At 35.6% G+C, this 72,089-nt stretch overlaps 1 long non-coding RNA gene across 1 annotated transcript; it reads left to right on the top strand.

The window, feature by feature from the left end:
• The first annotated feature begins 29,082 nt into the window (after positions 1 to 29,082).
• On the top strand, positions 29,083 to 39,818 carry LOC149134062 (uncharacterized). Its single transcript, XR_016243116.1, has 2 exons — positions 29,083 to 29,528; positions 39,325 to 39,818. It is a non-coding gene; the product is annotated as an uncharacterized LOC149134062 (long non-coding RNA).
• The last annotated feature ends 32,271 nt before the right edge of the window (positions 39,819 to 72,089 follow it).

Genomic DNA, 72,089 nt, shown 5'->3' with positions numbered 1-72,089 from the left:
AATAAAAACAAAGCACAAAGGATTCTGCGGTACATGTGTTTCAAGCTTTATAGTTGTTACATCAATGTATAATTGCCAGTATAAAGCTATCTTCAGCCGCAAATGTATTTATTCCCAAGAATTATATCACATAGACGTTAAAGGAGGAAGAAAGATGGAATATAAGAGGTGAGGTTCCGTTTGGTATTTTGCATTGTAATATACGTCGTAGAATTCTTAATTTGATATATTTATACATAATTTCCTCGGTACTCCGGAATCCGTCCATACCTTGCCACAATTCAGTGTATAGTGAACGCTAAGTAAACAATACTATTTTATATTAGTTAGAGGGGTAGTGTTAAAGGAGAGAATAAGTTGGTGGTCAAAACAATATAACAAAAATGAAATGATAATATAAAATAAAATAAGGAATATAAAATACTAAGAAGAAAAATACACAGATATTCATACAAAAAAAAAATAACAGGAGTCAAATCGGTCGGGCGGGAATCTAAGAAACAATAAGAGAAAATCTGGATAGTAAAGTAAGATACATCTAAGCTATTTAGACGGGTTGAAGAAGGGTGGTGAGGAAAAATTTAAATGTAGAAGAAGAAGATAAATAGATATAGATAAGGTCGTAAGGGATAGATATATATGGAATGGAAGCACACCGTCGGCTACTATGACGACGGTCCCAGCTGATACGATCAGCAGAACAGCTGGCTCATGAGATTAACGTGCAAGTGGCGGAGTACTCCACATACACGCGTACTCCTCCTTGCATATTTCTCAGGGAGATTTAGCGCGACACAGAGTATGACAAGTCTGGCTGCTTTGAAATACAGGTACTACTCATTTTTGCCAGATGAGTGGACTGGACCATCGTGAAATAAAGTGTCTTCCTCAAAGACACAACGCGCCGCCGTGAATCGAACTCGCAACCGTACAATAGCCACTAAGCCACGCAACCTCACATTAGATATACATATATATATATATATATATATATATATATAGATATGCAGGGCAGGGAATCGTCAATTAGTAATAAAATTAATAATCAACAATTTTGCCGGGTAGCTCAGTATGAAAAAACCTTCTTCGGTAAAAAATTTATAATCATAAATATATAGGGATTGACAGTAACCTGCTTCTCCAACATACTGAGAATTCAGAAATAGCAGTCAAAGAACTACTGATTTCAAAACTACAAATTATTACTCCAGATTGATAGCGCTGGAGTAATAATTTGTAGTTTTGAAATCAGTAGTTCTTTGACTGCTATTTCTGAATTCTCAGTATGTTGGAGAAGCAGGTTACTGTCAATCCCTATATATTTATGATTATAAATATATATATATATATATATATATATATATATATATATATATATATATATATATATATATATATATATATATATATATATATGTATGTATTATACATATAAATATACATATAGATAGATATATATACATATTCACATATGCATCTATAAATATACATATATATATATATATATATATATATATATATATATATATATATATATATATATATACATATATTTGTACACATCTATATACATGCATACATATATATATGTGTATACATATATAAATATATACATGTATATATATATATATATGTACATGCATATATATATATATATATATATATATATATATATATATATATATATATATATATATATACATGCATATATATATATATATATATATATATATATATATATATATATATATATATATAGATGTATTTATAAACATAATTAAGGGATCAGCAAATATTTGCTTCACCATATATTTACTGATCCCTTAATTATGTTTATAAATATATATGAGCTTTTAAATAAGTTCTCCACCAATAATGGTGCTTTCATACCGATGGGCTTGGTAAAAATTATTAATTATTAATTGATTTATTAATTAATAAATTGATAATCCTTTACCCTTTTAATTTGTAATAATTATATATAGATGTATATATATATATATACAAATATATATATATATGTATATGTATATGCATATATATATGAATATATACAAATATATATATGTACATATATATCCATACATATATCTATACATACACATATATATATACATCTATACATATACATTTCTACATATACATCTGTATATATATATACATATATATACTTACATACATATATTTATACATATAACATACATATATATATATATATTTATATATGTATATATATATATATATATATATATATATATATATATATATATATATATATATATATATATATATATATATATATATATATATGTATATATATATCTATATATATATATATATACATATATAAATATATATATATGTATGTTATATGTATAAATATATGTATGTAAGTATATATATGTATATATATATACAGATGTATATGTAGAAATGTATATGTATAGATGTATATATATATGTGTATGTATAGATATATGTATGGATATGATATATATGTACATATATATCTGTTAAAGTCTGTTAATGTCTGTCATACCGGCCATGACGAAGGGAAATAGCCCTGAAACTCGAGTCGCCTTTATATATATATATTTATATTTATATATTTATATATTTGATCCTTTATATTGAACACTCAATATTTCATCTACATTCAATACTTTCTTTCATGGTGCCATCCATTTTTATTTTATTTTATTTTATATTGTATATTGTATATCATATTATATATTGTATATTCCATATTCTATACCCCACATTAGTTCTGCAGGAATATAAATAAAACATAAAAAACAGACAGTGTTGGAACTCTTTTAAGCAAAATAATATATATATATAGCAATATTAATTCTCTAAATGAAGTATTAACAGTAACTGCACGATAAAGTGCATACATATATATGTGCCGCTGTATATACATACATGTACATGCGTACACACATATCCATGAATAGGAAATATCAACCAAATATCTGGTGTACAAAAAACACATGGATGCAGGAAAAGCAAGAAAATGTGACAACTGATGCAGACTTTGTAGAGTTAACACCGAAGTTATCACCAAGATCAAAAGCAGTTGTCCGAAAATGTCATCTCGGTATTTACCGATCAGACATGATGTTGTGTCTAGGACACTATATAATGAGATCCGTCGGAAGGATAACTCCAGGGACAAAGAAATAAGAATTCACAGTATGGAAAAAGGCATAGCCACTCATAATAAAAAGGAGTACTAGTGGAATGTCCTAGTGAAAACCTCAATGAAATGTAAATAGAATAGACCTAGAATACACTTGGGATAAAGAAGAAAAACTGTGCACAGTTGTGGAAATCAACTGCGCAACGGATATTAACATAAGGCTGAAGATCAGTGAAAATGAGAATACCTACGCTGAACTATTGAAATATCTGCAGTTAGTCTATCCAGATTACAAGTTCAAGATTATACCTGTAATTGTTGGGGTACTGGAATATGTAACACACTGCTTAAATATCAATCTTAAAAAATTAGGCTTCTCAAAAATCAAAGCTGATTCGAAGACTACAGATTCAAGCCATCACTGGAACTGTAAAAATCTGTAAAACTTTCCAGAAGTTTATCCTTTAAGAATATATGAGCAATCTAGATAGGCAACTATATGCATGAAAATACATACATAAAACAAAATATACAAATTTGTGCAGATACATACATACAAAAATACCCTGTTGATGTTGAAATTCCAACGAAGAAACCTAGGATCTAGTTTGGAAACCTGCTCTTTCTCTATTAACAAGAAATCTTGAAATAAAGCTGAATAATGAGATACATATATAGTTCAGAGTCTGTAAAACTGCATACAGATAAATATATTAGTCAATAAAATACTAATTTTCACATATTATTGCTGCTTTACTATTTGGTATTCAAATTTTTTATCAGCGCACCTGATACATAGAACATCGTCAGGTGCTCACAGTCCTTTGTAAATCGGACAAAGCGATTGGTGGAAGTTTCATAGAGTGTTGATGGTGGGCAAGTGCCACGACGCTCTCGGGAAAAATCTGGGCGTCGACGAAAATCGACTGGCTGAATACAGCCAGAATGGTCCGAGTGAACAAGCGTACCTGTAAATTAAGGGATGAAGATGTGGAGAGGGCATTGGCACTAGTGGCCGGGACGACCGTGGTTCTGTGCAGTCTCCACGAGCAGCCCTAGGAAGTCTTCAGCTTTTGTGGAATTTTTTGTTCTTAAAAAATGTATATTGCAATTGTTTTTTTACTGCTTACACGCTTCAGTTTATGCAAACTCTCAATGTATTGTCTTGTATTGTTTTGTACCAATTTTACAATGGGGTTGATGTAATCGGTTGTCCCTCTCTCTCTCTCAAAGTAGAAAGGATTATTATCATTCTTCTTCTTATTATTATTATAAATCTTAAACTTCTTTCAATTTTTCTTTCTATTTCTTGCCGAGTGTCTCTTCGACACAGAATCTCACTGTATACATTGATAGGCCATTAAAAGAAACACACTAGATTGTGCATTTACAAAATCAAAAAGAAAGGTTATGTAGAAAAATATTATTTACATGTATGGTAATTGTATCTCACGGCGACAGTGCTCTTCTCAATGCGTGTGACGTACCAGTTAAAACAATCTTTTGCACTTCTTGCAAGGATGGTAAGCCACAGATCGCTCTCAAATAATTGTCAGTTCCTTTTTTGATCATTTCTACTTCTACAATCATTGATATTGTAACTGCTTGAGATGCCACATTTTGTTTTCAATGGACAAATCTTTATATTTTCTGGACTTGTCAAATTCTTTTACTGAAATATTATGATCACAGGGGATTCTGATATCGATAATAAACTGACATTATTATTTTGGTATTTTACAACAATATCAAGTTTATTAGCTTCAATGGTTCTGTCTCTGTATATAGAAATGTCAGAGTGACCCTTGTATCACTTGTCAATAAGCCTGATTTTATAATGCCGACATATTAACCGTGAAGATGTTGGCTTCAAGAACCTTGCGAAGAATTCTTGCAGTTCCAAGCAATGCTGATTTTTATAGGTGTTCTACCTTCACACTTGCACCAATATTTTTTCAGATATCTTGGTAGTTGAGTGCTGATATTTCAAAGTGCAACAATTACTATTGGTATCACGTCTACTCTCTTCATTGACCACAACCTTCGTACTCCCCACTTCAAATCGTCATAGTTGTTCAGTTTTTCTTCTTTCACATTGATCTTGTTGTCATCGGGACATGTTATGCCGATTATCAGATTTGTTCTTTTCTTTTTATTCGCCACAACAATGTCCGGTTTCTGATGTTTGGTAAGGTGATCGTACTGAATCATTGCATCCCACAGGATTTTGCAGTTCTCATTTTCAGTGACTCCTACTGGAGTTTTCTCATACCACGTCTTTGCTCTTTGTAGGCCGTGATTTCCAGAGCTCCCAATGGATCATTCCTGCCACATTGTCATGGCGTCTTTTGTATTCACGTTGTGCCAATTTCGGGAATCCGCTAACGATGTGACATACCGTTTCACCCCTCTCACCACACATTCTGCATCTGTCGCTATCAGTAGTGTTGTCTATTCTACACTTCGTATAATTGGTCCTTAATGCTTGCTCCTGAACTGCGCATATGAGTGCTTCTGTCGCTATCTTCAGGTCACCTATCCTCAACCATAGCAACTGGTCTTCTGTATCTGTCTTGACGTTCACATCTCTTGCAAACTGACCGTACATTTTATTTTCTTTCCATTCTTTTTCTTTTGTTTTGTTTTTTTGTTTGAATTTTTCTTTAGTTACACAATTTTCAGTGTTGATGACGCCGGCCTTCTTTGTGCGTTTCAAGATTGACTCCATGGTATTTTTTATATACCACCCTAAGTTGTTTTCCTCTGCTTCGATACAGTCCTGGCAACTAATCAATCCTCTCCCACCCTTTCTTCTGGTCAAGTACAGCCTATCGGTGTCACTCTTAGTGTGGAAGTCTCTATATACTGTCAACATTTTTTCTGGTCATGAAATCCATTTTCCTCATTTCTCTCTTTTGCTATTTTATAATTGCCGCTTCATACCAAAGTGATGCTATCGCCTACACATTAACTGCTTGGATTTTATTCAATTCAGTCCATTTTGAGCGCAACACCATCCTTAGTCTTCGGAAATACTCCATCCTCAGTTGCTTTTTCATTTCCTAATCTATTATCTCGTTGAACTCTAATACAATAAGGTATTTGTATCCTTCTGTTTCAGTTTTCTTAATCAAGTCTCTATTTGATAATTCTATCCCTGCTAGGTACTGTACCTTGGCTCTTTTTAGGTAGATTATTCTGCACTTCTTGAGTCCAAATTCCATTCTCATATCAATACTAAATCATTGGGCATATTCACCAAGGAACTCACTTGTGTCTCATCTTTGCCATACAGTTTCAAATCATCCATGAAGAAGAGATGCTTGATTGTTTGGGATTTTTCCTTCAGTTGGTACCCCAGGTTCATTTTCTTAAGTACTAAGGTCATGAGTATCATGCAGAGAACAAAAAGCAACGGAGATAGGCTATCACCCTGGAAAAACCCTCTTTAGATACCAAGCTTTTTCCATAAGATGTCAGTTCAGTTCTCCATCCCACCATACTTCTCTTCAGGAAACACGTTCCATTCCTCGCAATTCCAAAGAGGTCTAAGCACTCGATGATCCACGAATGTGGAATCATATCATAAGCTTTGCGAAAGTCAATCCAGGCCATTCCCAGATTTGTTCTCCTATGTTTAGAATCTTGCATTACCAGTTTGTCTATCAATACACTAATCCCTCGCCATATCGCGGTTCACCTATCGCAGTTTATTATTTAAGCTTCCATCAATTCCTCCATGATGTTGTTTTACATTTATAATAAGATAAATATATACAAATTATAAAAATAATAAGTAGACAGTAAAGTACTGTTTCTCTTTCACGGATTTTCACCTATCATGGTAGATTTTTTAATGTAACACCGGCGATATTCGAGGGATTACTGTAGTTGATCTTTGGTAAATCTGCATCTCCTACTACAGCCTTTTTATTCTGGCGGTAATATATCGTTCTCATCAAGAAATTTATACAGTTCTTCTACAATTCCTCCTGACAGACATATTATTATTATTATTATTATTATTATTATTATTATTATTATTATTATTATTATTATTATTATTATTATTATTATTATTTTATGTTTGACTTTTGTTTTGCATTTGTACAAGTTGGATCCAAGTCTCACCCAGAGACTTCAAGAGACAACAAGTTAGAAGTTCATGTAGGTGTTATGCCTAGGGTACCATATATTTGGATTTGTACAGTTTTGTTCAAGTGAATGTTTAAGAAACCATAAGAAAATTATGTGTTTGCTTTAAAATTTGAGATCACATAGACAGTATTTTACGTAGGATATGGGCAGTTCCCATGAGCACTATCTTTTGAACTTCAGCCATTTTGGGGTTTCCTGGAATCTGATCTAGGTAGTAATCAGCCCGTTTCGCTGTCATTCCCAGGGCACCTATGACAATAGGTATTGTTTTCGTCTTCAGATTCCACATTTTGCTAATTTCTATTTCAAGATCTTTATATTTGCTCAGTTTTTGGTAGGTCTTGACAGATACGTTTATATCGATTGGGACAGTCATATCAATGAGGAGGCATGATTTTTGTCTGAAGTCTTTCAGTATGATGTCTGGCCTATTTGCGTCTATCTTTCTGTCAGTTTGAATGGTGAAGTTCCAGAGGAGTGCAATGTGATCATTTTCAAGTACTGGGGGTGGTTTGTGTTCCCACCACTTTTTATCATGGGGCAAGTCCAGGTTTTTGCATATTACCCAGTGAATATATTGTGCAGCTCTATCATGCCTGTTGAGATTATTATTATTATTATTATTATTTATTATATGTTTGACTTTTGCTTTGTATTTGTACAAGTTGGCTCCAAGTCTCACCCAGAGACCTCAAGAGACAAGTTAGAATTTCATGTTGATGTTATGCCTAGGGTGTCATATATTTGGTTTTGTACATAGTATTGTTCTAGAGAATGTTTAAGAAAACATAAGAAAATTATGAGTTTGTTTTGTTATTATTATTATTATTAGTAGTAGTAGTAGTAGTTGTAGTAGTAATAGTAGTAGTAGTAGTAGTGTTGTTGTTGTTATTATTATTATTAACATCATCATCATCATCATCATCATCATTGTTATTATTTAAGACGTCGCACAGTATCCAATACCGTGACGTTGTTGATTGAAGATATTTTGTCTACCGGGAGTTTGTACTGTATGTCATGTCACAAAGACTTCAGACAGAGAGTACTCTACGCAATATGCGTGCAGTTCCAAGTAATGATGATTTTGGCAATTCACCTAGATTCTAATGTTTCCAGATGTTGTTTTTTTTTTTTTTTTTCAAGTTGGGTGGCATTGAACTCAATACTCCGATGACAATAGGGACATTATTATTATTATTATTATTATTATTATTATTCAGGTCACTGCCCGGAATCGAACTCGGAATCTTGGAGTTAGTAGCCGTGCTCGTAACTACTACGCCATATGCCCACGGGCATATGGCGTAGTTGTTATTATTCAATGTTTGATAGTTTCAGACAAATTTCTACTGTATCATTTGCTACACGTTCGTGTTGCTGGAATGTGTGCAACATTGTGTGTTCTATTTTGGTTGTTGGGGATGTGTGCTAACTCTCCCCGGTATTGTATTGCATTGGTGTGTTTTGTTATCGTGTCTGGTTGCAGTCTTTTGTTGTATTATTGGTTGTATTGTGTGTGTAATGCGATTCGTGTTCTTTTGAGTATCCCGCCTCTAGAGTACATGTTGTGATTGTTGTTTTTTTTTTTTTTTGGATGTTTACTGTAAAGAGTGTGTCTTGTGTTTGTGGATAGTTTTGTTTGTGTTGTATTATTAAATTGATATTGTTTTGCGTAGGATGTGGGCTGTTCGTAGCAAGACTATTTATTGAGTAGTGTGTAGTGTTGAGGGCCCAGGTATAGCTTCTATGTTTCTGTTCATATGTTTGTTTGTTTTTTTTATCATGCCCAGTGCCTCCATTATTACTGGTACTCTTTTCATCTTCATGCTCCACATCTTGAATACTTAAATTTGTACTTTGAAAATTTTCCCACCTCTTTTGAGGTAATATTTTGGTTAGAAGGGACTGCAATGTCTATCAGTAAACAGGTGTTTATTTTTCTTTGTCAGTTCGAACAGGTATTATTATTATTATTATTATTATTATCAGCATCATTAACATCATCATCACCATCGTCATCGTCATTGTAATTCGTAAATTATGATATTATACATTATTTATTGAAGGACACCTTTGTTGCTTTTTGTTTTGATTTTTTTTCAAATATTCGAATTAAACGGTCTTAAGCATTTTATGGTTAATGTTTACTCAATAAAGGGTCTTTAGAAGAAGAGTATTATTTGGGCTTCTACGATACGTAGATTGCATGCCTTTCTATCACTAGTGTTAGAGAGGCATGTTTAACTAGATTTCATCTTATATTGAAAGGAATCCCACCTTCTTTCAATTTCCTTAATAACCCAAGTCCAATTATTTCTAAAAGAATATTCATGCGGTTAAAATCTGGTAGACAAGATGGAAGTGACACCCAGCTAAATTTAATAATGCTACAACTATAAATTGTGTTCTTAGTTGATTAATTAAACATTGAACTGATGTATTACAAGTTCGGTTAGGTGTGGCACAATTAATAGTTCAGTAAAGCTTAGCCAAGTTAGAACAAACAATGTTATGTGCAAGGTTAGGAGTAACAGAATAAAATAGTTGAACACTGTTTTATTAAAGCTACAGTAGTATTGCTAATGAGGTAAGGGAATTTTTCCTTAGGGTAGAGAAGATTTTGGTGATAGAGGTACAAACATCTAAACTGATAAGAGAACGTACATTTCTTTTTCCGAATTGAACCACCTTCAGAAACATCGGAATTTTTCATAACATCAGTTAACACAAGACCCTATAATAGTGATCATGACCTTTAAAAATTGTTCGTTAGCAGCTTTATTAGGTAATCTAAGCGAAATGGTTTAATAAGATTATTAATATAGATCGAGGTATTTGGAAAGCTTATGGACAAGATTCAGAGAGTTATGTACAGAAAAAGAGACCATTTGAAAGGTTTCAAATAACATCAAGGAAATTTAAAACAGGTGGTTTTTCAATACTGATAAAAAATATAATTGTTAAAGAAATGAAGTTTCTGACTGTCTGTTGTGGGATTATATATGTCTGATAAGACCGTTGTCGTGATACAAATAACAATTCAATCAAAGCTAATTTCTTCTTCGCTTTAATATATCAGATCAAAAAATTTCCTCTCTTCTGCCAAATCAATGGTTCCCAGAATGATGTCGGAAAGAGTTTTCTGAGATCATTACACTCGCTGCTCCAAAATGCACCATAAATATCTTGCCACCTGGCGATTGTGAGAAGCTTAATCCCAGTTGTCTACTTTACTTTTGTGCTCTTCGTACCAGTTTTAACTTACATCACCAGTATGAATTGGCACATTAACTTTATGGAAGATTGCGCTACCAGCAAGGAACAATGTCTGTACAGTAGGATGGACATGATCAACCAAAATACTAAGGTAATTCTTGGCGTTAACTCTGTCATGTAAAACAACTGAAAATCCAAGAGAATTCTGTGATACGGGTGCCCAAATCATCACAGAGATACCTCCATGTTTCAAGGCTGAAGGCTTCTTTGGGCAGTCTTCAAAGATAAACTTACCCAGAAACGGGAAAAGGGGTGAATGCTGATTCCGCAGAGAAAATGACAGTGTTCCTTTGAACTATTGATCAATTTTGATAGTCGACACACTATTTTCTCCCACTTATCATTGTTGATGGAGGACAGGAAATTTTTAACAAATACAGTCTTCCTTTGTCGTCCAGCTATATAGAGCTCACGACGCTTTTGGTCGAAACAGGATTAGCAAAGGTGTGTATTTAGCTCTGCTGTCACATCTACCACGATAGTTTGATGAGCTTTGCCTTCAGTCCAGAATTATTCTTCCTGAGCTGGATTTACCTTGGTTTTGAAATGCAAGCATGATTTTAAGGACTGTCTCATTCGAAATATTAAAGAACTTTAGTAACTTACGCTCTAGTAGTCTGAGCTTTGGAAATACAATAGGTCATGAGTTTTAACTTATCTAAATATACATACAGAAAAAAAAAACTGAAGATTATATTATGAAGCTCATGACAAACGTAATGCATATGAACATTATATATATACATACATACAAACCAGGACACTTTGAATTGGTGATATTGCTTATAGAAAAAATAGTTAGATAAAAATCGTGTTTCCATTATTTTGTCTGCTCCCTGTATATTCTTATGTATTTATTCAATTACGTTTGTCCTTTGAGTTTTATTTAAGTTCTTGTTAAAAGAGTCCAAGACGCTCACTAACAAAGTGACAAAACTCTATCAGTCAGGAGAGTTCCTGATATTTGTAAGTATGCGGTTGAAGTGGAGTGTTAGTTGAGCAAGTGAGTGCATCTATTCATCTTAAGAATCACAGATGGAGAATCCTTGGACAGTTTCACAAATATTCACTGTGTCTGATGTTCTTTCTTCGAAAAACCTAGTATTTACACAAAAGCTTAGTATTTCTCAGTTTTGTGTAAATTTGGAGGTACATATCTTAATGCAATTATGATAATCAGTACAAATTTGAATTTATACTCAGGGTACAAGTGTTGTAGGTTTTGCATTAATTCACAATAAACGTTTTCTCTTTTTTCCTTTAGTTTTGATGATAGATTCACATCTGCCGAGCCGTTGACTTCTACAACACTGCATGAAATTTGTTCGGTGTCTCACAGAACAAAATCAGGTCTGTTATGTTTGCACTGAATTATTGATTTTATTGGAGTGTTACACCAATATTCTTGGTTTTTAAAGGTGTCAATACATGTTGGTTCTGACATGCCTTTGATGTATACGTCAGAGCTAATCTTCCTGCGGATAACATTGTAAATGGTCTTTACAACTTTATCATGCCTCAAGAGTAAATAGTATCTCATAGATATTCTGGGCCAGTTGCTGATGATGTGGGTGATATCCACCACACTTGTATAGTATAACCGACATTTTGCAATATTATGATGAGTTTTGGCGGTGTCTTTGTCTCTCTTTCTCTTTCTTTCTTGTATGTATGCATGCACATGGGTAACAAGAGAGTATATTCTACTTCTCTACTGAGAATATATTCCTCTCTTCTGTAAATTCGAACGACACACACAGACATTCCAATTTAGATGGTAGTTGTGATGATGGTAGTGATGACTATGGTGGTACACACACTCATGCACACACATACACACATTTACACACAGACGTATATGGTTTGATATGAGTCTATATGTATATATTTATGCACACGCATATTTTCATACAAACGCACACACACACACGTATATATATATATATATATATATATATATATATATATATATATATATGTATATATCTATATTTATATATGTGTATATATGCATACACACACGCACATATATTTATGTATGGGTATGTATATATATATATATATATATATATATATATATATCCATCCATCCATCCATCTATACATACATACATGCATACATACATACATACATATATACATACATACATACACACACACATATATAAATATAGATATATACAAATATATACATATATATACGAGTGTGTATGTGTGCGTGCGTATGTATATATGCGTGTGAGTATGTGTGCGTGCTTATATGCATAAATATCATATATGTAGAGAGAGACTCTTATCAAACCATATATATGTCTGCGTGTAAATGTGTGTATGTGTGTGCATGAGTGTGTGTATATTTATATATACAAAATCACAATATATTTTCATGTTCTATTTATGAGGATATAAACTTTAGACCACGTTCAATGTAAAACATAGGAAGACAAATCACGAAATACTGAAATAAATATACATTATCCAGACATATGTTTATGTTTCAAGCCTTTCTAGGTAATAATCAGTGAGTGAAAGGCTACATCTAATGATGTTGTTGCATTTATACATACGTACATGAAACCGGGTTTTAATCATCGCAAAACAGAAACGAATCGAAACAGATCAGATCAAACCAAAGCAGTGATACCATCAAACTTGTATACGAGTCCCATATGATTAAATTTTACACACATCATCCAAAAGATACCAAATTTAACATTAGAAATAATATTTCGTACAGGAGCATATCTTTTCTTATGTCTTTGACTTGTTTCGGTCACTGGATTACGGCCAAGCTGGAACGCCGCCCAGAAGTATCGAGCAAATTGACACCGGCACCTATTTTTAACCCAAGTGCTTATTCTATCGAATATTTTTGCCGAACTTCTAAATTATGAGGACGTAAACAAACAAGCACCAGTTGTCATGTGGTGGTGACACAGACACACACACATACATATACACATGAATATAGGTGTGTGTATATATATATATATATATATATATATATATATATATATATATATATATATATATATATATATATATATATATATATATATATATATGTATAGGTATATGTATGTATATACATATGCATGTATATACATGTGTTTGTGTGTGTGTATGTGTGTGTGTGGATACGCGCGTGTATGTGTCCCAAATCATCAATTCTGCGTTATCCCTCAAACAGTGTCGTCTTTCTTGGTAACCTTTCTACACTAGACCTGGTTGAAGACGTCCACAGGGCGCTGGTGGCCTGTTGCATATCTTCTGCTTATCAATGTATCAATCGTTTCTTTGGGCGTCCGCCTGCCTGTCGTCCGGTTGGCTTTATTCACAAAGCTATATGTGAATGTGTGTATGATGTGTGTTCGTCAGTTTATTTATATATATATATATATATATATATATATATATATATATATAACTATTTGTATGTATATATATATATATATATATATATATATATATATATATATATATATATATATAACTATTTGTATGTATATATATATATATATATATGTATATATATATATATATGTACATACATGCATACATACATGCATACATGCATACGCACATACATACACATGTGTGTATATATAGGTATATAAATATGCATATGTAGATGCATATACACATGCATGCATACATACTTACACATATGTATATATAGGTATAAATATACATATATAGATGCATGCAAACCTATGTACATACATACGTATATACATACATACATACATACATACATGCATACATACATACATACATACATACATGCATACATACCTACATAATTACATATGTATATATATATGTATATGCACACACGATGGATTAAAAAGAAAGAACAGTGGAGCTTAAATAGTCAAGAGAATTCCGTATCTTTATAATTAACGATGCTGTTTTCAAGTACTTATAGCTATAAATAAATAAAGCAATAAATAAATAGACAGTCACATAAATGTATCAATAAATAATAAATGCATAAATATATCGATATACAGACAAATAAATAATTGACAAAAAAAAATCATAAATAAATAAATAAATAATGGAATGAATAATTATAGAAATAAATAATGAAATTTTGAAAAAAGTATTAATCACTTGGGACCGTTTCTTCTATTGATTGATGATACTAAAGTTTTGATAATTTTGTTATAAAATACAATTTCTAATTAATTTGGCTAAACTAAAGAAAACATATCACAAAAACGCACACACATACTCACATACACACACACACACACATATATATCTTTGTATTTACATATATATATATATATATATATATATATATATATATATATATATATATATATATATATATATATATATATATATATATATATATATGGGAGAATATACAAATAATAACAACAGACGAGGACAGGTGGTGTAAATAACAAAAGTATATATTAGTATGACGCTCGGGAATACGGAAAGTCTTTGACGTTTCGAGCTACGCTCTTCAACAGAAAGAATACGGAGACAAGGAGAAAAACACGGAGAAAAAAAATTGAATAGTGTTCAGTCAACGGTCAATCATATATTATATTTATATGCATATATGTGGGTATACATGTATGTTTATATATGTATGTGTGTGTACATAAGTGTTATTCTTACATTTATATACACACATACACTTGTATACACACACACACGCACTTATACATACCTATTCACACACACATGAATATACACAGAGGCATTTTGTATAATGTGTCAGATGATGAAATTAAAAACTCCAGCAGCATCTCCATATTTGATACTTAATTGTCATCACCACCTCTACCACCATCACCACGATTAGCATCATAACCTCCGCTATCGTAATCCTTTATGCACTATATTTTAAATAGAAGGTGGTGTATCCAAGAAGAATTAGTACCCATGATAGAAGCATTTGTCTTGTTCCTTTGGAAACATTTCGTTTGTATTTGCTCTCCATTTGGGAACATTTCATCTACGATTGCTCTCTATCCCACAGCTCAGACCAGTTGTTCAAAGGTTGTAGCAAATACAGCAGTTACACTCCGAAACAGACTACTTAACGTGAGGGCAACCGTCGAGTTCAAAACCTTTCGTGACTAAAGGCATATTTACACTAGAATGCGAAAAGGAGAAAAACAGAAATGGTCTCACAGTCAAAAGTCTCTCTTGGCAAGTGTTGTGAATTACTAAAAGCACGATCAGACACTATAGTATCACTGTTAACTTGCTACTTCTAGACATACCCCAGCCGTTTTGATTTCATCTTGTCTTTGGATCAAGACGCACTAGAGAGTGGCAATGTAGCATGCAATGAAAAACTCTCCTATGATCCAATTCACACACGAATCACAGCATCACCAACTTATCCCTACAATTTTCATGTTTTGTGATGATGGAGAGCAGCGATGGAACTGTAGGTGAGGAAGGACACACGATGTGGTTTGCGGAATTTGAAGTGACACATCTAATCAAAGAGGATGTTTATATTTAGCCATTTCTATTTCTCATATGGTTCGCAGATGTAATACATAAATAGTGAAATAGTCAGCATATAAATCTGACATTTTAGGCGACTTGAAGTACCAGAAGGTTCGTAGTACTGGGACGACTTGTATAGTAGAATAATGTAAGCAGTTTTGTTTGAGATTATACGAGGCGTTCCTATACTTTACGCATTTGTGTTCTTGACAGTGACGACATGTTCCACCAACACAAATCTACGTTACCACAGTAACAACCAAAACTCTAAGTATATTGACTATAGAGAATAGCTAATTCTCGAAGTGCAGTTCCAGGTTTTCGTTCTGACAGGAATTTTCCGTATAATCCTCTACAAGATCACTTAGCTCTTATTACTGTAGTGTAAAATCATCAATGCACAGCGGTGCAGCTTGTTTGACATCCGTTGACCAGAGAATGAACACTAAAAATGAAACTTGTCCTACTATTGATTCTATTGATGAATTACAGATTGATCTGAAACTGTAACGTTGATAATTATATTTTTAATGTTGCTTTGTAGTTGCCTAAGCTGGTTTCTACACATTTCTTTGTTTTAGCAGAGAGAATATCCTCATACTGTTGGTGCCTGTCTATCAAATGTCTTTTGATGTTCAAAGTTAAGATTTATTTCTCCACTTGTTATCCAGGTAATTGTTCAATGTCTGGGAAACAGTACTGCTGTATTAGTTTCTTAATAAATAGACGGCTCTTTCACCTAAAATACGTCAGTTCGTTGTAAGTATCTTAGAAGTTTCTTTCTTTTTATGGACTTTACTAATTATGATGATTAATAGTATATTTGATATTGTGATGCACCAGCTCTGAATTTCTCTTTCTATGTGATGCATATGTGTGCGCACATTTTGTGTGTTTTGTGCGTATCTAAAAGTGTTTAAGTGCATTTATGTTTGTGCTGTGTGTGTGCGTGTGTAAATACATATACAGACACACGGACGTGTATATATATATATATAATTTAACAAACACAATATATATTTCTATGAGCTACTAATACTTTCATGTGATGAAAACATTTCAGACTGCATCTTTTTAATATGTCTAATGCCTTCACGCAATCCATAGCCTAGGGAATGCGTGAAAGTACCAGACGTGTTAAAAGATGCTGCCTGAGATGTTTTCCTCGCATGAAACTATTAGTAGCTCATTAAAAAAAAATATTGAGCTTATTAAGTTATATTTTTCTTTCACCACATGGAGTACTTTTTTTTGTTAATCTGACCATCACGGAACAGTACACTATATTCATATATATATATATATATATATATATATATATATATATATATATATAGTTTTAGGGAAAATAACCAATTTTCAAGAACTCATCGATGAAAATCCACTATCACATATAAATATATCACATATAAAGATCAATTGAATAATAGAAAAATACAAGATTATTTATTGAGTGTATATTTGTATTTACATGTATGTATAAAGATATATACTTGTGAGTATAGATGTATATTTATATATATTGTGCGTGTGAGTGAGTGCGTGAGTGTAGTTTTGTTTTAGAATATTCCTTATTTATATATTTATTTGAGTGAATTTTTATTTGTGTGTATATTTTGTATATTTTTTTTATATATATAGTTATGAGTATTTTTGTGTATATGTATATGTCTATTTATGTATGTACTTATGTAAATGTGTATATATATGTATATATATGGGTATAAGTATATATGTGAGTGTGTGGAATTTGTCTATATAAATTAGTAGGTGTATATATTTATGGGTGTATATATATATATATATATTTATGTATGTGTGTATATATATATGTATATATATGTATATATGTATATGTATATATGTATATGTATATGCATGTTTTTTCTGTATATATATGTGTATTTTTATGTGTATGTATATATGTCTGTATATGTGTATCTATATAATATGTATATTTGAAAGCATGTGAGGATGAGTGTGTATTTATATATATTATTCTTTATTTTTATATGTGTGTATGAGTGTATTTGTTTTTATATGTATATTTTGGTAGGTACATGTGTGTATGTGTAGATATATATTTATGTATATATATATATTTATGGTAGTATGTATGTTTTGGTCTATATGTGTTATATGTATTTATATATATGTATGTATTTATGTATATATGTGTATGTATGTTTTTATTTATGTATATGCTTTTATTAGTGTTTATGTGTATATATGTGTGTATGTTGTGTGTATATACGTATATTATTTTGTATATTCGTATGTATATTTGTATATGCATGTAAGTGTATATATATATGTGTGTATGTATGTATATGTGTGTGTATGTATGTATGTATATATATATACGTGTATATATGCATATATGTATATATATATATATATATATATATATATATATATATATATGTATATGTGTATGTATGTATGTATATATGTATGTATGTATTAGGGTGTGTGTTGGGGTATCTATTTAATTATTCTAGTAGCTATATTTTGTTTTTATTGGTAGGTTAATTTTTTAGTAAGTTTAAGGTTTTATATTACAATGACACTACGATTTTGATAAGACTAAATCAATAGTAGTATTTTAGTTTATTTCATAATATTATTTAATTTATGACTATTAATATTTTTATTTATTTATTATATATTAGAATTTAATATTTATTAATATGTTTTATAAGATAACTATAGTTTTTTGTTCTTTTTATGTTGTTAGTTATATAAATTTTAAATTTTTCATTCATTTATTTAAGTATTATTATTTCATTCATGCTTTCGTATTCTATTCTCTATTTTAACGTTCTTTTTTAATGTAGTATTTTCGCGCGAACTCTTGCTTAAAACGCTATAGCTATTAGATAACGTCTTAGTTTTTCAGTTTGAATTACGGAAAAATTTGGATAAGTACTGTTTTCATTTTGCTAAAGATTTTCTACTATTGGAAAATAATATGTATTCTTGTTTTTATACTATTCATTTGGTTCTTTATAGATTATTTTAATAGATAACTTATTTAACACTATATTATTTAGAAGTTATAGTTTCATTTCAACATAATATTAGAACTTCGATTGGAATAGTGTAATATTAGAACTTCGATTGGAATAGTGTTGATATATTTTCGATTATTTTTGATTAATATTATTTGATTAATTATTAATCTTTATAGTTTATAATATCGTTAAAGTTTTTTTTAAATCAAAACTTTGTATATATATATAAAGTTTAACCTTTTATTCTTAATAATTTTTTCTTTCCTAATTTTTTCATTCATAATTTTTTCCATTCATAATTTTTTCATTCATATTTTTTATTATTACGTTTGTAGAAATAAATAATCTTGTATTTTTCTATTATTCAATTGATCTTTAATCATAATTAAATAAACGTCTTTAGCTTTAAATAGTATAGCTTTAACTATTACACCGGTTAAATATGTACTAATTTTATCTTCATTATTATTTTAAACTTAAACTTCGTTCAACTTGTATTTAAAACAATGATAATTTAAAACAATGATAATTTAGGTAAGATGTTTCTTTTGTATATAATATACATGTTATCATTATGGATGAAGGGATGATTATTGAATGGTTATTATTTTGATATTATGATATTTTTTTAATAATTTTTCTATCTTTATATAATAAGTATTTCATATTAATTCATTTGGTACTTATTGTTGGTTGAGATATATATCTAATTATTGTTCTACTTACGATCTGACGAGTAGCTATATTTTTGAATAGAACTTATTTTCGATAATTTCAATTGATTTTAATCGATTTAAATTTCTTTTCTATTTGAAAATTGGTTATGAAACACGTGTAATCTTTTTATTATATTTATCTTATGATATTTACTTTACTTTATATTATACTCATTTATTGTGCTTTTAATTATTAATTTTTCTATATGTGATAGTGGATTTTCATCGATGAGTTCTTGAAAATTGGTTATTTTCCCTAAAACTATATATATTTTATATATACTTTATCTATAAGGCTCAATTTAATTTTAATTTTTTATAAATTGATTTTAATTGAGTTTTTTACCTGTAATTTTGGATTTTGTCCCTAATAATATTATATATATATATATATATATATATATATATATATATATATATATATATATATATATATATATATATATATATCTTACAGATTGATTTGAAACTGATATTTTGATAATTAATTTGCTAAAATTACTTTGTAGCCACCTAAGCTGTTTTCTGTGTGTTTCTTTGTGTTTTATATGAAGAAAGAGACGAATTTACAGTTCAATTTTCTGATAGATCTCTTTTCCTTTATTTGCCATTTTATCTACCATGCTTGGAAAAACTGTTATTCTCAATCATATTATTTGCTGTTCATTGGTATGCTGTTGGCATTAAACTAAGGTTTGACATCTGATTTTTTAATAACTTTATTTGTGATCTATGTATCCATAGTCAAGTTTGTAACAGATGTACGCTAAATACATTCTCAGGATCCCTTTCTCAGCACGAGACTTCTCGATTAATTTAAGGGGTTCATTAACCCTTTGAACCTGCAAGTATGCTTTAGCGGCCACAATTTCGTTTGACAAAACCCTTGGAAGACGCAAAAGCAGATAACCTCATAGTGTTTATGGCTGAAAATAACGATGTTCCTGCCAATAAGCGAGTCTTAAACCCTAAATGATCTGGCCACCTTCTTTTGCGTCTTCCAAGTGTATTGTCAAACTAAATCACACGCTAAACTTACTATTTGCTTGCTTGAGCTTATACAGCAGATTATTCAGTCCCACCAACTCAGAGTTAGTATCCTCATTGTCAAGATGTATTACAGTCGTGATAGTTGTAGGCAGATGATGTTAGAACTATATTTAAATGTTTTCTCTTTGTTTATATGCTTATAATCTGATGTAAATGTTGTGCAATCAGTCACAATAAGGAGAGAAGGTGAACAATAAATGCTGATTTCTAGTTGGTCCAGTATTGGAGGTAGAAGGCTTTTGTAATCATAGCTAAATCAAGATATTTAATTAAATGCATTTCAGATCCAGATACTTCCGGGCGGTCTATAAACAGCTTCACAAAGAAGTTCTTGAAATCGAAGAGCAACAGTGATTCTATAGATTAGCAAACTCAATGATCTGGGGTTCTTATAGCGTTGTTGGATTAAGTTTATTTGATGCTGTAGGTGGCTTGTGTGGAAATTTAGGAAATAATGTTCAGATCTTTTCAAGTATGTAAATGGCTTGTTTTAACTTTGGTGTGGAAGTGATTGTTGACAGGTTGCTGTATTTACTGGAATATGACACTTAATGCACGCATACACATATACATACATACATACATACATACTTTATTCTTTTATTATTTTACTTCTTTCAGTCATTTGACTGCGGCCATGCTGGAGCACCACCTTTAGTAGAACAAATTGACCCCAGGACTTATTCTTTGTAAGCCTAATACTTATTCTATCAGTCTCTTTTGCTGAACCGCTAAGTTACGGGAACGTAAACACACCAGCATATTGTGCCTATACATAGAACCATACATACATACATACATACATACATACATACATACATACATACATACATACATATTGTATTTTTATGTACACGTTAACCACTTTCAGTTTTAGCACTCGCTGTTCAACGGTTTTTTTTATCTCATGAGCAATTGGGAAGCAAGATATTTCTTTAACCCGGAGTAAATTGGGGAAACTCCTAGGGACAAACAAGACCATGTTGGTAAAATTTTGAAATCAGGTGTTAGGGTTTTATCAAACTACTTTATTTGGTGAGTCTATTTCGCCGAAGAAAGATGTGGCTTGCTTCTCGCAGTCCCCATATATCTCATAACGTTGGTGATATCGTGTGGCTTTTCAAGTTATATTTTTAGCTCTTATTTCTAGCAAGTGCAGGTGCTATTGTGCAATCTTATTTATGAATTTTGCCTTTTTGGTTCGTTTATATATATATATATATATATATATATATATATATATATATATATATATATATATATATACCGATCTTATCCTTATTTATATATATATATATAAACGCATGCATATATATGAGCATATAGACATAATATAAGCATACACACACACACACACACACACACACACACACACATATATATATATATATATATATATATATATATATATATATATATATATACAGAGAGAGAGAGAGTTTGAAGTGATGTACAGATATTGTATATTTAGAATAATAAGGTAGTCAGAATGTTGGAAATTTTTTATTTACATTTTATTTACATTTTTAGCGCTTCCTTCCGTTACCGGATTTATCAAAAAGTGGTTTAAAGTTAGATTTCTTGGCCTATTTATATATAAAAACATTCTGTGGGGTTTGCCAAGCAAGAGAGAAGAAAGAAGGGAAATTTTTTTGAGACGCCACGCCTCTTTACCTCCCCCTCCTTCTCAAAAAGGCCAAGAAATCTAACTTTAAACCACTTTTTGATAAATCCGATAAGGGAAGAAAGTGCTAAAATAATTTAAATAACATGTAAATAAAGAAGTATATGTAATCAGCCAGCATTCTGAACGCCTTATTATTCTAAATATGTATATATGTATGTATATGTATATATACATATATATATGGGAGAATATACAAATAATGACAACAGACGAGGACAGGTGGTGTAAATAACAAAAGTATATATTAGTATGACGCTCGGGAATACGGAAAGTCTTTGACGTTTCGAGCTACGCTCTTCAACAGAAAGAATACGGAGACAAGGAGAAAGACACGGAGAAAAATAAATTGAATAGTGTTCAGTCAACGGTCAATCATAATAATGGCCGATCATAACAATGACTGACCGAAAGTGAGAAATTCTTATTTCAGGAGAGCTAAGAAAGGGGGAGATAACAAACGGTGATCGGGAACGAGGGGCTGTGTGTGGGAGGTAGAATGCTGGTGATCTTGACGTATGTAGTGTGAAAATGGGGAAGGGAGAAAGGGAGAAAGGGAGTTAGTAGTTGGTCAGTTGTAGTGTGTGCGTGGTGTGATGCGAGGGTATTGGTGTGGTGTGCGTGGTGTGATGCGAGGGTATTGGTGTGGTGTGATGTGAGGGTGTTGGGAGGTGGGGAAGGCATGGGTGGAGTGTGGGTTAGGCTTAGGGTGGGGTAGAGGTAGGGGTCTGTGGGTAGGGGTGGGTGGTGGGTGTAAGGAATTGGATGGGGTGGAGTGGGAAGATAGAGTAGGAGTGTGTTGGGGTGTGGTGGGATGAGCTTATGAGAGGGTGTTGACGAGGAGGGAGAAGGGGAAGGTGGATGTAAGAGAGGGGGAAGATGGGTATGGGAGGGGAGAGGAAGAGAGGAGAGAGGGTGGGCATAAGAGAGGGAAGGTGGATTAAGAGAGGGGGAAGGTGGGTATGGAGGGAGAGAAAGAGGGGAAGGTGGGTATGGGGGGGGAGAAAGAGAGGAAGAGAAAGAGAGTGAGACAGAGGGAAGAGGGGTATGGGGGGAGAAAGGGAGGAAGAGAAAGAGAGTGAGAGAGAGGGGAAGAGAGTGAGAGAGTAAGGGTGAGAGAGTAAGAGAGTAAGAGAGTAAGGGTGAGAGAGTAAGAGTGTAGAGAGTAGGAGAGTAAGAGTGTAGAGAGTAAGAGTGAGAGAGGGGGGAGTACGAGAGAAGAGAGTGAGAGAGAGTAAGAGAGAGGAGAGAAAGAGTAGGGGTGAAAGAGTAGGGGTGAAGAGAGGTGGGAGTGGAGAGAAGTATGAAGAGAGGTGAAGAGACGTACAAAAAAGTAGGAATCGGAGCAGGAGGTGGGGGAGGGGAGAGATGGGTGGTAGGAGGGAGGGTGTGGGAGAGAGACAGGAGGAGGGGGTTAGATGAAGAGTGGAGGGGAGTTGAGCCCATGTGGCGCAAAGGAGCGAAGATAGAAGATTAATCCCTGTTCACGGCGCAAACGGGAGTCCGGATGGCCCCTGTGCATGGACAATCCAAACACAGACAGGTGTTGCCGCAAGGAGTGGCCGGCAGAACGGAAGTGGCGTGACACCGGGGTGTCATTGCCGACGTTGATATCTCGGAGGTGTTCCGCGAATCGGTCGGCCAGGCGGCGCCCCGTTTGTCCGATGTACAGGGATTGGCAGAGAGGTATATATATATATATATATATATATATATATATATATATATATATATATATATATAGGTAGGTAGGTAGGCAGATAGATAGATAGATAGATAGACAGATAGATAGATAGATAGATAGATAGATAGATAGATAGATAGATAGATAGATAGATAGATAGATTGAAAATGGTTTCAGAGTAAGATCTCACAGGAACAAATGCCATAAATCATGACTGCAAAAGCGAAGACATATGTATGTATGTATGATAGTCTTTATGTATATGTATATGCATATATGTATATAACATCTACACATACACACACAGATTGATTTCCTACACTTTCAGGGAATTACAATTCCCTGGCTGTGAAACAAATATTGAATGCTCCGTGCTTCTCTTCTATCTCTTTCCCCTCCCAACTACCTAAAGACACCATCATCACAATTGAAGCAAAAATAATTATCAATTAGAAAGACAACGATGAAGTTACATAGTTTCAAATAACAAAAACTTTAGGAACTATTCACGAAAATCAGAAATCGAGATGGCAAACTGTTAGATTTTTCTGTGTCCTTTGGTAATTCTTATTCTTTATTCTATAATTTGAAGAGCTAGCTGTATGGCAACAGGTTCCAATTTCACACGCCAGCAATTAAAGGTTTCTAATAGCAGAAATGTTGGCAATGCTTTGCTAATTATGTGCATCAATAAAGTCCAATCTTCCATTTCAATAAAATGACTGGATTGAAATACTTCAATTTTATTTCCACCTCATCGTAATTCGCCCACTAGTACTTAATAGTGAGTATGTAAGTGCGGTAAGTGTTTATAATTATGTATGCATAATAAGCATTCGCGCCTCTCAACCCTCCTCTTTATCCCCACTCCTATGCACACACACACACACACACACACACATATATATATTTATATGTAGACATGTGCTTGCGTGTATATATATGAATGTGTATACACACATATGCATACATACATATACACATATAAAAAAGAATACATCTATACATTTATATCCGAAGATATATGTGTGTGGGTGTATGCACATACGGACAAGTACACCTATACGCAAACATACTGCTCGTATACATACATACAAACGTGTGTAAATACGTATGTATGCATGCATATGTGTATGTATGTATGTATGATTAAGAAGTCCTCTTCACAGTTAGAAGGTCCGGAGTTCACTTCCGCTGAAAAGAGTTCTTAAAGCCACGTGGGGGCTCCATACAATCTGAGTGAAATTGGGTAAAGGAAAATTGTGCGAAATGCTGTCGCGTGGGGGTTATATACCTGCAATCGAAATGGTACATCATTATGACGTACTGTGTCTCACTGTTTATGCCTAAGAATTACACTTAAGGATACACTTGATTCTACAATGCTCAGCTGCCTACTCATTCACGAGCAATCTCTCTTTCCCTATATATATGACCCTAGTTTTGTCATGAATGACCATGGGATTGCACCTAGAAAGCTCTCCTCCGAGGCAAAGACCGGTAAAGGTTGTTTATGGAAGACCAGCAGTCACCCATGCACACCAGCCCCGCTCTCCACGCCACAGAAAGGGAAAAGCCGATACAGCTTGCACCAGTGACGTCACAACTCATTTTCTATAGCTGAGTGTACTGGAGCAACGTGAAATAAAGTCTTGTTCAAGAACACAGCTCAGTCTGTGAATCGAACTCATTACCTTATGATTGTGAGCCCGACGCTCTAACCACTGAACCAGGCGCCTCCATATTTATGTGTGTATATATATATATATATATATATATATATATATATATATACATATATATATATATATATATATATATATATATATATATATATATATATGTATATATATACATATATATATATATATATATATATATATATATATATATATATATATATATATATATATATATATATATATATATATATATATATATATATATATATATATACGAGTAGAAAAGAGAATAATGACATTTTAAAACGCCGTCTAGATTACGCAGGTCTCAACTGCTAGTAGCTACGATGCCAACTTTCTACATTAATAACTCTCCAACCTATACCAGCATGGAACATAGACTTTAAGTGAAATGTTACAAGAAAGTTTTCAACTCATATATGTATATAAAGTAAATACACGTAATTCAAAAACACGTTTTGCGTAGCTTATTTTGTAACCAAAAAAAAAACAGGTATAGATTATAAACGATGAAAGGGTGATTTTGGTGATTCATTTGACAGAGGTAGTAGAGAGCCAATCCGATGATAAATCTGACGCTGGTATTTGAAAGTTTTCATGAATCCTGGCTCAGTTAAATCTTTTGTGGTTCCAAATGATGTCATTTGTAGTGCAGCGTTGTATTGTCTAATTTGGTTTTGGAAGTGCTTGGAAGCTTGGTCACTTGAAAACAGTTTTTCTTCAATGGATCAGGAGGGTGTGGGACTGAAGGGAGTTTAACCTTTCTACTACTGCAGCACAGTGCAGGTGTTTCTACAGTTCACTTCCTTGTTTTATAATGTATGCAACAGTTGTCATTGCACCAGTGAAAACTCTAGTGTCATTTGCCTAATGAACTGATGGGTCATAATTGAAAGCTGCTTCATAGAAGTTGCTTCTCTGAGCTGTTGTAACTGCTCTTCGTTCTGCAGTGGAGAGCCTATTCCTTGTCAGCAGTGCATACCTCTGTTCATCAGTTTAAGATGATCTGGCTTTTGTAGTGCACAGTCTGTTCGTTTCGTAGTATGCTTCCCTTTCTGCAGCTGTCTGTTTCCCTGGACAGAGATATTCCTTTGGCTGACCTTGACATTGTAGACAAATTTGACACTTTCCTTCTACGCATGGTTATATACGTATACAGAAATACACGGGTACAGAAGATAGTAAGCAATGAAAGTAACAGGGTAACGAAAATTATATTTCTTAATACGACGGGCAGAAAGTAAATAAGAAATGTTTACGGAAAATAAAGAATTGTATCGGTTGAAGCGAAATTTGTCACTTAGTAAACCAAAGAGCCACTATCGAAGGAACCAGAAAAAAGTCGTTAGCAACAGAAAAACACAAAACAGTTGCAAAAGTAACTAAAAAAATTAGAGAAATTAACTAAGTGAACGGATTTAAGTGAAATTTTTGAAGTTATTTCTCTCAGTAAATTATAAACTTACTTTTATCAATAATTCCGTCAACAACAAAAAAAAACACAAAACGTTGCAACAGCAAAAAAGATATTTGTAGTCAAGTTTAACGAAGTGTACGGATAAAAGTGAAATTTATGAAATTACTTCTGCTAGTGAAACATGTACGAAATTACTTTCATCAGTAGTTCTGAACTTCTTTCTGTCAGTAATTTATCGTTATTGTTTGTAAGTAGCGATTGAAAACTTACAGCGAAAACAATAGCGATTGAACTTAAATTGAAAACAATAGCGTCTGAAAGATGAAAGGGAAAACAATCGAGAGTAAGATAGAGAAAGAGGGGGAGACAGAGAGTGCTAGCTAGTCAGACAAATATGATACAGACAGACAGACAGACAGACAGACAGACAGACAGACAGATAGATAGATAGATAGATGGATAGATAGAGAGAGAGAGAGAGAGAGAGAGAGAGAGAAATAGAGATAAATAGAGAAAAATGCATAGAGATATAGACGTCACTGCTGACGCTAGAAAACCGGAAGTAAATATTTATAAAATCTCTCCAAGATATGAATCTAATATAAAAAGCAATATTTTTGTGACCAATAGATGTAAGGGAGACAATCAATTTAAGAAAGTTACTTCGCAGAGTTACCTCCCTTCTCCACGTAAACCAGGAACCGGTGTTTTCTGCCCCCAGTGGGACCGTTACTCATTATGTGAAAACTTTTAACAGTTTAAAACCATCCCTGGAAGATAAGTAATGTATGTTCCCAGTTTGGAGAAAATCGGTTGAAAAATACAGCCGTTATATTCTTTTATACACAAACACACACAGAAAGGTGTATATATATATATATATATATATATATATATATATATATATTCCAAATTTTGGGACAAGGTCAAAAATGTTAGGGGAGGGATGAAAGTCGATTACATCGACCCGTGTTCAGCTGGTACTTATTTCATCAGCCTTGAAAGAATGAAAAGCAAAGTCAACCTCACCGGAATTTGAACTCAGAGCGAAAAGACGGGCGAAATGCCGCTAAGCGTTTTGCCCGGCACGTTAACAATTCTTGACAGTGAGATAAATGCACAAACACGTACAAATTGCTTATATCTATTAACTGTATATTTATAGGGATACATATTGTTACGAAAGAGAAATATTCTGATAAATGTAATTTAAATGGTACTACTCGAAATTGAAAGACTGTTCTGTAGTTCTACAAAAAAAAACAATAATGGATCAATGGTTAATTCTAATGAGAAATAATGTTCATTGATCACGTAAGAGACTTAAAGCATGCTGCACGTTTACTTTTTGCGCGCTTTTTACTGTGAAATGGGCTATATAAACTAGTGGGTGAACACATGGTGCGAGTTGACAACGAAGGCATAGGAGAGGGGGAAGATAAGATATGACGTGACGAGTCGAAATGAACCCAGGCGATGAAGAACCACATAACGCAAGACATCCAGCCGGGTACAACTATTTCTTCCACCCTAATCAAGTTGGCTTTATGGGGTGGTCCGCAGTTTCTCAGCTGCTGACTAGGTTGTTGGCGCTGTGTTGGTGTCAGGAGGCCGCATCTCGCAACATTTGGTGTCAGAAGTGGGATTTTCTTTTTTTCTTTTTTTTTTTTTTGTACAGTGAGCCAATTATTCACTATGGAGTCCGAAGAAGTGTGCACAAGGAGGCAAGCAGGGAAGGAAAAAGTGTCTGTAGCTGGACATATTCCCGACAGTCCGACAGACAGCACCAGATGAAGGGTGGAGTGATGGCGGGACAAATTCTGGTGGAGACATGTGCTGGTTGTGGCGGCCACTTTCTTACGGGAGGCACAGAAGATTCGCAAAGGACAAATTGTGGAACCTATCAAGCAACCGGCTCGGAGGTGGAATATATAAACTAGTGGGTGAACACATGGTGCGAGGTGGCGATATGAACAGTCAGTGTGAAGTTGGCAACAAAGACAGTCGGGGAAAAGATGCGACGTGACCAATCGAAGTGAACCCGGGCTACGAAGAACCACATTACGCAAGACATCCAGCCGGGTACGACCACTTCTTCCACTCTCAACAAGTTCGCTTGCTGGGTTGGCCTGCGGTTACCCAGCTGCTGACTTGGATGTTGGAGCTGTGTTGGATCAGGAGGCGGCATCTCGCAACAGTATGTATAAAGTAAAAGATAACTTGGAGATACATAGTGTATTAAAATAATAGTTATCTCTCACTAGATAGAGTACTTTTTTTGTTGTTTTTATGGCGGCAAGCGTGTGTGCGCTCGTGAGAGTATATGTTTCCTTTTCAATTATTTGAATTTTTCTAAAAGATTTGAGCTTGTTTCTAAGAAGGAAAGAAATGCTCCATTACTGGAATTTGAATAGCAACAATGATAATTGTTACATGTTAACTTTAAAAAGATCTTGCTTGTTTTCATACTGTTCCACTTACGGATTGTATCTGGAAAGTTTAAGCTGGTCACTGCTTGAAAATCCTAGCTTCTCACATTGTCACTTAGACTAATGTAACCAATTACACCATTAATCATCGATATAAGGATGAATTTATAATCAGGGTGGAAAAGCAGCTGATTACGAAGCACTTGTTCATACATAGTCTCCTTCTCACTGATTTCGAAAGAGGTACTTACATCTGTAGAGTAGCTAACCTCTATAACTATAGCGGACTTGTTATGTTAGTATGTAGAAATTTTGATGAGAATGTTTTATCAATATTCCTTGTTGTGCTAAGGCGGTGAGCTGGCAGAATCATTAGCATTTCGGGCAAAATGTTTAGTGGCATTTCGTCCATCTTTACGTTCTGTGTTCGAATTCCACCAAGGTCAACTTCACCTTTCATTCTTTCGGAGTCGATAAAATAAGTACCAGTTCAGTACCGGAGCCGATAAAATGGACTTAACCCCTCCACCGAAAACTAAAATTGAAACCAATATTTATTTGTGTTCATATGAACGTATTCCATAGTAGAAGTTTTGATTATACTTATCTCGGGACAGATTTTTTTTTGCGGATAACGTTGTACATTGATCTAACAACATCATATTGCAATGAGTAGTAGTAACTTGATAACATCTTTGGGCAGTTGTCGATGATACGTGTTGTTTTCCACATAAGAGTGACATAATCAACATTTGTGGTTGCATCTTGAGAGTTTAAGAGTTCAATACAACTTATTCGCTGGATATTTTGTAGTTATATCCTAGTCTAAGATTCCAAGAGTATAACCATTGAAATGTGATTTGATGTGACAGTCATGAGTCCAAGAGGCTACACTTCATATTAATATTGGTTTCAAATTTAGGCACAAGGTTAGTAATTTCTGGGGAGGGGGTAAGTCAATTACATCGACCCCAGTGCCCGACTGGTACTTTGTTTTCGACCCGGAAAGGATGAAAAGCAAAGTTGACCTCGGCGGAATTTGAACTCGGAATGTAAATAAGTACGAAATACCGCTGAGCATTTATTGCCCGGCGTGCTAACGATTCTGCCAGCTCGCTGTCGTACACTTCATGCTAATATTACCGTCAGCCTCAAGTTTATGACAAATATGCCCATGATAACATTTTTGTCTAATACAGTTTCTCTTCCCAGACTTCATTAAGGTTCGCTCGTCCAGCAATTCTGAAGTTGTATGGGACCTCATCGGTAAGTGAATACTTCTTGAGGAGTTTGCAATCGAGCAGTAGGTTATTCTTTCTAATTTTTGTACGGTTGTTTAGATGTCAAACGATACTCAGTCTTATCCCTCACCTCATTCTTTTTCTTTCTGTTGGAGTTTAAATGGTCTTCTATACGTGTCATGTTGTATGTGTGTTATTTAGTTTTATTCCTATATTTCTTACCAATGTGGAAAGAGTCAGTTTCTAACCTAGATACAAAGTTCCTTCATTGGAATTTTAAACATCAACAAGGTATTTGTACATGTTTGTGTTTAAGCGTGCAATATTTGGAGTCAATTAATGTGCAGAGTCCAAAGCTTTCTTATAGACCAGCAATATTGAAACCGGGTTCCTCCTATGCTACTGCACCACTAGCATTACGATTTTGTTTATCAACAATTGCTCTGGCACATCCCCAAACTCCCTTCTTCCCATTTGCTTAACTGCTTAACTGCTTGCTCTGTTGCGATATTATTTTCACAAGGTCTTGGGAGAATAGTTTTAAACAGGCTGCGTATATTTTGAACATTAAACTTTGACGTGCAATCCACTCGTGGTTCTTTGGCATGTGGGAAGTTCTGCTTTTACAACGGTTTTGTCTCTGTCGGAGTTAACCGGTGTGGTATCCTACTATTCCTATAGGGAGATTGCTGGTACAGGTTGATGAGTTTGTGTGTGTGCGTCTGAATTCTCATTTCACTGGTAACTACTTGAATTCCATAACAGAAATTATGAACCCAAATATTACATGACAGAGAAATTTATAAAACACTGTAATGGTTTTACTTTTTCTATATACTTTAAAACTTAAAATATGGAAATTTTAGGCACATAAAGAAACTTCTACCTGAATCGAGACGTCAACTGAATGACGCAGGGGATGTTATTCTAACATTATCCATTGTCATTTGTATCAGAGTCCGGTTTACACATTGCGAGTGTTTTATAAATTTTATGTATCTGTTTATTGCATTTGTTTATTTTATTTGTAATTTGCATTTGTCGACAGACTTACATACGTCATAACTTACTTCTTTTTGATATTCTAATATTGTTCCGCTTATATACATGCATACATACATAAATGCACACACACATACACACAGATATATATATATATATATATATATATATATATATATATATATACATATATATATAGCGCGAGAACGTAATTTCTTTTTATACACACATACTTCCTTTTCCACGTCATATTTCTCTGATTATATCACGTTCATTATTAGAGTTATGGTGATGAGATCACATTTCATGATCATAACATTAAAATCTCAAACTTTTACAATCAACGAGTTTTAGTTTAGCAACATAAATGAAAGCACAGATCTACTGTATGACAGACCGGAGATATTTAACGCTGAAAATTAGTTGGACGTTCTTTAATTCTTTTGTTCTTTTACTAAATCTAGTCATTCGACTGTGACCATGTTGCGGCACCTCTTTCTCGTGTTTATATGTTCGTTCATTTTAACTTCCTCTGTTCTTTGTGCTGCGCTTTCAATAGGCTATTTCGTCTAAAATAAATTCTCAGCTATTGCAGTGAAAACCAGGTTCGAATTCAAGACATCTGATATATGTGTATCTTATACTGTATGTATATATAATTAGTGGGAGGATGTGATTTTAATATTTTCGAGCTTCTTTTTGAAGAGCCTCCTGAAAATTGTGGTTAGGGTCACAAAACAATGATAAACTTTGTTTGTAATTTCAATTTTGGCAACCCCACTGTACATACCCCTTGAAGTTTGAAACCCACCTACCCCAAAATAGGGATAAATATTAATTTAATCAATTTAAAACCCCATAGTGTACGTAAATATATAAAATTTAGCTTAGCATGTCTTTTTTTAATATACTGAATCCAAAAATAGTATTAATTTTGTAATTTAATTTTTCAATATGGCAGAAATCCAAGATGGCGTCCAAAATACACAATTGTTTAACGAAATCAGTAGCTGTTACCAAGAATGCCATGTGATATGTCTTTATGTATGTTTTTGAGGTCATAGAACACGAATTTGATGTGGAATAAACAGTTTAATAATAAATAATTAAGTAATTCAATTTTACAAAAGAAGAAAACGTTTCCCGAGTTCTGTAATTTATAAGATACAATAATACTTTTACAACCATTATCGCTTTAGAACCTCACATCAAGTCATGCAATTCATGACTGAAATCAGTAAGCCTAACGTCTGTTTTGCAACTCACATCATCCAAGTAAATTTTCAAATTTATTGCATATCGGTCCATTGACAGTTTTTGATAATTTTGTTTAAGACGGAAAATATCGCTGGTTTTTGCACAGAAAGGGCAGTGTCTCTGGCATATCTGATTTCTAAATACAGCCTATTGACCTTTTCTTTATCTATTATATCTGCCATGAGATAGGCATCTACGTCAGCGCTGCTAGTAAACAGTCCACCATGATTTTTCAAAATATCCAGGTCGGTTGTTCGTCGTCTATTCGCTGCAATGTTGGCGATTTCCTTCTCCAGTCCCTCTACCATTAACTGCTGCTGGCGGTATCTTATTCTTTACTGACGTCAGGCACTCACCCCCTGTTTGGTGATTTTGGTATATTGCCTAATTGCTCCAGACTCTCGACGTTCAATCAGATCAGCCGACGTGGATTTAACTTGGGAAGAAGATTTAACTTGAGTTGCTTTGCACCTCGATGACTCAACTCATAGTTGATAAATCTCACACTGTGTTCTGAGTTGAGATAGTGAATAGGAACTCTCTCTAGTTTAGCCAAGTCCATGTTTGCCAGAGTATGGAGAGACTCTTTGATGATGATTCCAAAACCAAACAGAACTCTCTTCTGGTTCTGGAAACCATCCACTAACTTTGGAAGAAGCCTCGACAGCACTTTCAACACCTCTGGCCTCAACTCGGTTGCAATAACTTCAGCAGTGCAGCATATATCTTCATTATATCTGCTAGAGTCTGTTAGAAGATACGAAACTGAATACAGGACTATGTACATTTAGCAATCGGTTTGGATCCACTGTGGAATGGTCACCTTAATTTCTTTTTGAAAGCAGGTACAAGTTTTGAGTAGGTTATACATGTCCAAGTGGTGAGCGAAAGAAATGGTTCGAGAAGGTGCAATCCAATCAGAACTCCTGTGCACTACAACACTTTGAGGAACTCCAGATCTATGAAACATCGTACGATTCGTCTGTGGCGATTTAGCTTCAAAGGAGAGGGAATTTCTTCTAGGTTTAATTACATCACGTCAAAGAATTATATATATTTTTTTTATTCGTTCTTTTCTATTATTTCCACATAAAATAAAGTTCTCAAATTCCTGTTCTTTGTTTTAACCTTGAATGGTCCAATTTCAACCTCCTTTCGGAATCTTCATAAATATGTCATCGACACCCACACGAGAGTCACCTACATCTACAGTGAATTCAATCTGACAAAACCAGTAACATTTTAAATGGGCCTGATAAGAGGGAAGGTTTCGTCCTGTATACTAAGTTTACGATGTACAGCTATATTGTTAGTACACAATTATATCGTATGTTAGCAATTGCTAAAAGAACACTCGCAAATCTTCATACACTCGCAAAATCTTCATAAAATACTTCAGTATAAATCTTAAAGAAGAAGCTTGCCTCTGAGCAATTTATCCTCCTTAGTAAATGTGTTCCAGTGTCTGAGGAAATGAAAATAAGAGAAGCTGAACAGAAAGAGAACTGTAAATGTCCAAGTTTAAACCACATCTACTTAACTTGCAACAAAATGTTTTGTTTCCGTTTTGGACTTATCAGCCACTTCCTAACACACTGTTGAAGTCCACAAACTCATGAATGATGTCATGGTCTTCATTCCGGCTATGGAAGAAGATAAGGTTATGTGTGTATGTGTACGTGTGTGTGCGTGCGTGTGTGGATGCGTGTTTTTCGTGTGTGTTTGTGTATGTGCTCAATGATGTAAACATGTACTACACAAGCATGTATATGCGTGTGCGTATGCGTGACGTTATATTTTTATTCTATATTCATCTACCATTATGCATTTTTTTCCGGCGCGGTAATGATTCTGTCCGGTTGTCGCCTTAACAACAGCAAAAACAACAATAGTAACAATAATCTCACCACTATTACTACTAATACAACTACTACATGTACAAGTAGTAGTAGTAGTGGTGGTGGTGGTGGTGGAGGAGGTGGTAGTAGTAGTAGTAGTAGTAGTAGTAGTAGTAGTAGTAGTAGTAGTACTAGTAGTAGTACTAGTAGTAGTAGTTAATATTTGGTGTCTCATTATCTGATGGGTTAAATCATAGGAAATATATTATGGACGCCATTAATCATGCCATGTTGCCCGCACCCTCAACCCTCCCCTTGCACTCAAACTCTTCTCTTTCTCTTCATTCTTTCACCACCACCAGCAAAACCAGCCTCTGATTCCTATCTTTTTTATTGGTCTTTCCAAGCCACTAGTTTTCATGACTCGCAACAACAAATAAACAGATATACACACATCCACATATACACCGCATACATACTTACACATTCATACATGCGCACACACACATTTATATACATGCATATACATGCATATAAATATATATATATATATATATATATATATATATATACGTATATGTTTTATATGTAAGTATACATACATATATACGTACTTGCATACATAAACATCATAAATACATTAAAAAATTACACATTTAACGCTCATGTATTTATATATATATATACATACATATATATACACCTTTACACATACATACATACATATATACACACATACATACATACATACATACATACACATGCGCACACTTACACATTCATAAACAGGATGCCAACTTCAGAGTGAGACTTTAATTTTAGACATGATAATTACAACGTCGAAATATTCTTCTATTTCCTTCTCAATATCAACGACTTTTTATTTGTTTGGTTTTTATTTGATTGCAGTTTTTTAATGTATTTTAACTACTTGTACGTTGTTTTTTTTTTTTGGTTTTTTTGTTTTGTTTTTTGTTTTTTTGTTATGGTGTTGGTCGTAGTTGTTTTGGTGATTTTGAAGTAACTCTTTCACTCTTTTTCTGGTTTCAATTGTTAGTCTGTGGTTCTACTGAAACTCCACCCTCAAGATCATAGTCAATATGTATCAGACTTTCCTACTTGTGTGTGTGTTTACATATATATGTACGTGTGAGGGGTGAATTTGTACACAGTAGTAGTAATAACGATAAAACAAATTGGTATTTTGTGTATTACTACGTATGAAATGCAACCCAGAAGTTTTTAGACTTTTTCAGAAGCAGTTATAGCTGTCTTAGATTATTGTAATTTTAGTACATCGTTATTATGAATCTAATAACCAAATCTACAAGCCTTTGTTGCTCTAAATGCAAGGAGACGGCTATACCAGCACTCTGAACACAGTCAACTATACACTACTAGTTGCAACTGACTAGTTTTCAAAATGTGAAGACAATTTGGAAGCAGAATGTGAAGGCAAATTGGAAGTAGAATGTGAAGGTAATTTAGAAACTCACTTTGCAATAAAGTTTTGTGTTAAACTGAGCAAAAGCGCTACAGAAACTGCTGAAATGCTTCAGTCTACTAATGGATTAATTTGAATGAACCGAGCATCTGTTTTTCGCTGGCACAAGAGATTCAAGAAGGTTTGGGAGGAGGTGAGAGACGATGAGAGGTGTGGGAGAGAAAGGGGCATCGGGAAATTTTCTGGATGCAGACCGTCGTATATCTATAAAGACAATGAGAATTCAATTTGGAGTTGTTGCGGCAACTATATTTAGAATTACTCATGTATATCTGAACGTGCGCAAAATTTTGTGCAACGTTTGCTCCCCAAGGCACTGACTGATGGACATCCGGGTCACCAACAACTTGATAGAAATGGTCATCAAAACTGCCCCACTCGCACCTCTACAGTTCATCTTTGCTCCATGTGACTTTTGGTTGTTCCCTAAGTTCGAGAACAGAGGCGGTCATTTTGAAGACATGGAGAAGATGAAGGAGGTTGTGAAAAGAGTCCTAAATACCGTCACTTTTGAGAACTTCCAGGGAGCCTTCGTGATGCTGGAGTAGCACAAGTGCATTGAACTTACAGGGTCCTACTTTGAAGCAGATTAGAGTTTTGTACTTCTTTGAAATTAAATGTTTCTCCTGAAAAAGTCTAAAACTTCTGGAATGCACCTTGTGTTTCCGTATCAAAATGTTTAGAACACTTTACATCATATATATATACACATGTGTGTATGTGTGTGAGAGAGAGAGAGTGTGTGTGCGTGTGTGTGTGTGTGAGAGAGAGAGAGAGAGAGAGAGAGTGTGTGTGTGTGTGAGAGAGAGAGAGAGAGAGAGAGTGTGTGTGTGTGTGTGTGTGTGTGTGTGTGTGTGTGTGTGTGTGTGTGTGTGTTTGTGTTATCGAACATACATACATATACGATGTATGTTCTTTACTAGTTCACCGGCTGGTTGCGATTTGACGCGGTGGAGATAACCCGCTCAAAGCACTGGGGGTTAAAACACCTGAAAGTCATAGTCATATACAGGTAAAAGAACTCACCCCAAGTCCCATTCAGGAGTGATGGACATCGATGTTTCGCTATGTTTTTGGCTCATCAATATCACGATCCTGAACCGAACCGGAGACAAATTGAAAAGCTTGTCCATGACTATATGTTAAACGGTGTAAAACTATCTGCTGGTTTTCAAATATGAATTAGAAGCAGCGAAACAAACAAGTGAGGAGGAAGTCATTCATGACTTAACAACAAAATTTACTTGAGGTGCAAGAGTTTCGTTTAAGACTATACTTAAACTATTTCATATATTTGCCATGCGTGAAACTTCTGGCCCTTGAGTTACTTTCGTAAAATTCTTCCGATTAAAATGTGTGTGTTGGGGTGGATGTGTTCGTGTTTGTGTTTATATTTAGATTTTGTACTCTAGTCTATCGACCACGGAATGATGAAAGGTGAAGCTGACGTCGGTGGCATTTGATCTCAGAATGTAAAAGACGGAAGAAAAGCCGCAAGGCATTTTTTCGTCGCACCAACAATTCTGCTAGATCTCGGTCTCTGCACATCCAAATAATAACAGCATTAAAATTGTTATTTCTCACCGTCGTTATTCCGACTTGCGCGTTAAGCCACCGAACTTTTGAATAAATTATAAAATATCAATTCAACATACTACACACATATACACACACACACACACACATTATTCAAATCTAAAAACTATGAATATATATTGGTAAAATAATATAATAAATTTAAAAATAATAATGTTTTTCATTCAGACACAAGAGATGTAATTTTCAGGGAAGAGTCTAATCGCAATCATTGTGCTTTAAAGAGATCGGAAGAATGAATGCAAAGTTGACCTCCAGGGAATAAAAAGATAAAGCTCCTTCTCTTAAGGGGCCGGTTTCCCGGATTGCCTGACGTATATTCTCCCGACAGGTAGGAGGGACGCTGACCCCTCGTATGAACATTCATTTTTGCCAGTTAAATGGACTGAAGCAATGTGAAAAGAAGTATTTTGCTCAAGAACACGAAGCATCGTACGCTCCAGAAATCGAAACCACAATTTTATGATCGTTAGTCTAACACCTTAATCACTAAGCCACGAGCCTTCTGATCTCTGTTACATTTTAACTTAAAATGTTTACAGCTGTTCGGATATTTCAAAGCATTTTTGCGATGTTCCTAAGAGTTTGCTAATTCGACTGGAATATGATGTGTATTTTTTGAAGTCAATTATTCTTCGGGTCCAACCTTGCTGCATCAGCCATAAGCCCGGGTATCGCCATCCGTAACACAGAGAAGAGCAAGATACAGAAAGACAGGAGCCTGACCGGCCGTTATCAGTTTGTGCCGGTCGCCGATGAGACCTCAGTGGTCCTCGGGCCCCGCACTGCTGATTTCTTCCGCAAAATCAGGAAAACAACAAGCCGTCTGAGAAATGAGCCCCCGTGAGCTGGGGTGGCTGTTGCAGCTTGTGACGCTGGCCATTCTCTGCGGCAACACCTTTGCAATCGTGTCTGAGAGGCGTGGCTAAACATGCCATTTTGGTCTAGGGTGCACAACCTGTTACTCCCTCCGCCCATCTTCTGCTGCTTATTTCCCCATCCCCTCTTTTACCTTTCTCTTTGTTTTCCGTGCGCTCGCGCGTGTGTGTGTGTGTTCTTGATTAACACTATGAATGGTGTAGTAAGCTACAAAATTCTTTCATTCTCTCGATTTCTTGTAATTCAGAACACCTCATGGTCGCAGCACAAAAAACAGAAAAGCCGTTTCCCTGGAGGATGACGAGGGAGATGCACTGAAACATCCACTCTGACTCACGGGGCTCGGCTCACACTTACGGATACCCATCTCCGCCTGGATAGCGGTGAGCAGAGATATGGTCAGGGAGCCGAGAACCCCAAAGGTCTCTATTGCCACAGGTTCGACCATAAACCTGTCAAATATCGACCCATACTTGCTTTTCCCAGCCTAGCAAGCAACGGAGTATGGGCTGGTAGCTGAACACACCAAGCTGCTGCTGGAGAAGGTGTCACAGCATGTGACATCCCAAATAAGGGGCCTACCGTCAGGGAACGAGGAAATACTGTCAGACCTTTTGCCGTTCCCTCGATCTAGCCCTGCTGACTCCAGCTGGAAATGGTAGCCTACTCCATCTTTTTTGTAGTTGCTATTTTTTTTTTGTTTTTTTTTTCGATAATTTGATCTTCTATACTTTTAATGCCTTTTCTTTTTTTTCTTCTTGATAAAATGTTGATAAATACATAAATAAAAAGTATTACGATTCAAATGACGGATAACTTTGGGATTATATGTTTGCTATCATGGGTAATATCAGAAAATATGGCATACGATAAACATACAATAATTATAATTTAACTTTTATCAAATTTCCTGGTGTTTATACAAAATGAAATGAATACTATTCGAAGGAAAAAAATATTTATTACTTCAAAATATAATTAGATAAAATAAATTTCTCATTTGTATAACTCCTCCCGTAACTACTGTCATTTACTCCTCCTTCTCTGTCTCTATGGTTCTTTCTCTTCCCTAGTCTTGTACCTCTTTTGTTAACTCTGTGTATCTCTCTTTCACTTTCTCTTTCCCCTCTCTTATTACGATGTAAAGAGTAGCTGCAGAATCTAACCAACCAACCAGCCAACATTTATATTTTCCGTTATTATATAGTGACTATATAGTCTGTACATGAAATATTTTAACGCTATCTCATTTATCTGTTTGCATTCTCTATCTGTCTCACTCTGTCTCACAAGATCGTGGTTTCGATTCCCGGACCGAGCAGTGCATTGTATTCTCGAGCAAAACATCTATTGTCACGTAGCTCCATTTCACAGAGTTTTAATCTACCAACCTTATTTCACCGTCTCTATATATTTTCCATTTTTAATGCTTCATGCTTTAACTATATTAACAAACTTTCAACAGAACCAGGTGAGATATTGTGTTCGTATCATATATCCAGTATTCAATAACTTGCACTCACCATCCAAGAAAGCTCTCGATGATCAACAATAACCATCTATAGTTGGGAATTCCCATGTCATCTAGTATTTAGTTCAGTCATAATGTATCTAGAATTACTTTATTCAATGTGTCCTTTCTTTTTAAAAGCTACGGGGTAGGATTTCAGGCATATTTGACTGTAATATCTAGCACGTTAAGTGATCTAATAGAGTTTCCGTTTCTAGTTTGTATTGTCATTGGTAAGGAGAATGCTATTTAGCGCCTTGTCTAACGTGATAGAGCAAGCTTCTCATCAACATTGATTTACAGCTGCATGTTGGAGTAGCACTTTCCGTGCCTCACAATGCTGAAATAGACCGGCATCTTATCCAGAGGAAATCAGAGATAATCCCTGCATCCACGAATCCTTTAGATTTAGAAAAAAGATTAGTATTACTTTTGAAATAATGGTTTATGCAGCTTGATATCATTCTAATAACTGCTACCAATTTAGTTGTGTGGTAAGAGCAGAGGCAGAATGGTGTCAGCAGAATAATTTGAGGCTTGAATTGAAAATTATGTGGTGAAAAGTCCAATAGCTTGAGCCTTTGCCTCTGCCTTGGTATAAATTCATGAAAAAATATTTAGCTCTTCTCCAAATAAGAACTGGAAGAATCTCTACAGCTGTTCCTTCTTTGATTACTTACCTAAAAGGTAACTATTCTAAGGAATTAAACCAAATAATTCTATGATTTATTGAATTATTATGAGCAAGTAAAACGGTGAGAATCAAGGCATTGATGTGCATATTCATTCTTAACATCTTCCGACAGACTGAGGGCTCCACCATAGCTTTGACTAGAGAGACACAATGAGGTCGAAACATTAGGGTATCAATGTATCTCTATATCATTTAATCGAATGAGTTGCCAACACACATCATCTGAAGGGAGAAGTTGTTCTCTGGAGTTGAAACATAACAGCGATTAACATATATTTGAATCTGCTGGAACGTGTTAAGAAAGAACATGCATATCATAGTCTATAAGATTTTGTTTTCCCAAAATAATACACATATGTTATTCCACTAATGTCTGGTAATAAAAATCAAACAGAAATCACGTATCAATACTATAATAGGATTGAGTCAAATCATTATAACCTTCCTCCTTATCTGGCAAGATATTCAAAACCATTTCTCAAAGACAGTGCAGATAGTACACGAGTACACGAAGCAATTCCGAATTGTTTCTAACCAGTTCATAATTTCTAGTTATTGTTATTTTGTTATATGTCAGTACTGATTCAGAAGACTTCTGATCAGATGAGTTCCAGTCGTGACCATTTCGTCCTTTTATTTCTCAGGAAAATTGCTTACCTTACAAACAGGTGCTATTTGGGTTACATTGAAACCTCTAATAAATCATGTAAAGCAAGCTCTTTCTCCTCCTTTGGATCAATAATGTCTGACTCCTCTAACTTAAATAAACTTACATACGTTTCGGCCAAAATTGTCCCAGGCCGTATCTAACTTAATAACATCACCTGACAGAATCTATTAAGTCATTTCTAAGTCAAGTTCTGTGTTATCATCACCCATTCAGGTGGGGAGTTGTTGACTGACATGTATCCAGGCCCAGGAAGTTTATCTGGTATCCCTTCAATTTGTCGAGAAGCTTTGGAATAATGCTGATTTACTCTTTCGCTCTAAATCCTAGTTAGGTACATTGCTGCGGTATGGATAATAATACAAATAAAGTGAGTTCAATACATTGTATAAAAGAAGTTTTTCTAAAGTCACAAAATGCTCAAATAGTTTACATCGCTAAACTTTTTTAATCAGCTTGTCTAAAGTTAAAGGTTTCGATCCTCGGGCGCAAATTAACAGAGATCATTGTCAGGAAAATGGTACGAGTAAATTCAAAAATACTGGTTTTGTTGAGGACTAATATTGATAAAATGTATATCCGTGGAAATTGGTCCAATGTTCGGATTTCAGCACTGTGTTCTATAAACATGCACAGTCAAGAGAGAAATTCGTCAAATAACTCAGTCCGCAGCTGATTTAGCTAATTAGTGGAATCAACGGGTAATCGAGGAATGTAGCAGCTGTTGTTGTTGTCGCTGCTTGTTCCTAATTTAGCTCTGATACATCTGGCATTTCATTATAGGTGTTCCATCTGTGACTATCGCATACATGTTCTTGTCACAGCAGATTGGTTAAGAAGCTCACTTCATGACTATGTATTTTTTAATTCTATCTTAGTGCACAACTCCTAGAGCAAGTGCTTTTGTTATAACCTCTAGTGAAGGTGGAGGTGGATTCCCGAAAGCTCCCAGAAGGGCGACAAATGTAGAGAAATATATGGGCGCAATGGAAGGCCACTTCATGACCACATTCAACAACTACAAGACCTCGTTTAACATCCAGGAGAGATGTGAAGTTACAACATTGGTGTGACATATATAACATACATTCATTCATTCATTCATTCATTCATTCATTCTCTAGAGATGAGCAAATTGTGATTAGCACAGTAATTTATTCGAAACAAAAAGCCGGATCCAGTAGACAGTTAGCAAGTCCAAACATTTGATGGTCTGTGACTAATCTTTCCCAGATTGATCTGGGATTTATGTGTACCGAAGCAACATAGATTAAAATGCTATATTTCAGAAACACCAAACAGAATTCGAACTCTTATTCAATGAGTTATTGAATACTTTAGCAATTGAAAATTGAATAAGTAACTGTCATGCATTGAGAAGATGGCACTTTTGTACTATTCGTTAGTATTAACATCATGAAGATATTATCATGTAGCATTATCACATAAAGTCTGTCTACAATAAATTTAATATCACTTTGGTCATGTTACGAAGATGCTGTAATATATAATTCAAATGTTTATTTGTTTCGTTATCTTTTTTTTCATTAAGAAACCAGTCTGATTAATTAATTACGACCGCAGAAACTCAATACTGAATGAAAACTTTCAGCATATATTTCATTCAGCTATGTGAAAGATCACTTAGCTACAATCAATTAATGGTCGTAGACAATTTTCTCTCGAACTAATTATAGTTTCTAGAAGTACACAAAAGAAGCACACCAAATTATAATAATTTCTAACTTAAGCACAAGGCCAACACTTTTTGAGGGGGGGATTGGTCGATACCATCGTCCCCAGTACTTGACTGGTACTTTATTTTATCGATCTCAGGTACAAGAGGCAAAGTTGATCTCGACGGGATTTGAACTCAGAACCTGGCTGCAGGGCCACATTCAGTACAACACATTCCATGCAAAATGTTACAAGTTGAAGAAATGCAGAGATAGATTTTTAAGAAAAAGAGAAACAAGGACTTTCACCCCGTATTACAAGCCACCACCTAGGGAGTATAGTATCAGAGAATATTTTCAACCACTCTCCGTTCTAGTAAATTACTCCTCCCAAAGGTTCACCCCATCCGGAAAAAAATCAATTGCTTTTTGTTTTGACACACTAAATCATCCAGCACTTGTAACCAGCTTTCAACAAATTTACTTGACACCAGTAACTTCTTCTCCACTCTTATACCTCCACAGCGCTGAGACTTGGACCATCCTCAAATAGGACCTGGACAAGCTCGCGGTGTTTCAAATGCTGTGTCGTCGTCAGATTCTTGATGTCACTCTACGCAACCGATTCTCAGACAACATCCGAGAACAATTCTAGTAACAACAGCAGCAGCAGCAGCGGATAGCGTGGCAGTCCGACGGTGCAGGCTTCAGTGGTTTGGTCACGTCTGTATGATGAGCAGTGAAAGACTACTACACCAACTTTTGTAGCGGCAGCGACCCACACATTAGAAAATCCAGCACTGCACACCAAAGAAGACACGAACGAAACAAACTAAAAAAAAAACTGAAGACGTAGCATCTCAATATCAAGAATGCTAAGGCCAGTGCCATGAATTGGAAAGCACGGAATAACATCAGCACCAGAGTTTATCATCCAGCAGCACCCACAGCAGGATAAATGTTGAGAGACAGCCTTCCCCTTCGGTCACCAGGTAGGGATTTTGCTTCCTACTTCAGCATGATACCGACTTCTACTAATTTCTGTGATGTCTGACATTAACAGTAACAAATTCTGTCCGGGTATGACTTGACGGCTCTTTTGAATCTCAGTTGGGTGCGGAGTCACATAAGCTCATTCAACGTCTATAGTAATAGATCAAGAATTAAAAGATATAGAAGTTATGCGATGAAACGTAATTATGTTCGGAATTGTCAGAAAATCTTATATTATAAAAGAGATCTCGGTCTGTCTGTCTGTCTGTCTGTCTGTCCGTAACAACATCTGTGTAGAAAGGGAGAAGGAGAGGAGAAAAATATATTGTTGAGGGAGAAATAGTGTGAGGAGAGAGAGGGAAAGAGAGGGAGAGAGGTGGAGGGAGAAAGAGAGTGAGCGTGTGCGCGCGTGTGTGTGTTTGAAACATAGATAAATAGGTAGTGTTGTCACCTTAGTAACTAAAAGATTTGATTAAAAACGCGGGAATTTCAAGTGCAAGTCTATCAACACAATGCAACACAGACTTCAAAACAAGACTATATGTATGTATATAATACATATAGTTATTTTTTGTTGTTTTTTGTGCGTGTTTCTGTATGTCTATCGATATATTAACAACGCAACACATATTTAGAAAAGAAGACTTTCACTTTGATCAATTTATGAAGGTACGGGCATGATTGAGAAATATATTTACCGGCAGCATAGTGATGGGTAACGACTTAGTCTCAGTGAAAAGAAACGCCAAGTTCTTCAACAGTACTTTCCCCAGAATATGAAACCCTGCGTGGGAGGAGTGTTTATATTTTTCAGCAATAATATATTGACCAAAACTATAAACATTTTAGGTCACTATACATCTAACTTTAAGTCGTTGCTCCATTGAGTAATACTAGGTACATGTTAAATTTTAGCTGAAAATTCGTGAAATATGAATATTTTAATAATTTTGATATTTCAAAACTGATTGTTCCCATCGATAAATGTTTCACAGCAATCAGTGAAACACACACAAAAAAAGAAAAAAAATGTTTAACCAATCAGCAGCTTTGTCACACGGATGCTGTCACCCACATAAAGCAAGTTACCAATCACGATTGCTGCATTATGTGGTTGAAGACCAAGATGTCGTCTGCTGATAAGATGACTCGGAGAACGCTGCTTTTGTAGAGCATATCATTTCATCGGTAACTAAAAACTGAAAATTAAAATATATAGAAACTATATATATATATATATATATATATATACAGAGAGAGAGAGAGAGAGAGAGAGAGAGAGAGATACATATATACATATATATACATGCATATGTGTGTGTGTGTGTGTGTGTGTATGGAGACGATTTGTCGATTTCGCAAAAGAATGGTTCGAATTCAATTGCAAAGTGAAATCATCACTGAAATTGCGATGAAGTTGGGAATTAAATCTTGTAATACAGAATCACTTATCACGCAGTCCACAATGAATCTTGTTGATATAACTAGGACACCAAAAATCTTTTTCCCTTATGTTACACATCTTTACAGTGAAAGTTTAGAAAAAGGAGAAATAATCCTTTCAACCCCAGTACTCTGCTCGCATTTGCCGCATTGATTATAGTAATTACACTTTCTACAATAGGTACAAGACCTGAGGTTTGGGGGAGGGAGTTAGCGCTCAATTGGTACTTATTTTATCGACCGCGAAAGGTTGAAAGGCAAAGCCGACCTCGGTGCTTAAGGAAAAACCGCTATGCATTTTTGCCAGGCGTGCTAACGATTCTGCCAGCTCGCTGCCTTAGTTATATTACTACTAATAATAATAATAATAATAATAATACGACTACTATTAATAATAATTATAACAATAATACGACTACTACTACTACTACTACTACTACTACTAACAACAACAACAACAACAACAACAACAACAACAACAACAACAAATGTCTGAGATGATTTTTCCACACAGTAAGAGGCTGTCAGACATATAACCAGTGGATGCTCAAAACTACCCCAAACGAAATACAAGGAAATCCATGACTATTTCAGCAATACGAATAACTGCGAGTTGCACAAGAAGTATGGGTTAGAATGTTCCAACGAGTGGTATGAGCACGAAACTTCACCAGTTGCAGAGATTGATCACATGGGGCATGCTAGTATAAACAGACTAAAGGCTGCAATATAACCGACGAGATATCACTCCCCTATTGAAGGAGTCCAAAGTATGGACCTGCATCGACGTAGCTGTACTTGCAGACCAAAATATTGTTAAGACGAAAGTACCAAGACTTAGAATGGAAGTGAAAAGAATCTATTAAGTGAGTCTGGTACCTGTTGTGATCGGTGCACTTGGGACTATCTCAAAGAAAGCAAAATTCTAGCATTAAAGGTTGCAAGTACCAAACTCCTTAAGAAGTATTCGGATGGCACCTATACTTGGAACAGCTCACGTGTTGAGAAAAGCGTCGCGTCTCGCACCTGCGGGCTGGAAATGACACGTGACATAGACATAGATAGATCAGAAGTTACATGTGTAAAATAATAATAATAGTAATAATAATAATAATAATAATAATAATAATAATAATAATAATAATAATAATAATAATAACTATGATTTCAAAATTTGGTACAAGACCAGTAATTCTAATGGAGGGGATAATTAGATTACATCGTCCTCAGTACTCGACTGGGAATTATTTTATCGACCCCGAAAGGATGAAGTGCAGAGTCGACCTCGGCGGAATTTGAACTCGAACGCAATGAAAGAAAATACCGATGAACATTTTACCCAGCGTGTTAACGATTCGGCCAGTAATAATAATGATGTTTTCAAATTTTGGCACAAGGCCAGCAATTTTGGGAGTGGAAGTAAGTCAGTTATATCGACCCCACTGTTCAACTGGTACTTATTTAATCGATCCTAAAAAGTTGAAAGGCAAAGTCGATTTCGGGGAGGAATTTGAACTCCAACGTAAAGACAAACAAAATGCCGTAAGCATTTTGTCCGGCACGTTAACGATTAAGTCTGAAATTTTGGGGGCGGGATATAGTCGATCACATCGACCCCAGTGCTTGACTGGTATTTATTTTATCGACCCAAATGGATAAAAGGCAAGATCGATCTCGTCGAAAATTGAACTCGGGGCTGATCTGCTAGGTAAAATTGAACTCAGTGGTGAGCTGATCTGTCAGGCACACTGACATATCAGTTCCCCCAGAGGGCGGGGGAGGGGAGGGGGAGGTTAGGGGAGGGGTTGAGGATTATGCTTTCAAATTTTGGCACAAGGCCAGAAATTACATCGACCCTAGTGATCAGCTGGTACTTATCTTATCGATCCTGAGAGGATGAAAGGCAAAGTCTAGTTCGACGAAATTTGAACTCAGAACGTGAAGATGGACGGATTGCCGCTAAGCATTTTGCCCGGCGTGCTTACAATTCTGCAAGCTCACTGCCTTACATAATAATAATAATAATAATAATAATAATAATAATAATAATAATAATAATAATAATAATAATAATAATGACGATGATGATACAAAATTATCTCTAGCTTGAATAACTATATAGATTATATGGCAACATGTCATCTATACGTTAGGTGTATGTTGTTGTTTAGTTCCAGGTCAGCTCCGGTTACGTAGACTTATGATCTAAGGATTCCCCACCGTGACCACTTTCTCTTTTTTCGATATCAAGCCATGCATTAAAAATATCCAAGTGGTAAGGAATTTAGAGACCCGGGCATACTTGTGCAGTTAAGTAACTCGGAGCCACGTGATTCTCAATTCGTTTGTTATCACATTGTACCACCTTTGGCAAGTACTTTCCACCATATATTAATTTTGTTTGCGTGTCTATTTTTGTGTGAGTGTGTTTGTGTGTGGAGGGTGAGTTTGTGCTAGTGTGTCTGTGTTTGTATTGTTCGGCGAAGTTTATTGGCAAAAGATGTAAACAAAAACGAGAATGCATAAAGTGTAGCTTTCGAACAAAGTTACCTTCGTTGCATCCTAGTTTCCCTTGCCTGTCGTGCGGCCGTTGTAAATTCAGTGAACCAAATTGGCGCCCTGCGAACCCGTAACCATCGATACTATAGTTCATGAAATGCAATATAAAAATGTAACCCTATAAATCATGTTGTCCAAGAGACTTGTAGTCCCTGGAGCCATTCGACCGTTATTTGTTACAAGTATCAATGACTCACATCATTCTGTTTCTGTTATCGAAAGCTGTGGCAGATATTTGGAGCAGGCCGTGAAGTCTACCGTCACCTATTCAGCCAAGTTTCTAAACATTTCAGTGAAATATTATCAAAACGATGCACAACTGCTCGGGGTCGAACGCCATTGCAATTTCTACACACAATTTTCTGCGTTTTCACATTTCTGCTGCCGAGAATCAACGAATAATTTAATGAATGTAGATTAATGGATTCCATAGAGTATGTTTTAATTTAATCTTCTAATCTTCTATTATATGATACCGGTACAATGTAGAGAAACAAATTCAATATTACAATATATCATTTTAGCTAGTGTATGTCAGTTATATTCTCATGGCTATTGAACATGCGGGATTAGATAAACACTGCATTCTTACAGAAGATAGATAACAGCGACTGGAGAATATACGATTAGTTAAAACAGAATAAACACTTTACGTTGCAAAGGAAATAAAATAACCCACGGGATACGAACTAATCCTTCCAAAAACAAAAGAATAAATGAAAAATGTAGGTGCAGGTGTGACTGTGGTAAGAAGCTTGCTTTCCGGCCTAATGGTTCCGGGTTTAGTCCTACTTTGTGGCATTTTGAACAAGTGTCTCCTACTATAGCTTCGTCAATGGATTTGGTAGTCGGAAACTGAAAGATGCCCATTGTATATATTTACATGTGTGTGTGTGTGTCTTTTTGTCTGTGTTTGTCCCCCTCCACCGCTTGACAAACGGTGTTGGCCTGTTTAGATTCCTGTAACTTAGCGGTTAGACAAAAGAATCGATAGAATAAGTACCAGGCTTTAAAAAAGCACTGGAGTCGATTCATTCGACTAAAAATTCTTCAAGGCGGTGCACCAGCATAGTCGCAGTCTAATGACTGAAACAAGTAAAAAAAGAAAATGTGGTCGATGAATCGAAGTATAACTTAAAGGATGCAAAAAACAAAATCCAAAATTCTTAAGACAAAGATATCTGTCTTAACAAACTTAAAAGTTGTGGTATTAGAAGAAATGGTTATTTCAGAACCATGCTTTTGAAAATACTTCAAAATCATTTGGAACGATTCAGGGTTGAAGCATAGGAGTAAAAGTGTTGCTTAATACAAGGAAACAACAAAGATCCTTAAGAAAGGAACAGGGAATAACCAATCTATCTAATGACTCATCACTTGTGTACCAGTAATCTATAAAATTTCTTCACCAAAATATCTAGTAAGATATTTGATTATAATACATAATACTGAATGATTGTCTACAGAGAGGTATTCGAACTAGTGTCCACATTGTAGTAGCTACTGTCACAACGTTTCAACCGTTGAACCCAGCGGCCTTCTTGAAGTTCCTGTCATATTTGGTAACATAGCCACCCGTTCTCTGTGAAAGATAAGACGATTAAAAGAATAAACGCATATTCTAGGCTCTAATAATTTCTTCAGTGAGAGTAGACTGGTGGAGTGGCGTGGTAGAATACTCTAGCGGAGTGACCTGGTGGAGTATTTTAGTGGAGTGACGTGGTAGATGGCCCTTGTGGAATGGCGTGGTAGAGGCCCCTTGTGGAATGGCGTGGTAGAGGCCCCTTGTGGAGTGGCGTGGTGAAGTGTTTTCGTGGAGTACTCAAGTGGAGTGGTCTGAAACAATGGCTGAGTGGAATGGCTGGTAGTGTACCCCGGTGAAGTACCGTGGTAGAGTGACGAGGAAGTTCTTAATATTAGCTCAAACATCCAGTTGTTAGTAGACAGAATCAAGTAAACAATATGCCGTTTCGCATATATTTGTTACAGATCTTGCTCATAATGTTGTTGCTGTTGCGGTGCTGATAGTGTTGGTGGTCGTTTGACCTGAGGACTGCGCTTTGATTTAATAAACCTATCATAAAATATTTAGAATTTTATAGATTATCGCTCCTTGTTTTTAAGGACGTAGGATATATTTTGAGCAAGATATGACTGCTGCTGTTTCTAGAACGCTATATGACAACATTGAGACCTCTCGTTAGGTTGACACATGATGTAGTTGTTATTTGTATTGTAGTTTAACCTCGAGTTAATTTTGACCAAAGGCATTTTAGTCGTGAACATCTCATATTTACTTCGACTAGTTATCTTGGAGAATATTATCCGATATCCTTCTAATAATGGTAGAATGTATTTGATAGAGATTAGGCTTCTACTTTTAACAAGTTGATCAACCACATAGAGGATCTCTCGTTAAATCTATATGTGGAGGTGCAGTTTAGCACCAGTGAGATCTGAACTAAGTTGCAAGGCAGTTTGTAGGGACAGTTTTTTAAGATTAGTATTTGTAAGACAGGAAAATATCAGAGGTCCTAGCAAAGCGATGTTGAAAACGTGAAAGTTCTTGAATATTTGTCTCTTTTGGAAGAAAGGAGAAAAGTTTTGAGAAAGACGAATTTGTAGTTTTTGAGGAGATTGGACGCTGCCAAAGATTTCAACAGAAAAGATGGAGGGCAAATGTATGAGATGAACAAAAGGATTCTATCTATAAGTATACAAGTTCATAGCGTGATCCTAAAGGTACTGAAACAATGCTCTTTTCCTTACATACTAGATTTTACCCATGCAAACCTGGTCAAAACGGTAAATTTTTCATATTTTCTTTATTGATAAACTCCATTTTGTTGCTAGATCGATTTATACTAAGCAAGCTAAAGTGCAATGGGAATGCTAACATTCAAAAATATACTAAGAATGGAATTTTAAAAATGTATGTATACCAGTTAAATACTGTAGGGACAAGTCATTTTTTTTTCAATTAAATATACTGTCAAGGTGATATATGTTTATTACTTTGATAATGTAATAATAAAAGATCCCAGATCTTTAATACCGTCTAATGTGTTTTATTCCATAGAGACATCTCAATAAATTATGTTTTAAAATCTCTTCAAATCTAAAGGTTTGAAATAACAGTATTGGAAATAGAAATGACACAGAAATACGCTTAAGGTCTAAGGGCATCAGGGATCAATTATAAGCGAAACCAAAAGTAACATCAGATGTTCAGATAAATCTATGTGGGCAGCAAGTTAGTGCACATTTTCTTAGTACGCCTATGGTCGAAACGTACTCCTTTTTAAGAATATGAAAGGTCACCGGAGATTATTCAATAAACAACATAGGATTCTTTTATTGACATTTGCAATAAAAGTGTTACTTTGGCCCGACAAAACCAACAATAACATGGGTTAAAAACGGTTGAAGATATAAATGCAATAATATGTCTGAAATATATCACAATCATTAGCTTGTTTTCAATTTACTCAATAGATGAATAAATGCTATTTTTAAACTGGCTTGTGTTTTATCTTGAGACATCAACCTCTCCCATTTCTATAGAGGATCGAATAAGTGGCGTGGAGTTGGATAAGAGTTCTTCAAAGCTCTAAAAAAAATATTGCCATATTCTAGAAATGAAAAACATGTTTTCATAAAGAGATAAACGTTTCAGTTTCTAGTGTTTCTAAACAGCCAAAGGGATCGAAATGGTTTATTTAATAACACATTGTAATGTATTTTTAATCACACCATTGTTTTAACTTTCTAGTCGAAAATACAATTATTTCAGACATTTTTCCGAGGCTGTATTTATTTACAATAAATAATATACAACAAGGACTTCTAATTATTTTCACCACAAAAAATTTGAAAAGTCTCAATGCTTCACGTCTTCTTTATGAAAATACTAGAGTTCTTTTACTTCACTCTTCTCGAAATTGATAATTCTCTTAAATATTAACACTTAAGACTAAACTGCTCATGTTGCTCTCAAGTGATTTCCTCTTACATTTCAGGTCTTTAGTTACAAGATTTCATCTTAGTGGCTACATCATACGAACCCAAATATGTTTTAAGCAAATATTATTAACATTAATGTTTTCGAAAGTCTTACATAGCTACAAAAAAGGTGATATAAACTGTTCTTACACATTTTCATTAATACTTGCTTCAAATCTTTGCAAAAGGCCAACAATTTCGAGGGAGGAGATAAGTCGATTACATCGACCCCAGTGTTCAAATAGTACTTACATTATCAACCTCTAATGGATGAAGGGCAAAGTCGACCTCCGCAGAATTTGAAAACTGACGAAATGCCGCTAAGCATTTTGTTCGGCGTGCTAAGGATTCTGCCAGCTTGCTGTCTTTATTGTTTCAAATTTTTGGCACAAGACCACAAAGTTTGGGAGAGGGGTAAATTGATTACATCGACCCTAGTGTCCCTGGTACTTACGTTTTATTGACCCTGGGATGAGGAACGGCTAAGTCGACCTCACCGGAATTTGAAAACGGATGAAATGCTACCATGCTAAGGATTCATTCAGTTCGCCGCCTTTATATTTCATTAATATTGATATCCGTAATTACAAGAGCAAAATTACTGGTATCACCAGGGAATGTCTTTCGGCATGATTTGAACTGAAACTGAACTGACAGCTAAATACAGAAGATATTTTTTTTCGGTATTCTTCCAACTTTCTTGCGTGTCTGCCAACCCACTGCCCCCTCTGTAATTGAAATCTATAATTAATAAATTACTTGGAGTCCTGATGTCAGTATAATCGACTTTACTCTTCCACTAAATGTAAAACGTTATGCTGTTATTTACTGTTCCCGTCATCTCTCTCTCTCTCTCTCTCTCTCTCTCTCTCTCTCTCTCTCTCTCTCTCCCTCCCTATCCCTCTCTCTGTCTGTAGAACATATTGTTACTTGGAGAGTTTGGTTGCCTTCGTAACATATCTGCAGAGAACATACGTCATGAAAAGAGCAGGAATAAATAGTCAAATTTATCCATGTTAATTTTATTAATTTAGGCATGTCACCATCAATTTATAAATAATGGAAATGATATTTTCCGAGGTACATGATTTTCTCGACAAATTAGTGAAATAAAATTATTCTGGTTCCAACTGAGAAAACAAATTTTTTTAAGATAGAATAAATTTCATATTTCTATTCGAGACACGACGCCATATAAGTTATTTCAATTTGATATGTAAAATTATTTTCTTTGCGTTCATAAAGTAATATTTAAACAAAAACACAATATGTACATATATGCATTGCCGGTATAAACAGATTAAAATTCAAATGTATGCAGTGTGAATGTAAGTATGTTGTGTGGGGAACTTTTGTGGGTATGCACACATGTTGCATGAATGATGTGATGTATCTAATACTTACAACCTTCTTACATAAAAGAAGACGATGCCACTAGCACCTTAATGTGTGGGCCATGTTAGTACATAGCCACCCCTTCACAAGTCTCCTGCCAGGCCCCTTTGCAACATACGGAGGTCGTATGCTTTACGGTTCCAGGCTAACTTTACAAGGAATCTCGGAGCAACAGTGAACCTCTGTCACTCAGTGTTGACGCCCATTCTATGGCTATACCCTCGCACTTACCAATCACTGACCTTCCGTTTTGCGAGTGCATACAAGAAGACAATATTTAACGGAGTACACTGAAGCCGAAAGTAAGCTGTAACAGCTTTAAGGCAGATCCTAGCAAACAGAGTCACTGACAGCCTCCTGCTGCAGGAGAAAACCACTAGTCCTCCTGGATCTTGTTTACTCCTGGATCTATCTCATTCACGATGAAGATAGTAAAGATAGTAACACTGGCGAATGCACATCTCCAAAGTTATTCCAGTGAATGATTTTAACGCAAGAGTAAGAAGGATTTTAAAAACCAGTAAAGAGTGATTGGGACCCGAGAACCGTGGCGTTGGGAAAACTAATGACAGTGACAGACTTCATTCTCTTTGTGCGTAGCATTATCTCACCCTCAACAAGACCACCTTCCAGTAGAAAAAAAGCAAACACTAACCCATATCCAAACATCCTAAATTCAAACACTAACATTTTATTAACTATATCCCAATCAGGCAGGTATTCCTCAAGATGCTTTACTTTTTTAATAGGGAGAATAAATATTATACAGACCATCGCCTTCTACTTCCGAAATGCAGATTGTCAAGTGTTCCTTATGTCGCTTAAGACCACCAAACATCAAGAGATTCAATTATTAGATCACTAAAAATGAAATGTACGATTTTCTTATGCACCAAATTTTACAGACGTTAACGCTAATGTTTTATCCTGACAATTTTTTGTTTTACATTATCTCTTTTCGAAATGCAATTCATGGTGTCTGATTATATTGTGAGTTTTCTCTTGTAAATTAGTTTTTGTGACCCCATGGATAGATCAAAAATTTGTGTTGCTTATGAATATGAGTTCTGTTGTGGAACCAATGCATCCTAGACAGCTCAAAACATCAACGAGGTGTTTGGTGAAGATATGGCGAATGAGTGCACTGTACGTCGATGGTTTGAGAAGTTCTGGTCTGGTGGCTCTACTCTTGAAAATCAGCCCATGGTAGACCTGAGACCATGATGGACAATGATGAACTGGAAACTGTAGTGGAAGCGGATACATCTCAAACTACGCATGAGTTAGCAGCAAGGTTTGATGTTTCGATTCCAACTGTATTGGACCATATGAAACAAATCCGCAAGGTAAAGAACTGAACGAGCATCAAATGACACATCGTCTTGGAACTTGCTGTTCTTAGCTATCACGACATAAAAGCGAACCATTTTTGCATCGTATTTTTACGTGTGATAGAAAATGGATTCTTTTCAACAATAACAAGCGTGGTCGGATAGAGACTAAGTGCCAAAACACAATCCAAAATAGAATATTTACCAAAAAAAGCTAATGGTGTCTGTTTGGTGGCCCAGCGCTGGTGTCATCCACTACAGCTTCATGAGACCTGGTAAGTCAATTACAGTGGATGTATACATCAACCAATTGGATGAGATGATGAGTGAACTTGCAATTAAACAACCGAGATTGGTCAATAGGGACAGGCTAATTCTCTTGCAAGACAATGCGCGATCACATGTTGCACAAAGAACGCTACTCAAATTACAGGAATGAAATTGGAAGTACTTTATCATCCACCATATTTACCAGTCCTTGCACCAACTAACTATTACGTTTTCTAGGCATTAGACAATCTTTTGTAATGAAAAAAATTTAGATCTGAAGAAGATGCAAAAACATTCTTTTGTGATTTCATCACCTCTTGCTCTCCAGAATGTTTCACTGCCGACATAAATAAGCTACCAATAAAAAGGCAAGATTGTGTTGATAATTTAGATGCATACTTTGATTAACTGCTTTGCTTTTTGTGGAGATAAAGTAAAATAAACTTTCAGTTCAAATTCGGACATTTCATTCTTAATGACCTGATTCTACAACTTCCACAGTTCCAATAATATAAGGACACGTCAACCTCTATCCTTAAACCTGAAAGCTTCAGAAACAGTCACTATCTTGGAGGCTGGTTTGCATAAAAACGGTCCTCCTTAGGTCCACACTGTATGATGCCCCTGCCTAAACAGTGAGGTATAATGGAAAAAATCATTGAAACTAGTTAGATCAGAAATCCAGCAAATCAACAGCCCTGAAAGCTATTCACAATCGTCCCAAGGAGTAGTTTTGTACCGTTATTCAATAAAACACAGTAAAAAAAACGTACAATTGTGATTCCTTCAAAACGAGGCTCAATTTATTCTTTGTACTCCGAATGATGGATCTCAAATCAAAAGTTCCATAAATTCAGATGCATGCTGTGACATGTCATATACAACTTTTATGATGTAATAAAGATAGTTTATGTTCCTTGCAGTGTTCCATGGTAACGGTCAAATGTTCGGGAACTTTACAACCAGTGATTCCTGCAATTGTAAAGGCATTTTGTGAAGTCACCCACCACCCTAAGAAGAGCCACCATCCTTTCTTGAAATCAGTGCTGTTATGAAAATATTTTCAAATAAAAAGGATATCTCCTGGGATCTAAGAATATTCAAGTGGAGATTTTGGCGGAAGTTAGTTGTCTCTGAACAGAAGCACTTCGTTGTAGCATTAGAGAAACATAGAATCTGAAGCATATCAACAGCTTTAAAACCAAAGAATACAAATTTCTTTGTGCCACTCAGTCCATTGTTGCGCATCCAATTGCTACAAGAAAACGTGGAACTAGAATCAAAGTGGTTCAAAGCCAAAGTTGTCTTTGAAGAGAAGCAACACAAATTTTTTATGAGTGGAAGACGTTACTACTTGTTCAATTTAGCAGTTTTATATTTGAATAGGGTTGAAGTTACGGAGAATAAAAGCTTTCAATTAAGAATGATTGATTAGCTAAAACAGATAGGCACTTCAACCGACATCTCTTTGGCTTCTTTGTCAGTTTGGTCTCGCATCTCCCAAATGATAGAGAAGAGGTTGTCGTCAGGTACCGTTCATTGGTTCAGGTTCTTCACAGCCTCAACCGTTTTTGCATCGAAGTATTGGCATATTGCACAGTATATCGATAGCTGCCAACTCCATCGAGCTTCTGAAGATACTCGGATTTTTAAAGGACTAAGTAGCAGGAAATAATATGATCAGTCGCATCAGTGAACTGATTGTATTGTCTGCACTTGATATTAACATCTACTTTCATTATTATATTTTTGTACTGTTTATGGCTAGGAATTCGTACAGTGGAACTAAAGTTATACATTCCGTTAATGTACAAAGCTTGGAATTATTGTTGGCCTTTCACTCTGTCAAGTCTTGTGGCGGTGTTAGCCAAGAGCAATCAATTTTTATACATTAAACATCATGATCTGTAATACACACTTCCAACAAAACGGTCTCAGACCTGCTGGCCATCGAGTACACAATGGTCTCAGACCTGCTGGCCATGGAGCAACTGGAGCGCATAGTGCTTAGCACCTGTCACTCCTTTGTCTTTGTCTCTAGATTTGTTGACGACATCCTAAAGCTTACTTCCTTCCGAAAAGAGGCTATCGGCATATGACCAGAGATTCAACAAGGTCGACAAGCACATAAAATTTGAAATCAAACACCCGCACACGAGTTTGGAACCCTCTCACTCTACTCGATCTCCAACCCAGAATTACGGAGGAGAGTTCCATATACAGTGTACCCCCGCTTATTCGCAGTTCGGCATTCTCGGTCCCGATAATTCACGGAACTAATAATTGTTCGCGGAAACCACCGCGTATTCGCGGAATCGTAAATATCGTCCGCGATATTTTTTGGCTCTTTTTCATGGCAATATAGACTTTTTCACACTTTTTAAGGCTAAATTATTAATAACAAGAGCACTCATTGAACGCAAATCTCCGCCAAGGCAATACCAACGTCCTCTCAACGATTAGCCGAAGATGATTTTTAAAATAAGAATCTCTGAAATAAACTCAACTGCTCTCACAAACGAGAATACTAAAAATGAACTCGACCGCTCTCAAAAATTAAGTAAAGAAACCGGGAAAATAATCCAAAACTCTTGTCCGGTACTGGATAGATCCCCAAATCTAATCTGTTCGTGCCACTCACGAGGCCAAACATCTCTGAAAATTTCATCCGAATCCATCCATCAGTTCTTGAGATATCTTGTCCACAGACAAACAAACAAACAAACAATACCTCCGCCTTCGCTAAAGCGGCGGTAATAATATACCGTATTTGCCAGTTTACTGGACACCCCTTCGTAGCTGAAGGCCGCTCTGAACAGAATTGCCGCTCATCACGTCGCTTGATTTTTTTTTTAGATACAAGTACACTGTATCTTGTATCTCTTATTTGTTTTCAATTAAAGCTTGCTAATTAGTATAGCAACATCTATCTATATTTCACACATACACATTCTCCCTTTCTCACTGTATTTGTCTCTCAATAACAATAACCTCTTGATGTAGTGAAGGTATATGTCATATATATATATAACATGTATCGCACCAGTTTTACTTGGGCTAGCGAAGACAGATCAAATATATATACAACACGACTAAACGTTAATTTTATACCAACACTTTTTTTTAAATCATCGCTACATTTGATCATACACATAGCTTATTTCAACAGGATAATTAACGTAGTCAGCCAATATAGCCTCATTGAAATTAGGTTACTTGCTGGTCCCTCTTTCTTTCTCTCTCTCTCCCACTCTCTGTTAGTCTATCTCTTTCTTTCTTTCTCTCCCTCTTATTATAGTATAGATTACTGTATTTAGTGGTAATACAAACTAAATATTTTTTTTCAAAACCATGATTACTTTAAATCTCTACTCAATCTTCCATTGGTGGTATGCGGATATTAGATAAAATGAAGTTTTTTTGTAGGGGTTTTGTTTTTTTTTTTGGGGGGGGGGGACTGCGTCCAGTAGCTATCTCCAGTATTTTGTAGAGTGCTGTATTTTTCGCAGCGTGTTATTAAAGACTTAAGATGCCGTTCAAACGCCTTACACCTTCTAAGGCTTCCGACAGTGAATTTGAGTGCCAGAAAAACATTATGACGCTCCATGAGAAGACACAATTTATGGATATGTTCCGGGAAAGTAAAAGTTATGCTGCAGTAGGTTGCTATTATGTTGTCAACGAAAGCACAGTACAATACATAAAGAAGAACAAGATGGCGATCAGAACTACCGTAGCAGTAAGTATCTGTAAAAGTGCCAAACAGATAACGATAGAGGGAAATTAATACTTTGTCAGGATGGAATCTGTCTTGGCACCGTGGATCAGTGACTACATGAAGAAAAACATCCTTTTGAGCGGTAACATCATCCGCGAGACAGAGAGGAAATTATACCTGTAGTTCGCCAGAGGAGACGGAGAAGAAGGCACCGAAGAACCGCAACCAAGACCATTGACAGGACCGGAGCCCGATTTTCAAACCGGGAACGTTCTAAAATGAGGTGTGTTTCCCTGCATGGAGAGGTAGCATCAGCCGACAAAGAAGTACCTCGAGACCTTTAGGCAGATAATCGAGGACAAGGGATACGAGTCGGAACAGGTTTTCAATATGGACGAGACTGGCTTGTTCGGAAGATGTCTTCCAAAGCGTACATCATGAAGGACGAAGCCAGAGCCCAGGGGTTTAGGCACAGAAAGACAAAGTGATGCTAATTACGTGTGGCAATACTGCTGGCACCATGATGAAACCAGGACTTATCTACAAGTCCGCGAACCCGAGGGGCTTCAAAAGTAAGAATGAATACCTGCTGCCTGTCCACTGGATGCACAACCCCAAGCCTGAATTAACAAAAGTCTAACTTTGAATTGGTTCCATCAATGCTTCATCCCTCGAGCCAAGGAATACGTCCAAAATGTTTGCATGAAATTCAAAGTGTTGCTCGTTATGGATAATGCTGGTGGTCACTTTTGGGGTTTGAATCACAGGGAATCCAAGTCGAGTTCCTCCCTGCCAACACTACCTCCCTGATCTAGCCTACGGATCAAGGCGTGATCTGTACACTCGGTACTCTCTCCAACACCTTGTGGACGCAGTGGATTCAGACGAGAATTTCAAGTTAAAGGAATACTGACGTAACTTTACGATCACAACGGGCCTGTCAGTCATACATGCTGCTCTTAAAGACATAAAAAGACAAACCCTCATCGCAGTAGGAGGAGGAGAAAGCGCCAGATCCAGAGGAAGAGGAGGATGAGGTGGGCTTGGCAATCGAATGTCTGTCTGACATTTTAAGGACAGCAAAGAAATTGCAAGGGAAGCGGAAGCCGGGGATCCCTATATGTTTCAGTCTCTCCAATTTAAAAATGCTTTCAATGCTGCCATGCAGACATATAAAACTCTCCTCACCACCATGAAGAAACAACAACAGCAACTTCCCATCACAATGTGCCCACCAAGAAAGCCTTGCAGGAAGATACGACTTAAATTGTTAATTCCCTTCCAGCCTTGCCACAGACGTTAAGATATTTGTCTTCCCACAGCGTCCAAACGTATTTCTTCCAGGACACATTTTTATCAACGGACACCATTACCTTCTTCCTTGCACTCACGCATTTTGCTTTCCCTTTAAAAAATTAGGCCTCCTAGTGCATAAAAATGCAACTTCATGATACATACATACACACACACACATATATATATATGTATGTATGTATGTATGTATATATATATGTATGTATGTATGTATGTATGTATGTATGTATGCATGCATGTATGTATGTGTATGCATGTATGTACGTATATATATATATATATATATATATATATATATATATATATAAACACGAGCAGAGGCACCCGGCATTACCCGGGAATGAATTTTTTCTTTGTATACTGGAAGAAAAAAGCAAATTATGTTGTATAGATGTTTGTTATTCTAAATTCAATTTATTCTTTAATTAGCAAATCAATTCTGAATTCATAGTACAAAATAATAATAATAATAATAATAATAATAATAATAATAATAATAATAATAATAATAATAATAATAATATTCGGATTATGGGGAAACAATGTAGTGCATAAAAGGGATGCAATGTGGATAGGAACTATCAAGACACATTACAAGGAGGAAAGAAGACCTTCTTGAAATGAGATGCATGGACTGTGACTTGGTGCATTCATCCCAAATGATTAGGTGGTGTTGGCACAACACTTCTGCTGAACCTGAATCTTTGCTTATGTTACAAATTGGACTGTCATTTGTGACCAGGTTTAGTGATAATTAAAAAGCAGAATGAGCTGTTCGTCCTCCTGGGAGAAGGATGGCAGCAAAGCCAGTCAATGGTACAGCAACTGCAATTCTTTTTTGTTACCTTACCTTGGAGGGAAGCAATGTTACAAACGTTTTACCTTTGCCACTAGGAGTATCAAGGAATAAAATTCCTCTGTTTTTTCTGGCGATTGTGGAACGCAGCACGCACGCACACACGCACACACACGCACACATATACACATTCACATATAGTATCAAATATCAGATGAAATGGAGGTGTGTGGGGGTGGGGTGAGAGAGAGAGAGCGAGTGAATAGGTGTGTTGTCATGTATACATACATAAATAGGCATACATCTTTCTCTTATGTATGTGTGCGCGTGAGAGAGATAGAGTGAGTGAGTGAATGCCACTAAGACGTCACTCTCTCTCACAAACGCGCACACATATACAAAAACGATGTATGCATATGTATTTATGTATGTACGTATACATGACAACACAGTCCTTCACTCACTCACTCACTCACTCACTTACACACACACGCCCACACACACACACGTACATAAATGTATACAAACGTACATAAAAACACACGTGTGCGTGCGTGACTGACTACAAATACATGGAGCTGAACACAGCGTGCAAAAAGAAAATAAATAAAAAAAAATTACGGAAATTAACGAATTGTGCGAGTTTAGGACGAAATCAAACCAGGTGTGTGTGTGTTTGTGTATGTGTGTGTGTGTGTATGCGTGTGTGTCTGTGTGCGTGTGTGTATGTACGTATGTGTGTGCGTGTGTGTTCGTGCGTGTGTGTATCTGCGTATCTGTGTGTGAGTGAGAGAGAGAGCATCGCAAACAGTGAATGAGATAAACATGGATAAACAAGTGTTTTCCTAAATCCAATCGGTACCATGCTATTTTTAATTGGCACACCGTGAAGGTATCCTACGCTAACTCTGCTAATTTGGAGCAGCTTATGCATCGCATAGACAATGGCAAAATGCGACAAGGGTTCAGTAACCCACCTACTGGATATAGCAAGCATTTACATCTAAATGCCAACCAAGGAGATGTAAGCCGCATTGATAATCATCAACTTCGACCAATTTGTAGTAGTAAAAATACTCATGGTACGCTAGCACGATAACAACGCCGGTAAATGAAGTCAGTACTGCTTTATGTACAAATAAAATCGATAAAGGCTCATGCAGGGATAAATAAAAATGTCTGATGAATCTCTGTATGAGTACAAATCTTGTATATAAATGTACCGTGCACACAAGGGGATGGCCCTGTTTACATTGGGCACACGACTGATTCCTTTAAGAATCATTATCGTAATCATACTGCCAGCTTTAGGTCAATCAATAAGAAACATTTGACATCTTTGGCTGGTTTTATATGGCGACTGAAGGAGGGTAATATGAAATACTACATTACTCGGTCCATAGTTAGACATGCAAAACCATACAGTGCAATTTCCAGGAGATGCCGTCTCTGCTCCGAGGAATCCCTGTCTATTCTGTGGACTAACGAAAAGATACTTAATAGAATTTCTGAAAGACTATCGAGATGCGTACACGCATATAAATGTACTTTCGTACAATGCAGTGAGAATGAATTTTGAGTAACCGCTAACTTAGTGTAATTTTATTTTATTTTACTTTAAGGTATAGATGACTTAAATTTACTTTAAACCTCCCCGTTCTTCTAAACACCTAGTACAAATCTAACTCGCTTTGTAATTATGAGTGCGCCTAACCTTGAGTGTGCATATGCTCACATTTTTGCTAATGCTTGTATGAACGTGTGTACTCGTGTCATGCTGCTTACCCGAGGGCGTTTATACATCCATATCGGTTAACGGTTATTTCAATACTTTTCTCGCTGGATTAAGTGTTCGTTTCTCTTTTTGTCTTCTGCAATTTTATTTTTGGATCTTCTATATATATGAAGAATTTTCCTCCGTCTGGTTGTTTTTCTCTCTACAAAACGGAAAGTTGCATTGTGGAACAGTCATTTTAACAAGATATTTTTTATTTATTTATCACCCGACGAGATACATCTGCACCACCGGATACTCCTGAACCAGTTTTTGTGTCCCACAAAAGGAGTCGATGCTATATGTGTCGAAACAATGATTGTGATTAATAATATATTTTCGTATATTCCATCTTCTATCTTTCATTTGTTATATATATATATATATATATATATATATATATATATATATCCTTCGGAATATTTTTACATTACTCTCTACTTATTTAAATTTTCCTAACTCATATCTGGTGATCTTGACGTGGATCGAGATTACCGGTCTTTTCACATAAACACTGTGCATGGCATTTGAATTCAAAACTTGATTGTGTAGATAGATGTGAAAACATTTCTACTGTCGATCGGGATTCATGTTAGCCCCAAGGTAAAGTCTTGTTTTGATTTCTATCTATAGGAATATTTCCCTGGCGAGGCAAATGGGTCCCTTAAGTGATCCCTAACGCCGAAATTGCAATAGGAAATTAACCAATTATTTTCAAGTTGTGGATTCTATTTGCCATGTCGCCCGAAGACAGTTTTTATCACGAGGAGAAATGATATGAATGATTTCATGGATTTATAGGGGTTTTGGCTGCTTCTTTTTTAACATGTAAGAGTTTTTTAACCCTCTTAGTTATGATTGTGACTTGTTCATAATTTTATACGTTTTTCTTCTGATATTTGATAACACATTTGGCCATTGATATATTCAAAAATAATCTTAAATATTTATAATATATCCTTCGTAATGTCTTTACATTACTCCCTACTTATATGTAAATATATATATTTGTGTGTGTGTGTGTGTGTGTGTGTGTGTGTGTGTGTGTGTGTGTGTGTGTGTGTGTGTGTGTGTGTGTGTGTGTGTGTGTGTGTGTATAGGAACGTAGTTAGACTCCCGTTTCAATAATAGTGTGAGTGAGAAGTCTAATGCAGGTCGTGTGTGAGCATGTATATGTTCAATAAAATAAGACAACAAAGCCAAAGCAGTGTGAAATTTCTAGGACATTTATAAAGAGAAAGGTAGTCTTATAGCTGTTTCTGGGACATGAGAGGCGATATGAGAGAGTTAAATAGAGAAAAATAGTTGAGTTCAATATAAGAAGTTATTTTGGAAGGGGAGATATATAGGAAGGATAAATGGAAATAAGAGAATAGAAATAAAAGTGTATGTTGGATGTTACAGTTGTAGTTCCATTATCCAAGGAAAATGCTGTGTAGAATGGGTAGAAAGGCTTCTTGTCCATGGTAGGTAAATTCCGATACGAGGTCATATTTTATTGTTACAGATGGATAGTGTGGAGACATTAATTGCATGTGCTGTGAATGAAATTTTGAGAAAGTATTGGTGAGGTGAGGAGGTAGGGAGATTTTAGATGCGCAGCGCATCGCTGTTTAAAATTATAGTTGGTCCGATATATATGGTTGTAGAATTGTGTAGTGTGTTAAGGACGATGCATTTGTAAATTATGTTAGATCTTCTGCAACGGATTTTTAGAGGACAAATGGCCCCAGGACGGTAGTAAAATGGTAGTGATTGTGGGGAGTATTCTCGGTAATGGAGGAAGTAATACTGTGAAGGGAGAGGTTATACATGGGGGTAGATTGGTCTGTGTAATTATTATTATTATTATTATTATTATTATTATTATTATTATTATTATTATTATTATTATTATTATTATTATTATTATTTCTGTCCTTGTTATTATTTATCCTCTCTGTATTTGTGGTGGAAGTCGAGGTACTGGTATTCTGGTTAGTGTTAGTAGGATTGGTTGGGTTTTCGTTATGGTCTAAAGTTTTGGGTTTGATTTTGGAGCTATGTATGTGTTGGGCACTCGTGTATTCAGAGTTGTTTCGGTGTATATTTTGATAATAGAGAGAAAGTTTTGTCTTTTAGAGGCTTCTATGATAGACTCAAAGTTGGTCTGGTAGGAGTAGGATAGCTTTAAAGTAGATCTATTAAAGATAGAGTAATATTTATGTTGACGAGGGAAGTTGGAATCTAGTATACTAAAAAAGATTTGGCTAAGTTTTTAATATTTAAAGAGAAGGGAGGTGTATACCATAGAATTGAGCGTCCACCACTTTTTTTTATTGCTTAGGGGTAGTATAATCTATCTGTTTAGAAATTAGAAGGGGTTATATGGACCGTTATTGTTAGTTGTTTTAGCTTTTGACCTACTGTTATGTATGTGCGTGTTAGGTTTAGGCTGTCTTAATCTGGGTTTTCCTGGGGTTCCAGTATAGTGCATGTATGGTCTGTTATGATTGTTAGAATGAGTAAAATCAGAGAAAAATTATTGAAAAGCAAAAAATTCAAATATGAACGTGGAAAGTATACATTCTAGTTTAGAGAAAATGACGTAATCAGCTTTCGTTATTGTAACTGTTATGATGGTTAGCATGTCGTTGTGTACAATAAATATCTACCTCTATTTTAGTACAATAAATGCATACGTCTATTTTTAGAAACTTGACTATTATCTTATTATTCTCCCCTTCCTTTTGAGGGTCACTACGCAATTTTAGTACACGCACCCCCCCCCCGTACCATTTTCTTTACTTATCTCTCAACTTTAGTACATTTCAAACATATCACACCACCTTCCACTTCTCATACATATTCCTTCCTTACATTCTCATCTCTTCCTTCTACCTCTCCCCAATTCCTTTTATCTACTGAGAGTTCTCCTCTCCCTCATAATATCTTGACCACCATCTAGCACTCTTTTTTTCACTTTCTCTTCCTCTTTCTTTCTTCTTTCCTCCCCTATTCCTTTTGACCAATACCTTTCTCCTCCTTCGACTATACATATCTATTCTCTTCTCTCTATCTACTTACCCCTACCAATACTTTCTCAGAATTTCATTCACACTTCAAGATCCCTTTCAATGAACAGCACATGCAATTAATATCTCCACACTATCCATCTGCAGTAATAAAATGTGACCTCGTATCGGAATTTACATACTATAGACAAGAAGCTTTTCTACCCATTCTACACAGCACTTTCCTTGGATAATAGAACTACAACTGTAACATCCATCATATACTTTTATTTTTATTCTCTCCCCTTCCGAAATAACTTCTTGTATCGAACTCTACTATTTACCTCTATTTACCTCTTTCATATCAACTCTCATGAATGGATATCCCTCATATCCCTGAAACAGCTATAAGACTACATTTCTCTTTATAAATGTCCTAGAAATTTCACACTGCTTTGGCTTTGTTGTCTCATTTTATTTAACACACACACACACACACACACACACACATATATATATATATATATATATATATATATATATATATATATATATATATATAGTCATTAAGATCTATGCACGATATACTGTATGTAAGAATACCTAAGGCAAATTTAAGACACCAATATGGCACTTAAGCCTCTTTTGTCGAAAAGTATCGGACACCGTTTTCCTCCGTAATCCGTATTACGCTTCGTTATCTATTCATCAGGGGACATATTCCCACTGTCTTTTCGGCTCACAAAGATAGCTTATATCTTATAGCGCACAACTATGTAAATAAAGCACAAACTAAAATTATATGTTCTCTTCGAAGTAAAGGAATGTACGACGAGGGTATTTGTCCATTGCTACACAGTTTGAGAGGAGAATATAATTGTGAAGAGAAATTAGGAATATAAGAAACGAAAAAAGAAAGAAGATGTGTAAGGGAATGAGAAAGTTTACAAGTAAAGAACTTAATCGGGGTCAGTTCACAGATGGTATTCAATAGGACCATTTAAACCGAGTCAGAGAGAGAGAAGAGTAGGGAGTGTTATCCCCCCCACACAGTATCCTATTCAAATACAACTCCTTATTCCTCTCTCTCTGACTCGGCTTAAATGTTCCTAGTGAATACCATCTGTGAACTGACCCCGCTTAAATTCTTTAGTTGTAAACCTTACATATCTTCATTTTCTTTTCTTTTCTTATATTCCTAAACGTATACATATATATATATATATATATATATATATATATATATATATATATATATATATACGATAGATTTCTTTCAGTTTCCGATTGCTGGGGTTATAGCACTGAAGGTCTGAACCCGAAACCATGTGGTTGCGAAGCTAATTTCTTAACATGCTTGCGCCTATATAAGCTGACATTAGTTGTAAATTCTCTTTGTGGGCAGAGATATTAAGAATATCTCCGATGAACACTCAAAAGAGTGTGAAAAACGTTGTGACAATATATGCATACATACACATACACGTAGCCATTTGTTAAACAAACGCGGAAAACGTTTAAGTTGAAAGACGAAAAATTCAAAATAATACCTAAAATAGAGAAGTAGAATGTTCAAATATTATATAAAACTGTAATAAATATAATGAATAATCTATGAGTAAAGAAAAAAGGAATGAAGGAAGAAAAAGAAGAGGAACAAAGAAAAAATTAAGTGAGCGGATATATTTGTATGTTTATCGTGGCGCTCAATGGATTTCAGAAAGGAAAAAAATTGGTTAGGGAGAACACAAGATGTTCCTTATGGAAAATATTGATTTCAGATTTTGGCACAAGGCCAGCTAGTTCGGGAAAGGGCCAAATCGATTACACGACCCCAGTCCTCAACTGGTACATATTTTATCTGTTGTGTCGACGCCCCCAAGCGAAGAAGTAGGCTTGACCAAGACATATAAATAGAGGTAGTCTGACCCTGGTAGGGGTGAACTGACAGTTGACTGACAGTTGAGTAACCGTCGTGTAGCGGTTGAGCAGAGATCATCCGAAGGTGCTAGATAGCAGTAGCTTGAGACATAACATTATCGACCCCCAAAAGGCAAAGTCGACTTCGGTGGAATTTAAACTCAAAACGTAATGGCGGACTAAACGCCGCAGAGCATTTTTCCCTTCCCGAACGTGCTAACGATTCTGCCAGCTCGCTGCATTATTTATGTAAGATATTACTAAGCAGAATTGTTGCTGTTTTTATCATTTAAAGAAAACATACTACCAACTGATGAAAACAAGATTGGTAGGAATGCGCTACATTGATGAGATCAAATAACACTGATAAATATGTATAGCAGTGCCCTTGCAAACAAAGACTTTTTTATAAGTATGAAAATGATTTTGTTTTAATGAATTCTTAACTTTTTGAAACTATCCTCCCTTCTGCTTGAAAATTGCTAACAATCCCCTCTAGGTTCCTCTTTCACCAATTAAGAAGAAATGTTTACATACGTTAATCTCAGCACATTGGCCTTCAGTGTTGTGTTGCCTCCACGGCTGTAAATATAGTGGAAACACAAATACATTAGAGGTAAGACAATGTGCGTATATATATATATATATATATATATATATATATATATATATATATATATATATATATATATATATATATATAATCGATTAAGTAAACAGATATTGGAATTGGTATAACTTTATTTTGCACGACGATGGTTTCGACCTATCCTGCGACTCTCCTTTATGAGTGGGATGCTGTGCATCATATGGCGTTGCATCAATTTTGCAGTTTGGGTTATCTCAGGTACATTCATAGATAAATGATTAGTCGAAACGATCGTCGTACAAAATAAAGAGTTATAGTAATTCTTTCTTCTGTAATTCCTGAAGTGGATCCAATAGAAATATACCCCGACGGCGGATGACACCAGGTAGCCCAAACTGTGCCAGTGCTTTACTCAACGCATAAGCACCTTAATTGACATATACTCATTAGTCCAAGATAACATGTATATATATATATATATATATATATATATATATATATATATATGAATATGAATTTGAAGCCTCACAAGTGTTGTAAACATTATCGAACATACATACAAAATGTATGCGCTTTGCTTGCTTGCCGGTCAGTTGCGATTTGACTCGTTGGATATGACTCTCTCAAAATGCTGGGTGTTAAAACACCTGAAAATCATAGTCATGGACAGGCGAAGCGTGTTACCTCAATTCTCATTCAGAAGCGATGGACATTGATGTTTCACCGTTTTTGTGGCTTATCAGCATCACATTCCTGAAGAGAACCTGGTGCAAATTAAATTGCTTGTCCATGACTATATATAACGGTGTAAAAACCATCTGCTGACATGCTCTAACGATGCATACGTTGAGGAATAAATTCAAGATATGAATTAGAAGCAGTGCATGTGTTGTAAACATTATCGAACACACATTCAGAATGTATGCGCTTTGATTGTTCACTGGTCGGCTGCAATTTGATGCGTTGGAAATGACTCTCACAGCGCCGGTTTATTACATAATCGTTACACTATAACTTTGATAAACCACAAAAATGGAGAAACATCGATTTCCATCGTTCCTGAAATGGACTTGGGGGTAAGTCGTCTCGCCTAGCTATGACTTTCAGGTGTTTTCACACCCGGCTTTGAGAGAGTCATCTCCAACGCGTCAAGTTACGAACAAACAAAGCATATACATTGTGTACGTGTGCTCCGTAATATATACATGTGTGTGTGTGTGTGTGTGTGTGTGTGTGTGTGTGTGTGTGTGTGTGTGTGTGTGTGTGTGTGTGTGTGTGTGTGTGTGTGTGTGTGCATGTGCTATGTGTGTATATGCGTATGAGTATGTATGTCTGTATGTGAGTTTTTACTTCAAGGAAATATAGATGCTACCGTCACTGACCTTAAGTTGAGCTGAGAATGAGCATGTGAAATAATCAGATTCTATTCAGAAAGTACTATTTTCCAAAATGCAATATATATACATTAATAATTATCGCCAAGCCAGCATGGCAGTCCCAAATATAGGACGAATGCTGCCGTGGATTAGCTCCAAGAGGCCATCGCCTCTAGCTAGTTATGTGACACACGAATCTGTGTCCTTTATAACCTTCGAACAGGGGAGGTCAGCAGCTTCCCCTTGCTGGTTTGGCATCTGCAGACTAGACTAGTTTCAGGGTGTTGCCCCTTGTCAATGCAGAGCAGCCGAAGCCAGCAGACGTCGCTACTGACTATCTGTAGGAAGGTTATTTATCTAATTTCAGTGGAATACATCCGCTGGTTTTCAGAAATAGAGATATTAATATTTCTAAGTCTCTCTAAAGGAGACTACGGCAGCGGTACTGGATATTAATAATTATCGCCAAGCCAACATGGCAGTCCCAAAATTAGGACGAAAGCTGCCGTGAATTAACTCCAAGAAGCCATCGCCTCTAGCTAGCTATGTGACACACGAATCTGTGTCCTTTATAACCTTCGAACAGGGGAGGTCAGCAGCTTCCCCTTGCTGGTTTGGCATCTGCAGACTAGACTAGTCTGGAAATTAGATAAAAAAAACTTCCTACAGATAGTCAGTAGCGACGCCTGCTGGCTTCGGCTGCTCTGCATTGACAAGGAGCAACACCCTGAAACTAGTCTAGTCTGCAGATGCCAAACCAGCAAGGGGAAGCTGCTGACCTCCCCTGTTCGAAGGTTATAAAGGACACAGATTCGTGTGTCACATAACTAGCTAGAGGCGATGGCCTCTTGGAGCTAATCCACGGCAGCATTCGTCCTATATTTGGGACTGCCATGCTGGCTTAGCGATAATTATTAATATCCAGTACCGCTGCCGTAGTCTCCTTTAGAGAGACTTAGAAATATTAATATCTCTATAATATATATATATATAGAGAGAGAGAGAGAGAGAGAGAGAGAGAGAGAGAGAGACATACATACGAGGTCTGATCAAAAAGTACCAAAAGTATTGGGACAAGTGCTATAAAAATAAATTACAAGCATATCAATTCGGCATTTAATCTCCTTCGAAGTATACCCCGTCTGAAGCCACACATTTTATCCAATGTCGTTTCCATTGATAGAACCATTGTTGGAACTCCTTTTCTGAGATAGCGAGAATCTGCCCTGTTTCATTGTCTTGGACTTCCTCGACATCTTGAAATCTTGTTCCTTTCAAGGAATTTCATTTTTAGAAAGTGGGGAAAGTTGCAAAGGGCGTAATCTGGAGAAGATGGTGGTTGTCGGACCTGGGGAATGTTATACATCGCCAAACACTGCTGCAACTGAAAGCAGTTTTGGCACAAGCTTGCTAGACACACGTCGTATACCCAATTCTTCATTGAGAATGAACCTAACTGAATCGTGACTAACCTTAACCCTAACCCTAACCTTCTCTGACAATTTACGCATGGTGATTCGACTATCTTTGTGAACAGCTGCACGCACATTTACGACGTCTTCGTCACTTCTACTGGCTGCAGGTCTCCCAGAACATGCGTCACTGTAGACATTTTCTCGGACATCTAGGAAACATGTGAAGCACATGTACACTGGTGTCCGGCTCATACACTTCTCTCCAAACACTTCTTATAACTTTGCGTAGATCACTGCACAGATATCACCAAGCTTTTAGCAAAACTTGATATAGAATCCCAATTTTCTCGGTGAGAGAACCACGCTCTACACACTTTACTTCCAAGCACTGCTATAAACAACAGAAGTGAGGGAGAACATCATAACTTAATGTGCAATCGCGACAAAATTCATAATGATTCTGGCCAAGTGGTTTCTCTCTGCGTTCTTTAGCTCCGTTATCATAGCAACAGTCCCGATACTTATTGATATATATAGGCTGTGAAGGTCATAAGCTGACTATGAAAGAGCGATGCTA

This window comes from Octopus bimaculoides, chromosome 9 (genome assembly GCF_046866305.1).
Source record: "Octopus bimaculoides isolate indiv1 chromosome 9, ASM4686630v1, whole genome shotgun sequence".
Classification (NCBI taxonomy): domain Eukaryota; kingdom Metazoa; phylum Mollusca; class Cephalopoda; order Octopoda; family Octopodidae; genus Octopus; species Octopus bimaculoides.
The sequence above is the reverse complement of the archived record's forward strand: the minus strand, read 5'-3'. Positions and strand labels throughout refer to the sequence as shown.